Source organism: Parambassis ranga, chromosome 18 (genome assembly GCF_900634625.1).
Source record: "Parambassis ranga chromosome 18, fParRan2.1, whole genome shotgun sequence".
Classification (NCBI taxonomy): domain Eukaryota; kingdom Metazoa; phylum Chordata; class Actinopteri; family Ambassidae; genus Parambassis; species Parambassis ranga.
In genome coordinates, this window is record NC_041038.1 from 9471896 (window position 1) to 9543984 (window position 72089).

General features: G+C 44.0%; 1 protein-coding gene across 1 annotated transcript; it reads right to left on the reverse strand.

The window, feature by feature from the left end:
• Positions 1-3314: 3314 nt before the first annotated feature.
• Positions 3315-38772, reverse strand: nwd2 (NACHT and WD repeat domain containing 2). The gene is made up of 8 exons (XM_028429721.1): positions 38625-38772; positions 37519-37690; positions 29922-30010; positions 20794-20910; positions 12387-12590; positions 11995-12145; positions 10382-10971; positions 3315-8067 (listed from the first exon to the last, which is right to left on the reverse strand). The coding sequence occupies exons 1-8, from the start codon at positions 38637-38639 to the stop codon at positions 4171-4173; spliced, it is 5235 nt and encodes a 1744-aa protein (XP_028285522.1). The 5' UTR covers positions 38640-38772; the 3' UTR covers positions 3315-4170.
• Positions 38773-72089: the final 33317 nt, after the last annotated feature.

Consider the following 72089-nt stretch of genomic DNA (forward strand, 5'->3'; position numbering starts at 1 on the left):
TTCTCGTCAATACGACTCATTTCCTCCTCTGTTCTCTGTGTTCAGATCAAACCCCCCCTCCTACCCACACATACACACACATCTCTAAGTGGCCGCAGCACAGAGTGGGCGCTCCAATCTCTTGAACTTATCACAAGCAAACAGCTTCTCTAACAGTTCTCATTTCCTGCTGTTCACCTGAGATCAAAACAGAGCGACGACAAGCCTTCACGTATCAGCCTCTCCGCTCTCAGCGTGCTTCACAGGAATTAGGTCAGGGCTTGTTGCTAGTTATTTGTATGAGGAAGGAATACTATATCAGATAATAGGGATTGTTGTGCTTCATTGACAGGAATTCTCATAAGTCAACCGTATTATTTTCACTGTTTCTTTTATTATTCTGTGCGGGGTTTACTTAAATTTCAGCTGCCAGGAAGGTTAAAGTATTTCGTCGTGGCTGGTTTATCTGGCCTGCCAGAGAGGGACAGAGGAGGAGGGAGATATGGGTGAGTCAGAGGCTTCCCCATGGCTGAAAATACAGGTTAAAACACACACACACACACACACACACAAGGATGACAAAAGGAGGCTTAGAGAGTAAATGCTGCTGACAAAAAAGTGGCTATTTAAAGGCTGGCAAAATAAGAGGTGATGTCATACTGTACCTACTGTAGGACACAAACACAGAAACACCCTGTGTAATTATATGGCTGTGTGGGCGCTGCAGGTGGAATGTGCTAGCCATAGTCAAGCCCTTGTTGTCCTGAGGACTGCGAGCAGCCCTGATAGCCAACAGACATGAGCTCACCATCATTACAATGAGAGGCGTGGCTAAGCCACAGTGACTGCTGCCGTGGACCTGATGTTGCCGTGGAGACAGGACACACACACACACACACATTGGCTTAGAGTGACACTACTGGGAAATTAAAATGGTAGCCCAAAGCAACAGGGTTTTATTGGCCAATCACAGCTTGATCCTGGATGTGTTTACTTAGCAAGTGTGTGTGTGTGTTTGTGTGTGTGTGTGCACAGGTGAACCACTGCACGTGCATCGCCTAATTATAATGACAATGTCAGCCAATGTTGGAGAAATATTCACCACGCTTGTCTAGCATTCAGCATCAGGCACGGAAGAGCAATTACCAGCACATCACGTCGCTTTACAGCTCTGTTCTGTGTGTGTTTGTGTGTCAGCACTGTCAGTGTGCCTGGATTACATGTTTAACAGCCTGCTCTGCAACTTCACTTCACTTTAAGAAGAAGGTTGTGTGTGTTTTGAGGTAATTAGACTAAACCAGATGCTGCAAGATGACACGTACAGTTATTACAATTCATTTTCCTATGGAAAATCTGTGAGATTAAATGGGATTATTAGGTTTAATTTAAAAACATCTGAGAATAGAATAATGACAAAAGTTCCAACGTTTTGTTTTTCTGTAGTTTTATACATTTTAAACATGAATCCTGACTCTTGTGAGTTTAAATTCACAATTTAAAGCTGATTTTAATGAAAAAAAATAAATCCTGACACTGGAGATGATTATTAATATTGTTTATTTTAATGTAATGTAATTTAATTTAATACTTCAATGTAAAGCTTTTTAGTTTAGCTCAACAAATATAGTTCTGCTGTGATTGGCAGTAAAAAGCCAGGGACGCCACAGTGGAGGCAAAAAAGTGAACCATTTTATTACATTAAAATGTTTCATACAAACAATGCATACACACTAAGTTTCATATTGCTTCAGACATAAGTTTCTTTTTTCTGTTTGAATTCCAGTTAAACAACTCTGTAACAAAATGTTAAGTACAACATTTATGAAAATATAAATCTCTAAACAGGTAAAGTCAAAGAATACCATAGAAACATTCATTTACCAGTATGTCAACTATGTGTTGCAAACATGTAAGTTATTAAAAGTCATTCAAGTTACTTAACATACAATAAATACCATTTACTGGCTTTCATATAGACACATTCAAATATACTCTTAAACTGGCATTCCAATTTATTTTATGACTCTTTTTTTTTAAACTATTATTTTTTTTTTAGCAAAGATAGCACATTTTCTCTATCATAAACAGAATCACAGTCCAACACTGAAACAATTTGGTAACGATATCATTACAGTACAAGCCTCTGAGACAGTCAACCAAATAAAACACAAACTATAACTGGGACTTTGGCAATTACATTTCTTTTTTTTATTTCTTATTTTAGAAATTCAGAGGGAAATAAAGTATTTTAAAGCTTGGTGCTGCTACTAATTATCCAAAAAGGGCCGATATCTCAACTGCTCCAAACTAGTAAACATACAATAACACGGAATAGCCCTTAAAAACGTCAAAGTGAAAGTGTGTGTGTGTGTTTTTGTCTTTCGGTTTCGGTCATGCCTGGCAGATGTGTGAACTCATCATAGTGCTAAACACAAGTTAAATTTCTGGTTATTACAGACATGCTTTAAAAAACTTCACCCGCTAGGTACAACCTCAGATATCTCGTCGTAGATTGTCAGCAGATCTTTACAGCTTTATGATGTTCCTGGATGTATCCGTCTGTGTTGTTTCTGTCGGCAGACCCGATACCTGTTTTTAAGACTGGATCACTTTATTTATACAACATGAATAAATCCAATAAACCACTCATAAAGTGCTTCCACCTACTGTCTAAACTTCTACATATATTCATTTGTTTCTGTCCTTTTGCACAATTTGAACAAACTCGACTAGACCTAAAGCAAGAACACTGGTTAAGGCGTGAATGTGTGTGTGGTGCTATGCTACACTGTATGCTCAATAGTGGTGTTTCCCCCTTAAAACCAATAGCACGCTACGCTAACTGACTGTCATTACGAAGAGCGATGCCATCGTACGGAGCCCCTCTGATGACAATAAATAAATTGTGAAATATGTATAACGTGTGCACGAAATACTAATTCCTGGCCACGAAATACTAATTTGATGCACGAAATACTAATTCGTGGAAACAAATTAGTATTGTTATTGACCAGGTGCATGGGAGGGGGCTGCCCGGCCAGGGAGCACCCTTCCCGGGCAGCAAGGAGCAATGATCGAGAGCTATTAGAGGAGTTGAAGTGACACGATGGACAGGGAGAGGGATGATCATTGCTCCCTACTGCCCGGGGAGGGTGCGTCCTGGCTGGGTAGCCTGCTCCCCTAGGCTCTTGGAACTCCAAAGGGCTCCAGCACATTCCCCAGAGAGGAACGCTCATTGTACCTGCAGGGTGCTCCCTGGCCGGGCAGCCCGCTCCCGTGCGCCCCGTCAATAACAATACTTATTTGTGGCCGCGAATTAGTATTTCGTAGGAACCAACTAGTATTTCGTGGCCACAATTTAGTATTTCATGCGAACGAATTAGTATTTCGTGCACACATTATACATAATTCGTGGCCACGATCTATTTATTTTTTTACCATAACATCAGAGGGGCTCTGTACCATCGATCTCTCGTCATGCTGTCGACCAGACCTCTTTGATCGTTCAGATTTAACGTCAATGCAAGTTATTATGTAACGGTGCGTATACTGTGTTTACAAATTCCCTGCATTCTCATAAATCTTGTAATCTGCACATAAAGAACATTTTTGAAATTCCAGGCACTCACTTTGATTGCATTAAGCACAACGTAACATTTTTAAGGAGTTGCACAAATTGCAGCAGCCAAAAAGAGATATGTACATATGTTCATAGTTAATACTTTTTTTGTACAGTACCGCCTGATGTTAATACAAACATAAATATACTCTGTTAAGGACAACATTATGGCTTAATGTGCACAATGTAAATAAAAGATAGTGTACAATGAAAGTGGCTAAGATCACTGGAATGGCTTTGAAAAAAATGTTTAACCGAGACATTTGAATAATAATTTTGTTCTTCAAATGCAAAAAGGACACATAATGGCAAACTAATACCTCACATATAATTTACTCTTTTTTCTTCTTTTCAAAAACAGTATTTTTCTAACAGTCTTCATGTGAATAACAAACATAAAGTGTACTATAAGTTGGAAGAAAGTAATACATAATCTTGAGTGCAGCGTTAAAACGGTCGACCCATTGACTACCCAGAGGGCTGACATCTGCAGCTGAATCACGTGGCTGTAAACAAGAATCAACTGCGACCCCAGAGATTCTAAGCTTTGTCACCTGTCCTTTGTTCTCCACCTATTGCTGCAGCAGCTCAGTCTTTTTTGTAGGCGTTGTGGACTCGCCCTCTCCGGAGTCCGACACGTTGATTGGGCTGTCCCTGGAAAAGACTTCCGTCGACTCCCTCCAGATGCAGTCGGCGACAGTCTTGAAGGAATGGTTGCCGCATTTGGGCCGCACCTTCTGCGAGGCGTTGTTGACAATCTGTCGGCTGTTGGAGGTGGCTATTTTGATCTTGAGGGCGGCATCCACTCGGTCCACGACCGTGTATGTGCCGATGCTGCCATCCTCGAAGCCAATGATGATGTTTAATGCTCGCTGGGAGAGAGAAAGGAAGGTGGGGGTCTTGTAAAGCGAGCATGTGCCGATGCTCTTGCCATCTGCAAGGCGCATCACGATCAGATTGGACACGACACCAGCATCATCATCTTCATCACAGTTCCGAAAACAGATGTACACAAGATAACGTCCATCTCTTGATAATTTCTGACGCCAGATTATACCAGCAGCGTGGACAAGCCTCAGCTTCCCACTGTGAAGATCCAGCACGTTGATGTTCTCATCCCCTTTGGAGACGATTCCTAATTTCCCATTGGGTGAGATCTGGAAGTCTTCTAGATTTTTGAGGAAGTTGGCTGGCAGCTGGACTCGCCTGCAGACTGACTCATCTGCGACGCTCCAGATGAAGACGGTCTCTGTGGATGTGATAAAGACCACACAGTCAGGGCAATCAGGAATGAGCTTGAAGTTGACAATGGTAATACCATCGTCACAGATGAACTTCTTGGATACACTTCCTGACCACAGGCTGACAGCGAGAAGCTTGTTTTTAGATGTTCCCACCAGGAAAGTGTTTGCGGTGGTGATAAGTGCGTTCTGGAGAGTGACTAAGATGTTGCAGACTTTGTGCCCAGTCGCGAGTCTCCAGACTCTGGAGGCATTCTGTTCACAGAGGGACACCACGAACTGGTCATTGTGGGTGATTAGCAGCTGTGATATTCTTTGACCATTGATGCGAAAGATGTTTTCTCCGGTGTTTGTTTGCCAAATGTACTGACTGGACTTGTCGTCTGATGTCACCATGAGATCCCCTGAGGAGGTTAAGACACAGTTCTCCACTATGCCTTCGTGCTTGAAGACAGTCTCGATGAAGCCAGTGCTAAAGTTCCACTTGTGGACGGCTTCTGAACCGTCCATGGTAAACACGTAGTCCTCTCTGCCTGACAGTTGTAAAGTCTGAATCTTCTTGCCTGTTTTGTCAATGTTGGACATGGCGGTGATGATATCAATGTCCCAGACAGACAGAACTCCGCTGCTGGCAACAGAAAGGAGCATGTTGTGATGGACTGATTTGATGAGTTTAACAATAGCCCCTGAGATCTCAATCAGGCTGGCCATGCATTGCCCACTGTCCCTCCTCCAGACAAAGATAGAGGAAGTGTTTTCCATAGAGGCCACAATGCTTTGTCCATTTTTGGAGAGAACAGCAGCTACAAAGCGTTCAGTGCGTTTGGCCTTAAACTTTTCTACCATTTTCCACACTTTTGTGTCTAGAACTTCAATACTCCTGGCCTTGCAGATAAGAATGGAGCGCTGGTCTTCAGATAACTCAATACCAACCACTTCGCTCTCATCCCCTCTACAATCATAATCCTCCATCAGCCTCGGGTTGGTGATCTCTTTGGTATTCCACACTGACAAACTACCCTCATTGTCAATCATCACCATTTGGTTAAGGGTGTCCAGCACCAGGATGGACTTGACAAACCCCCCGGAAAACTCAGATGTCACAGTTGCCAACTTGTCTCCATTTCCTAGATGAAAGACGGATGCAGTGTTGAGGTACTGGCCACAGAAGGCATACATTCCATCTGGTGAGCACTGGACACATGTCACCTCGTACCAGCAATGGAACTGGTAGAGAGGCCAGCCATAAAGGAGGTCAATGACATTGACATCTTTACTAGCCTCAAGCCAAGCCAACGCATGATGGGGAGACAAAGTAAAACCATTAATGAAGGCAACCCCACCAGTGATGCCACTGTGCTTGGACCCCTTGATTTCGACCTCAGACAAAAGGCAGGACTTGTGATTATCATAGATGAGAAGTGTGTTTTTGGTTGTGGCCACAACCAAGTACTTCTCATCAGAGGTTAGCCTGATTCCTAGCACAACAGATCTGGCGGTGTCGATCTGTCGCAAAAGCTGTCTGCTCTCTACATCCCAGGTGCTAACAGAACCATCTTCCAATGCTACAAGAACGATGTTTGGGGCTAAAGTTGGTAAGATATCCACTATCTGCATGTAGCTGGAGCACAGAGGAAGCCTTTCTGGGCTGTAGGTGACGTCCATAGAAGAATGTAGAGGCACAATGGAGCAGTATTTCGGGCCATCTTTGTCACACTCCAGGAGAAGGTGTCTTAGCTTTGGGAGGGAGGTGACAACTGGCAGAAGCCTTTGCTGCAGTTCTGCAGACAGTGACGCTGGGTTCTTTAGCACTTTTACCTTGATGCTACGGAGAGTGGTGGCCAGAAACTTTAGCTCTTTTTCTTGGGCATAGCTGTAAGCTGTGTCAATGTCTGTTAAAGCCTTTTCAAACTGGCCGATTTTGATCATTGTGTAGAGCCAGCTGAAGTTCATGATGACGCCAAACATGAGGTCATCAGTGCGCCCACTCCTGGTGAGGTGGTACACCAGCTCAGTCATCTTTCTGTGATTGACAAAGAAAATGTCAGGCTCTAGGAGGTTGCACTGAAACACCCAGGGCTGTTCGGGAGTCTGTCTGTCATAGGAGTACTTATCAGAAGATGTTTTTTCATGGGACTGCTGATGAGGGTTTTTGTGATGCGAAATGTTCAGGGAAGTGAAATGGTTGTTGTCATATGTAAAGATCTTCTTCCTGCCTCCTGACCATGCCCCTAGGAAGTACTCAGCTAAGAGGCTATGCATCTGATGCACATCCTCCTCATTGCTAAGATACAGCTTCTGGGCAATGAGATGCAAGTGCCTGTTGGCCCAGACCATCAGAGTGACATTTCGTACCTGACGTTCCACCAGGTAGCCCTCCAGCTCCTCTTTGAGCTTAGCAACCAAGTCATAGGAGATCCTTAACGGATTCCTGAGATTAGCTGGCACAATAACATCCCCAAGAACAATGTTATCAAGGGACAGAATATCTTCAAGCTCAACCTCTGTTAGCCCTGCTTTGGCCATGGTGATATACCCTAATGCTCTAAAGACAAATCGCTGTCCTAACTTGTTCTCCACTGAGTAGAAAAGTTGCTCTATGCTTTCATGTACTGTGGAGCAGAGGGACCTATCATCTACGTCTTTGTGAGACCTCCAGTGAACTACTTCTCGGTAGATGAGGTTAACGAACATGGGCAATGTACACTTGGCCAGTGCCTCATTGACATAAATCTGTTGCCCCGAGGTGACCTTTCTCTTCACTCCTAGCAGCTGCTGCTTTAATGTTTGGCTACAGACCTTCCGGTCTCTCTGTATTAACTCCACATAATACCCCTCATCATGGATGAGATTGCGCAGCTTCTGCAGGATGCCGTGTTTATTGGGCAACGTCGATACTACAATGCGGACTGTTCGAGGCAGGTGTATAGGGAGCCACCACAGCTTGCGAGCCTCATCGGCATCTGACAGCTGCTCCAGGGAATCCAGAACGATGACCAAGGGCCTGTGGAACGAGGATTCCCCAAGGAGGTTGATCAGGAGCTCCCTCATCTCCTGAATCTTGTTAGGCAAAAAGTGAATCAGGCAGCGGTAGTTCATTGCGATCTGTTCACAGATGCTCTGAAGAAGGGTCCGTAGGTCCGTAGAGAGCTGGCTGGAGCCAATAAAACGAACGATGACCACTGGGTCGGTTTCTGGGCCCATCTCTTTCTGCAGCCAGGTGTAGGCCTAAAAGACAGAAAGTGATGTGGCTGTTAAAACAGAATATTTCTTCAAATTATCACTTCGTATTGGTCGGTTGTGGCAATCTCAACAGTCTCTTGTTTCTGAAGAACTGACACAACTGGTGTTGTGCTGTGGAAGTGGTTGTGATTGCTGCGGTGTAGCACGTACAAAGACTCGTTGTTCAGACTCATTTCTGCAAAGACAATACTCTCTTAGCAGTGCCAAAGCAGCCATCCGCCTGTTAGGAACCCATTACATACTGCTGCATATTATGCTATTACAGTCATTTTAACAACTGGTTTAATTCATCATCTGATACATTTGTTCTTAATTTTGAAATTGCATAGGCCTTGATACAGCTTTCATTTCTAGCCCTAAGGCTCCATCAAAATATCTCTATAATTCCCTTTTACATTATCTCCCGTCTTCATTATTTTCTGCCATTAGACATCTGTTGGATTTAGACATCTTGGTTGAATCTACAGCTCCTATGTGATCAGAAAATAAAGACTGAAAGGCTCCAGGGTTCCGATGAATCAAACCAAACAGGCCAGGTGTGAATCACACCCAGCGGACTGGAGCAGTGGCACAGTGGTCCCAGAACACTTTATTCAGGCCCTCATTTACTCTGGCCTTAATCTAATAACGTCTCTTTCTGTTTCATGGCCACCATGGATTTCAAACTATTGGTTTTTAGCGCTATCTTGCTCCAAGGAAGAGATGAACACAGCCAGCTGAAGCTGTTGCAGAACTATGGAGGCATTTTTCTCTGGCCTTTCACTAAATGATGAGGTGCAATGTTTCTACTCGGAGGCAGAACTCAACTAAAACTGCACAGCAAATCTAAGCATCTGTCAAATCAGATGGCAATCTAGATCCATCTTTTTCCTGCACAGCTGTTAATAATACATTTGTCGGGATGCTGCTATTCCTTCAAGAAACTCACGCTGCACTAATCGCACTCATCTGTCCTTGGGCTTAAGAATATCTCTGCACATTTGACAGGTCTCACTCGCGTAGCTGCTGTCCACACACATATTACACACAATATGTTTACAGTGTCACTTAAAGTTTAGTTAGGAAATAGTCCAGTGATTTTAGTGTTCACTGAGAACAGGATATTGGATACAATATTTGTGTGCTTGTAAGAACTCTTGGATGTGTGTTGATTATATACTTCAGATGCATTGTGTTTTATCATTTGCATCAGGGCTCAGCTACACCATAAATATATGAAGTGACACTGCTGATATAAAGGCTGACCCAGAAATGGCTAATTCTTTACTTCAAATAATTTCAAAGTCAAAATGAGCTGCCATATTGGTTTGGTTTGAAAACTAGGAGCTAAACACCCACCGATCCCTTGTTTGGTTGGGTTTGTGTTCAGTGTAATCTTTGGTTTCTAGTTGTTTTGTGTTTTCCTTGGTTTTTGTTTTGGTTTAAAAGTCGTGTTCTCCTTGTGTATTCTTGTCAGCTTTACTTTCTTGTGTTTTCCCTCCATGGTGATCACTTGCCCCGCCCTAATGTGTTTCACCTGTGTCTCGTTATCCCTTATGTATTTAAGTCTGGTGCTGTCCTGCAACCCGGATATGTTTCTTTGGCCTCCCTGTGTCCTTTGTCTGCTTTGGACTCCGTGTTTGTACTAGGTTTATTTTTGGACTTTTTTTTTCCATGGCTTGATTAAAGCTTGCCTTTAATTGGACTTGGCATTTGTGTCTGCTTTTGGATCCCACCTGAACTCTCTCCAACATGGCAGTAAAAGCATTCGTCCAATCTGATGTAGGCAGAAAGTGTTGCTGGTTTGTTTGTTGGCCTGTCAACAAATGTGCAATGATGGAAAGTAGCGTGATCCCAACCCCTGTTTGTGCCCATTAATATAATTATAAATGTGTATATTAAAGTGACACTTATAACACAGGTTGGACAGGCAGAGTAGATGTGTGGGTGTCTGCAGTGTGATCCTAATGTAGCCGGGCAGCCAGATGGCGCACACAAAAGCCAGAGAGTGCACACATTTAAACCAACACACACACACACACACACCTGTGCATCCATGTAAGCCAAAATGGAACTCAAAATACACACCTACAGAGTCAGATGTGAACTGACATGTACACACACACACACACACACACACACACACACACACACACACACTTGCATGGCTTCACAGGGAATTAGTGAGCATAGTTGGCAGACCCACAGATGGTCAAGCAAGCGTTTGATGAGAGGAGATGAACAGTTACACACCCACTCATACTCATACAAAGATGGACACATGTTCCAATCAGACCACCGGACAGACGGACATCCTCACCTGTTTAGCCACCTCAGACAGCAGCAGTGTCTTCCCTGTGCAGGGTCCTCCATACACCACCATCGGGCTCATCCTGCTCCCCTTAGACGGCATGACATACTCCTGCACATAATCCAGCGTCTCAGCCTTGTACTCGTAGAGTGCGGCGTAGGTTTTACAGAGGGACAGGTGCTGCAGGATCTCATCGTACAGTGGGTCGGTCTCTGTGTCAAAGTTCTGCTGGACCGTGGCCTGAATGATGTCCACCATGTCCTCGTAGAACTGCTTGCACAGACCCTCCACGTAGTGACTCTCCACTTCTTGGGAGTAGCCCAGCTTCATGTCGCAGTGCGTGACGGACGAATAGACGCGGAGGTTGGACGCGGCCACGATGGTGGGGATGAACTCGTCTCGTACCTTCAGCAGGCGCTCGTAGGCTTCCTGGTTGCGCATTATGCGGTCGCCACCCACCACGATGTCCATGTAGCGGGCCATCTCAGGAAGCTTGGCGAATCGGTCAAAGTTGGAGATCTTACGGATGTAGCAGACACATTTCCTGAGAAAGGCAGGAGTTTGTTTCCCAAGGGCGAAATCTAATTCATCCTCCAAGGCTGAAACAAGAAAAAATACACAACTTTTGAGGTGCATAATATTAAAAATGCCATTTTTAAAAAAAATGTTTTGTTCTAAACTGGGTTAAATTGTTAGAATATAATGATCCAATGTGAGAATCAGGTTTGTTTCATAAAGTTTCAGCAGCTTTTATCCTGTGATTAGATCTATTTCCTCTGAGCCTTTTTAAAAAGAGAGAAAAAACACATAAGCTGGCATTAATGAACAGTATCACACACTGAAATTCTGCCAACATCTCGCTCAGCTCACATGGCAGCCAGCTAATTAGGCAGGGAAGAGACAAAGTGTGAAAGGAAAAGCAGCACAACCTTCTCCATACGATACATAGAAACACAGTTTAACACACAAGTACAGACACAAGCAAAGAAGTTTTGGATGGATTTGAACATAGTTTTTCTTTAGTTCCTGTCTAATAAAACATCAAAACAAGTTTTGTCAAATAATAAACAAAAATAAATGAATAAAAGAAGTTAACAGCAAAAACTTTACTGACATTAGTAGGTTGACTAATAACTGTGAGGCAACGCTACTGTGTGATCAATCAATCACTGTCATCCACGCTGGAGGCACTGACAGATCCTGATTGCGTCTCATCTCTTGTTATCAATTTAGTTACAAGGTTGATGGTCTCCACAACAGCCCCCCTCATTAAAAATGTGGCCTCTAACACTGTGAGGCATTCATTTTTTGTGAAGGTTTAATCATTAGGATCACCCTCCGGTGTCTGTTTTCCTCCACCCACTAAACTTCACGATGTCACGGTGACGTTTTCCCCCCCAAAAAATAAAAAATGTGTGTTCTGTGATGTTGTCTGTGACTTTGACCTTTGACCTCATGGCACCAAGTTTTAATCATCTAATCCTCGAGTCCACATGGACACGTTGAAAACAAGCGAGGACAGAAGTGAGCGTCGGTCCACCCGACAGCGGGACACGTTCCCACTTGAAAGGAAGCCATCAAAGGTATGACACAAAAAGATGAAAAAGAAACCTGAAACCAACCAGAGCAAAGGAATTTCTTGGCCTGAGCGCTCTTCATGGTCCCCTTCTCTTGAAGCTGCAGCACTGCCGTTCGAAAGATCCTCTTGATCTCCTCCGACACATTCCTCCAGGCCTTGTCATTCTTGGTCTTGGCTGCGCTGCTTGACTCCATCTGAGCATGACGGGCAGAGAGGAGAAGTCTGGGATTACAATTGAAGATGGAGGACTCATCGTGTAGAGACGGAATGTTGTCATTCAAGTTTGTGTTTCAGTGTAGGTTAAAATAGGCTATGGAACATTGTAGCCATTGGTTACAGTGAGACTGTTAGTCACAGATTCATTTCACAGATGAAATATTTGATGCCAATCTATATGTACAATAACATGTGATACAATGAATTTGTTCTACTTACAGAGTTCTGGTAATTCTTAAGCATTTGGGCTTTGGGTTTGAGGTAGTATGCGGGTGGCACAGAGTTTTCATCCCTGCAGTACCACTCCTCCAATATGTGTGTGTCCAGCCCCGCCTCCACAGCTGCATCCAAGATCATCTCAAACTCTGCTGATTCTACCTCCCCCGGCACTCGGATGCTGCCGTACTTTTCTCCCACCAGACCCTGAGAATGGAAGGAAGGATGGAAAGAAGGTAGGAAAGACAGAGGGCGTGGAAGGTGAGGGGAGAGAGAGAGAGAGTGAGGGAGGAAATGTGCATCATCACAATCTTTCAGGCTGATTTTAGGGCTCCATTTTTTTTTTTTTGGATCAGTGGCTCAGGGTGAATAGCAGAGTCAACGATGCACACAGCGCCACTTATTTAAAGCAATTTCAGAGCCACGGGCGCAGCTGTGCTGCAGTTGGGACGTCTACCAGCCAGTTTGCAGCATCAGTGATGTGGCTGCCACCACAATCTCTTCTCTGTGTGTGCACACTGACAGCCCTGTCTTGGACAGCTTTACACCACAAACACATGCTGTTCACAGTTTAAATAAGAATATGCAACACCTCTCTGCCCACACTGAAATATTTATGTTAGCAGCGATCTAAAATAATAATAATAATTATAATAATGTGAGTAAGCAGGGAAAACCTGTTCATTTCACACCATACGTCATCACTTGAAGTACAAGAGAATAGCAACTACAGAGAAATGTGATTTTAGGTAAGTGACTTTTGACAACAAATGAAACCCTAATCTTGCATTTCAGTTTGAGGTGAGAATAGAAACAGTGTGCTGTTTGTCCATCCCCCCATCCTCTGTCCTTCTATTCTTTATTTTGCAGAGAAAACAAACAGAAAAACAGATTTGTTCTGCATTGTTGTGTAAAAACACACACTTGGCCACAATTCCTAATTCTCAGTAATCGGTGGTATTAAGAAAACGAGCAGATTTGCTTTTTTTACGCAGAGCAGCTGGGACTCCTTTAAAAGAATAGAACGCATTAATTAAATAGAGGTATGTGGGTTTATAGGGAGGACTGTGAAATTTGAATTATGTGCGCTTCGTCTTGTTTTATACGCCAAGGCAATAACCATAATCTCGCTCGTCAATCTTTCAACATCGAAGGTGCATAATTAGCATCATCTAATCACATCTTAGCCTTGTCTTCCCAGTTATAATGTCCCAGTCCACATTGGCATATCTGCTCCAAGCTCCCGCTGCTCTCTGCGCACATGAGTGACAGCGAATTCAATACCATCACTCAGCCCTCGATGTTCTCTATCAGTCTCAATCGAGGGCAGAGAAAAATCAGTGGAAGCCCGCCCATTACATGACCAGCTGATCTTTACTCCGTGTGTCATAATTCACATGCACCTACAGCCTCGGGGTGAAGACTTGAGAGAGAGCGAGCAAGGGACGAGGCCAAATAACTGTGAGCTCCGATGAGCAGGAAAAACGACGTTGCTCTCTGGCGCTCTCGGCAATGACGCTTCAAAGCCGTTCCATGCTGGACTCCTCGTTCCCTTGGCATTCGCAGTGGGAACAGATGCAGAGAACAAGCAGAATCGGATGACGACATGTGGCACAGGCTGCAGGACGGCCTACTCTAAAAACCCACAAAATGCCCGTGGCACATTCATTTACATGCACACGGCTCTGTGTCCGTAGCTTTATGTAGATCTAGAAGATGTGTTCAGCATCGGTTGTTTTAGAGGAGGATGTGACCCTTCTGAATATTTGCATTATTTAAGCATTTAGCCATTAAATGTCAAGCACAAAAACACAAAAAAGAACCCAGTCACATTTTAAAAAGACAGAAACGACACAAGTGAGGAGAGAAGGTCGGGCTTCCCCCTGTGTGTATCTCCCTGTGCTGCCAAAATAAAGGGTTTAATAGGTAAGTAGGGCAGCCTGCGCTCACTATCTGCAGCTGAGATTGACAGAAAAGGTCACAAGTTGGATTCAAGCCCAAACTCTTTCAAGTGACAAGTTAGCCCAGGGTGCTTCAAAGGTAATAATTAACTGCACTCCTGCTCCAGTTTCTCTACTCATGTCAACAAACAAGTTGAAATCTCACTGGAATTGGTGTTTTATATCCCTCTCTTATAAAGCATGGCTTCCTCATTCCAACACACAAAGCCCTTGTTTTTGATGATATTGGCTGTTGCTAGCAGGTTAAAGCTTCTCTAAAGCTAAAGCAGTGATGATGACCGATGCATATCCAAAGTGTTTCAATGGAGAACGAATAAGGAAACACCCCTGAAGCATGAGTCATCAACATTGTTTTCCCTAATTTTCCAGGAAATGGGAACATTTTAGAGTTAGCATATCTCCGATAAACTCATTGTTATAGTAGTTTTTCCACAGAACCTATTTTAGCACGAAAACAGGCACCAAACATGCGACCGTTTAGGTGCAACTCTATGCAAATCATCTAAGAACCCCATGCCTGCCTTAGGTGGCCCTCTGTGAGTCAGAGTGCTGCAGTGATGTGTCAGTGGAGGATGGCTGCACCGGGCTGAGTTACTGTAATACTGAGAGAGAGAGAGACATATAGTGTGTGTGTGTGTGTGAAGGAGAGAGAGAGACAAGAGAGCAGCGACTCTCTCTGAGTTGCTGACAAAGTCTCCGTCAGCTTGCCTCGCAGTGATATAACAGGATGAATGGAGTGGGTGACTGGCTGTGTGTGTGTGTGTGTGTGCAGATAGAGATTAGGATAACTGGTGTTTCCTTTAAAAATGACAAAATCTGGTGTTTAAATGCTAACACTCACACACTCACACACTCACACCCATCCACCCGTCCGTGTAATCTACTGTCACCCACTTGATTTACCAAAGACCAAAATGTCCAAATATTAGCCTGGTGGTTTTAACACCAGCCGTCATAGCCTGGAATGAGGCCATGTTAAGTGGATTACTGCATGGCAGCAGGGCCTTCACTTTCCTCTGTGTGTGTGTCTGTACAGTCAGTGTTTGTGTGTCTTTCTTTTGAGGTGGCTCTTATTAATCTTGAAGAGCCGCAGGTGCGAGAAACACTAAAGTGACAATAGCATTGCAGATAGTGGCCAAATGTAATTCCAGTTTTAGCTGCACTCCTCCACCTCCCTCCTTCTTCCTCCTTCCTCCTCCTCCTCCTCCGGTGCTTCATCCTTGGAAGGGGTTTTATACTCTGGCTAAGTGCACTTTATCTGATGAGCCCGCTGGGAGAGGCAGCTGAGATATTGTACACAGCTACAGTATAAATTAACAAATCAATCACTCACGGTCAATTAATCAATGAAACACACAGTTCTGATATTTGCTGCATAAGCTCTGCAGCAGCCGTCTCTAAACTGAACCGGATGATCTGATCAAAGAAATATGTTTCCCTCTTTAATATTGTAAGCTAGTCGTAGTTGGGTGTAATCTATCTATATATAGACACATCCCTGTATCTGAAGCATAGGCTGTAAATAAAAACGGATGAACTCTCCATGATGGAGTTCTGAAGTTCAGTGTGGAGAGTCTGAATGTAGCCATCTTGGCAGCGCAGGAGTCTATTGAACTTCCAGCTGATCCAAATATGGGCAAAGCGGTGGAGCTGAAGCAGTCGCCATCTTGTGATCTATTTAGTGATCAATATCAGGGATTATATCGGATAATAATAACACATCAGTGCATCACCTAGTTGCTTGCTCTGTCATACAGATTCCTGCTAGCTATACTAAAAAGTTTCCCGCTGAATCTGATCTGTAGTTCCTCCAACAGCCACTGGAGGCAGGCTACCTGCGCACCTTAGACAGGAGATAGACGGAGTCACACTCTCAAAACAGATGTGTTAAAAATTAACACATCAGCGTGTCTAGTTAAGGACAACACATTTTGTGTTGCTCTTAACATAATCAGTGTGTAAGCACATCTAACACACATTATTAATTGATTAAAAAAGGACGCCCCCTTCCCGCCTAAACCTGCTACTGCACGGGTTTACCTGGGCTGAAGGACAGGGGTCTTCTAGATTAACTGTATAACTAAAGGTCAAATCAAAATTAGCCTAAAATTATTATTATATTATATATTATAACATTTTTTGTGTTATTTTTTAACACATCCCTTCTGAGATGGCAGGCGGAGTCAGGGACAACACAATAGATTAAAGTAGTCCCAAAAAATGACTTTCAATATTTTGATGCCATTCATAAGATTATTTTTATTGTGGCGTGCTGACCCTCAGCTTTAACACCAAGTACTGATCTGCATAAAGGCTCCAGTCTCTCCATGATGCAACGTTCAAATTAAGAGCATGAAGACACATTTTCAAACATCATTAAGATGAAAGGTGAAGCAGTCGGTGTGGGCTCTCACATTAACACTTACATCATCCTAACTGAATGGAGGAGAGAAACAAAATAAGAGCGACAGTCTCCTCAACTATCCTCTTACAGCCTGTGAAGTTGTGAAACTGGAAGAGCCGCATACTGTTTGCTGCTCCTTGAGGCGTTTAGCAAGTTTTTTTTGTGTGTTTTTTTTTTTTACACAAGGGGGAATTTGAGAGCAGAGGAGAGGAGAGGAGAAGGGGGGGAGAAAAAGTCATGGCTCATTGTCATGCTTAATCTCCGGGTCAATGACACCATCACCATGCCAACCCCCTGCTATCGCCATGGAAACCAGGCATCGACAGGTTAGAGGAAAAGCCCCTCTTTCTAAAGTGTGCAGCTCTGCACTGCCACCTGTCACACACACACACTGGGTGACACCTGCGGCAACACCGCACATCAATCCGTCTCCTCTGTGCTGTTTGTATGCGGGAAACATCAGCGATCAATGCAGATGTAAATTCACAGATTTTCCTCTGTCTCATGTTCGTCCTCTTTCTTCCCCCTTCCTGTTCCATGCACCGGGCTCTGTGACAGTTTTTGTGGAGCCCGCAGACCCCAAGAGCAGCCTCGCTTTGAAGTCTATGTGTTTGTGCTGTGTGTGTTTGGCAGAGAGGGGGAGACACTCGGACGCCACCTGATAGGTTAAAGTCATAAATACACGAGTCATTTGACACTGGAAGAAATGCAGATTGTACTGTTTCCTGGAGCCCTTTGTACACTGATCTCTTACTTTATGACAGCGCTGCTAGCCATTTTTGCTAAACCCGGGATATATTGAGGTGCTAGCCACATGTCAGAAGATGGAATCGAACAACGAGACCCCACTCTGCCATGTAAGGACTGTGTGTGTCCCAAATGTTATGCCAAAAATTCCGTGTTTACTTTTTTATTTCACTTCTGCCGATTTTAGAGTTTTCAGATTTGTTGGAATCACCTACAGCCGAAACTTATTGTATGTTGTTGCAAGAAACATCAAGACCCTAAATTCTGCTGACATTTTCCCCGTCCTCGTATATCTAGGTCTACCACCCCTTAAAAATAAACAACAGTACTCCAGAGATGGCCCAGACAACCCAGAACTGTCATAAACGAGGATCCAAGTCTCTGATCAAAGGACCCACTGCTGCCGCCGCCGCTGCTCGGAGCTCCCCGAGTCCTGAAAGCAGGGCCGGGGCGGCTTGTGTAGGGTTGACAATAGGGGGGGGCGCTGGGTGGCAGGGACTGTAGCAGCAGCAGCAGCTGGATTAATTCTCTGTAGCTGAAGAAAACAGACCATTAGTCTGAGCCATTAAAGATTGAAGCAGCCAGATGGGGAGCGTGCAGGGGTGTAATGTGCCTGTATCACCCAGGATTCTCAGCTTCAGTGATGGAGAAAATGCCTCGGGTCAAGATGTTCGCGTGTTGCTGCATGGGTTTAAAAGGTGCAAAAGAGAGAAAGAAATAGCTGTGTGTGTGTGTGTGTGTACCTGTGTTTGTGTGCCTACTTTCCCTGAGTGTGTTGTGCTTTGTGGGGGTCACCAGGGGTTAAGATGGTGAAATTGCAGCGGGGGACAGAGGGCGGCGAGGCTGAAGGGAATGAATGAAATCGGTGCGGCGTGTACAACACTACACCAAACACCCAAACCACGCAGCAGGAAAGCGGGGAAGGCTGTGTCACTTCCTTTCAAATCACAAATGATCGTCTCAGCAGCGGTTAGCCTGATCGGGTTCACACACAATGTCTCAGTGGCTCCACGGGCCACCACATCAGATTGTATTATGCGGCTTGAAAACTTACCAGTGAGCAAAAATTGGTCAATAAACAATCATTGTTGCAATATTTTGAAAGATTGAGCCAAGAAATAAACGTCGTCCTGTAGCTGCTGTAACGTAAATCAAACGCACCCTGTGAAAGAGGGCGGAGATTTGGAGCTGTTAAAGCCCCGCCCACTGATTTGACTTCCTGCCAGGTGTTGCTGCTTCTACTGCTAATATAGCATCACTGGCTAACTCAAGCCCTACACTGGATTATAATCTGTGCTGTCAATCCCTGAAATTAACTGCTTCACATCAACCCAGGTAAGAATCTGCTTGTTTTTTTTTCCTGCTTGTGAGCTGCTGTGTGGAGTTTTGGTGCATTTAAGTGAAGTCAGAATAATCAGAAAATGCTGTTTCCCTCATTTAAAGCTAAGAACAGAGCAGCAGCAGCATGCTGAAGTTGCACAGTGCTCTCCATTCGCTGTTAGTTATAGCTGGGATGTCTGCTGCGTTTTGTGTGTGTGTGTGTGAAATTACAATAAATCAAGATCTTGTGCTCATTTCCTGATTGTGGTGCTCATTATTTTTGGTTTGTGAAGGGTGTTGATGCTCACTGTATTTTCCCCCTTGTGTCTTATAACTTCGGCTTTATCGGTCACATCTGAGGCGGTAGAGAACGTTCAGCCCATCAAATCGGCGAGAAGAATTTGCCAGTACAAGCTGATTATTCCTGTCTTTGAAGCAGATTTTATTTGTTAGAAGAAGCGGTACAGGCGCTACGACACTGGAAGTAATGACTCATTAAGATGCAGATTTTGTGTGTTTTTGTGCGACAATGAGAACAGCAGTAGGCAGTAGAGCATGCAGGGTGTGCCGACGGAGAAGCAGCAGGAAATGCAAAACTACTCCAGTCTCCAGGATTATGCTCTCTGGAGACTGGAGCTCCTGTTGTACCCATAATGCATTACCTCTGCCTGTGATCTCTCACCTCAATTTCAACCTCTGGAATCGGATCTGTTCCATTTGAATAATTCACCATCAATTTCTCTTCCTGTCCTGTCTACACTCCTGACTTAGCCCTTTCCCCCTTTCCTTGTGCCTTCACTTTTTATGGGGCCTAAAATTATCCAAGACAGATCACTGAAATGTCATCAGTAATCACGTCATGTGTTCACAGAAGTGGAACTTCACTCAGTACTTTGTATTTTTTCTCCCTTATACCTGTAATTAGTGAAATATATGAAAAGTAGCTAAATGCACTGAATCATCCTTTATTATTTAAAGTTTTATTTTATTTAAATTCTTAATGAAGGCAGTAGTGTAAGTTCATTAAATCCAAGGTAACGGTTCATATGATGGTAAATTGTAAAAGAAGCATGGAGGCCAGTGGCTACGTGATGGCGGTTACTTTATGGGCGTCACCTACAGAGTTCCAAAGAGGCGCTTTGAGTCCCTGTGGATGGCTCCAACCGGTTGCCATGTCAGCAACGTCATAACCCCTTTGACATGGGGGAAATGCATTGCTTCGGCCCCCAGTGGCCACAGGGTGAACTGCAGACACTGTATTGACTTAATTTCTCAGCCCTGCAGGTGTTTGGTTGATACGATAAGGCGACTTAAATAGTGAGAGGTAGAATTTGGTAATTAGTGATATTAGTGACCAAATCCAGGCACTGAATGCTAGATGTTAGTGGGTCTTAATGGAGGTTAAAAAGGTGTTTACTTTAACACTGTCCTCTCTCTCTAACAGCTCAACAAGGTTTCAAAAAAATCTGATCAAAGAGTTGTCTACTTGTCCACTGTCAAACAGAATGCACACACACATAGCGGCTACAACAAAAAGACTTCAAAGGCTGCTGAAGTTATTTTTCAAACAGAACTCTGGCACAAGTTGTAAAAAGAAAACCCTGTTTTTTCACTCTTAGGTCACACAAACAATTACATTTTCAAAAGCCAAAACTGTGTGTGTGTGTTCTGCTCACCTGTTCCCACGTCTGCATGAAACGCATTGACAGCGACTCTAAGCGCTTACCCCACACCGACCTAAAAACAGCTCACCCGGGCCCCCAAAACGCCGATCATCCCGCTACACCATGAGCCAGAGAGTCATCCTCCGGCATGCGATGATGTCACCAACGAGTCGTCGAATACTAAATTAGTTGTCGATGCGTTTTGCCCTGGAATATTACTCGAGTACTCAAATAGTCGTTGCAGCCCTAATCGGAGCACAAGCAAACACCGATTAAACTTAAATATGTATTAAGTCAAGCTGTGTAATACTCACGACGAAACACGGCCCCGCCGACGTCTTCAGGCATTCCTCCAGCAGTTTCATTCTGAGCCGCTGAAGTTCTGGGCTGTCCCATTCCTCTGGATCGACGCCCCAGTACAGGTCCACCACCTGAACACACACACACAAAGATTACGTTAAACTGAATGCACTTTGACACACATATGTCTAAAGAGAGAGTTTACAATGACAAATCGCACAAACAAGGCAAATAATGCTCCTTTTTTCTTATACTAGAGCAGAAAAATACTTCAAATATTTCAATTACAACCACAACATTCAGCAGCTATTTTTTCATGCATACACTGAAAAGTAATAAGCCTATCTGTGAGGGGGGAGGGGGGGGCTGAAAACCATTTAAGCAGAGACGTATTGTATTCACAGAAATTCAAGGAAAACCTCCGCTACCTAACAGTTTTACAAAAGAAACACAGTTTAATTAAACAAAACGGCTCAAATGGGGATCAGTGGGCTTAAACTCCAAAATCTCAGTTGAATCGAAGCCAGAGCTGACTTAGACACACACACACACGCCTGCTCACAAACACCACTCTCAGAGCAGCAGGGAGACGTTATTGAACACACACACACTCCCTCAACACATTTGTCACAAGTTTTGGCAGTTGAGACAATTCCAAGTGTAAACACGCCACAGGGAGAATCTCCCGCCGGAGGGAGAGAGGGGTGAGGAAACGCCTGGAAATCTGTGTGTGTGTGTGTGTGTGTGGTCCACACTGCAGTGCTGCTGGCTCAGGCTTGTCTGAGAGGACAACAAGCCCTCCTGCTGGCAGCTTCCTGGGTCTCGGATAGCTTTTAGCCTGCAGGCTAGCACCTGAGACGTGGCTTACTGCAAGGTGCATTAGTCCTGATAGTTCTGGAGCAATATAAGTAACAGATGCATGTAGGCCTATATCTCAAAAATGTATAACATCCCATATGATTTCCTCTTGCTCTGCCTCTGCTTGTTTGTCTGAGGAGTAAAAAGGGTTTTTAAGAGAAGCCAAAGTCGGCTCCTCTCTCCCTTCATGCTCTGCTGCTCAGACGGGTTTAGCCTGGCACACAGACTGACACATCTGCAGTTTGGCAGCCAACAGCAGTGACCGGCAGCCCTGCATAAAACCGGACAGCGGCGAAATTGAGAGTGTTGGGCTTTCCTTTGACAGCCTGGGAGACATTCGTCTCTCCCGTTATTGGTGAGAGCAGCAGGAGGGCTGAAGCTACAGCGTAGCTCGTCTGCTTGATTGCTGCTGTGCACCTGTGAGCAGCTGTGGAAGCAGACAGCTGTCAGGAGGATGCGTATTTCTTCCACAGCGTCGGGCAGCATCTAACAAATATTTTCATGAGCAATCAATCTAGTGGCCTGAACCTAGTCTCAGAAAAATGGGCAATAGCTCTATGCTGAATGTTTACCAGCATGTGGTTCTTCACCTTGTCACTCTCAAGTTCACCTTGGATTTAAAAAGTCTTCATTTTATGTTGTTTTAAAATCCCATTTAACATTCCAGTTGTGATGGACTGGTGACCTGTCCAGGGTGTAGCCCGCCTCCACCCGTGGATAGCTGGTATAAGCTCCATCCCCTCAGGACTCTGCACTTCAGGACAAAGCAGGTTCAGATGATGGATGGATGTGACTGCTGGTCACATGTATGTCAATCCTGGCTTTCTGTTTGTGCTGAGGACTGCAGATTTTTTTGTTTTTTGCAGAACACACACATATTTTTTTAATACAAAAGGTTGCAACTTAGACAGAACTGTACATCACACATGATGCATTTAAGAAACCTTAGAAAGTCTGGCGTTTTCTCCGTTTTAGGCTGCCATGAACTGTCATTTTTCAGGTTTTGGGGCCTTCTGTGACCTTTCACACACACACACACACACACATTCCTGAGATTTTGTCACATCAGATCTGAGCTTACCAAAATCCAATCTGTGACCAAAGCTGGGGAAACCCCGAGCTGCTCCTTCGGTATCACTTTCAACGAAATGAACAGACAACCTTGATTCTTTTGAACAATTCCTATAGATGCGTAGTGCGATTCCTTATCCTTATCCTCACCCACCAGAAGACTATTACTTTAGGAAAACTCTCCCACTCAGTAGTGTACACGCTCACGATAAGCATCCCTCTTGTGGTGAAAGCCTTGTTGCTCCGCACATCAGTCACTCTGTATCACTGTCACTAATCTACTTTCAGCGCATGTGTGTGTGGGGAGCATGACTGTAGTCGGCCTTGTGCTGACAAGCACCGGAAGGAGGAGGAGGAGGAGGAGTGAAGTGAGATGCACGCCCCAGATTAGCATGGGTTCCTACTGCGTTTCAGCAGGTGACTGGGAGGATGCGCGGTAATTAAAAGCTAAATGAAGACATTAGTCATATCCATCCACTGTGTGTGTGTTGGGGGAGGGATATCCTGATTGAATTGCACCTACTGGAGTGTGGAGGGATGAAGGACAGTTGAGGAATGTGTATCCAAAGCAGGCAAGGACACATAAATGAAGTGAAGAGGGAAAGTATTTGGACAGGGATTAGTTAACGAAGGAGGCACAGTAAGATGAAGAGAAGGACTCCTGTGGGACTGGATTTGGCTGGAACTCTTTTTTTTGCCCTCCTCTCTTTTTCCTTCATGCCAACGTCCTCTCTCTGATTACTCCCCCCCCTAAAACTACAGTACTAGGGGTGCTGCTGCTGCTGCTGCTGCTTACGTAAGAGACGAAGCAGCTTCGACTAAGCGGCTTTCTAATGCCCTTGGAAGGCGTTCGCCCGTGGCGGGTCAAGTGTAGGCGAAGCCTTTTTTTTATTTATTGAATGTTAGAATATTAGTCTTTGGGATTATGCCCAAGATGCCCAGGAAGAAAGGGCATGAAATCAGTCGGGAAAAAACCCCACCGACAGAAAGACTCGGGCAAAGAAACAACAGTAAAAATAGACACAGCGCCAACATAAATACAGTATATCTTAAGCTCCGTGCTGCAGGCGCTTTTTATTAAGACCGTGTAGTAAATCTCTAAGAATGTTTGATGAACAGTGGCATGCTGCAGCTCGAGGATACAGCAGATTTAATCACTTCCAAATATGAAATGTTAGCGTTGATATAAACACAACACAGGCAGGAACTCTGACTTACATATTTAACACAGCTAATATGAGGGATAAATTGTGTTTATACTGTTTTAGATGGTGCAGCTGAATCACAATGAGTTAAAGTTCAGTGCTGGGGAAGAATTTACAGGATTATACTGCGGCCGACTTTCCTCTTGGAGGACACGTACAGACATTTTCTGAGTGACTTATTGATCTTTTATTTAGCTCCATGTTCCTGCTGACCATTCCAAACACCCACTGCAGTTCATGTCCTTGTAGCTAGTGTCCACAGGTATCTTCGTTCTGATAACATTTATATCACATAGACTCTTCCACTCTTAGAGATGCAAAAAATATACCACTACCCTAAGGCTGCTAGTGCCCTGAAAAGATATATACTACATGCTGCTTTTTTAGAGGTTGTCCAGTACAACTCTGGGACCTATATTCTGCTACTTGATCTGGATCCACATCCTGCAACTGAACCATCAGTTAGGCCACGTTCACACTGGAGAAAGTCAATCCAGCTAGAATAGGATTGAATCCAGATAGCCAGCCAGATATCACACACGTGTGTCCGCACTCAATCCAGCTTGACCCGGCTTGTTTGTTGTCCTCCAAACCGCTAGGTGGCGTCTCGTAATATTCAGTCCGTTTAGGCCACAGTAGGACCACGTGCATGTGCTTGCGTTTTTCTTTTTGTCCCTTGTCGCTCGTTCTTTCATTTTTTCGGTTCAAAAAGCAGTTTATTCCTTTGTAGCCCTGTGGAAAATAAATTCGGGGCAAATCTGTCGTAGTTCGACGGTTGTTTACATACGGCTTTTGTACGCGACCCAGACACTGTCCCCGTGAACCGGAAGTATGACGTCGCTAGCGGGATTCACTAGCCATATTTGTGTTCAGACCTGAGCCAATCCGGCTAGATCCAACTCCGAGAGGTGGATTGAAATCAAGCTGGATATAGCCGGATTCATAGTGTTTACACTCAGAAAAAAACTATCCGGATATATCCAGATTCGGCCCGAATCCCACTCTAGCCAGATTCATTTGACCAGTGTGAACGGGGGGATTAGACTATGTTTACACAGCATATTTGGATGAATGTTATCATAGGGTTAAGTGTTTAGATGCACTGCGGCTGCAGGTATGACAATAATCATCCATGTATTCTGAACAAATTAGCAGCATATGCTAGTAGCTGTAGCGGATGTCATGATGTATTTGCTGGAAAATGCTATTTTTAAATACATCACATGCTTGAAAATGGCAGACCATAAGAAAATCATAGGTAGAGTCCTGAGTGTTAGAGGCTTAGCTTGCCATTGATGCTACAAACCCCCAGGATGAAGGATGCAGGCTCATTCAACAAACACAAACCGTTGGCAAGTGCTGTAAAATGCTGTAAAAACACTATAGAGCGCGCCATTAGTGTACTTAGGGCTTACTCAGGCTAAGATCATCAGAAAATGTCTTATTCACGTGAGCTCTACATGGAGTACATCCATCCACGTTAACACAATCAGTGCTGGAACCAATCCTCTCTCTTAAGATGACTTTTGTGGTCCTGTACGAGCTTATGACTGAGACATAAGCTCCTTTCAAGCAGCATGTTTGATGTGCTTTGAAGGCACAAATTATACCGGATTCATTTGATGTTTATGCGAAGGTGGGATTAAAGTATAATCTCTGTGTGAAAATGGACTGCAGTTTACAGTCTTCCTAACATGTTGACGTTGCAAGAATTAACCATTTAAAAACCATTACATCAGCTTTGTGGCAAGTAGCACCAGTAGCCTAGTTTATTACAGCTTTAAAGTAAATGTAAAGAAGCAAAGAGGAATGCTTCCTCCTCAGGTTGTTGGTCTAAAATGAATGAGTGTGTTTTAGAAACTCTGTGTCCTGAGGTAGTCGGGCTGTTTTTACATTTTAACCAAGCATAAACACGACGGCTCTAATGGCATAAATACACACTGCTTACACTTGGAGAGCCACTTTCTCTGACTCCATTTTTTTTATCAGAGTAGTAGGGCCTTTGGGTTACACTGCTTATTTTTCTATCAGTCTGTAGACAGAAGAAGGCCAAAGTGAGCTGCTCCGTTTTTACTAAAAATTTAAAACGGCATCTTGCCTTTTTTGACATTTTTCTGCCCACCCTCTGTCCAATCTGTCTGTCAGAGAAATGCGTGTTAGTGAAGCTGACAACAAATACACCGACAGGAGAGAAAATGCAACCACTGCGGTGGAAGTAATGAAACATCGTCCTCACAGGATGAAGAGCTCACCCATGGGTTGCAGAAACAGACGGCGCAACTAGCGAAGCCTTCACTGTCTCTCTGGAGATCGGTATAAAGAAAAAAAAATAGAAAAGTGACACATACTTTAAAAAGTATTAATAGGTGTCATCTGTAAAAATATCCGAGTACAGGGAAGCAGCTAAAAAACATCAGATGCAGCGCTGTTTAAATTTTAAGTGGGTGACATACTATTGTAAGAGCCCTGCATCTTTGATGACAAAGCCATCCTGACAGGCGTTTTCCCCCTCCATTTAAAGTGCAAGCATAATAGAATACATGAATAGGATTCTTTTTTTTTTAATCATCGCCAAATGTCATCTCACCCCTCATCTCGTCCCCCATCGCGCCGCCTGTGTTGTGAGACGTAAAAGCAGTGAGTGACAGCCGTTGAACAGATTCTCACAGCTGTGGCTGGAAAACTTTTATTAGAATTGCACCGTGTGTGTGTGTGTGTGACGGTCAGTAAGTTTGGCAACCACATTATTAACAGAGCTGCTTCTAGTGGCCCCGAGATTCAGTTTGACTCCTGCTTGTGATGATTTATGAGTCGAAGGAGGGAGCTGAGATTTTTACAGCAGCGCAGTGCGAGAAGCTGACGTTCTCACAATGAAAGCGGGACTGGGAGTAGATCTACGGGCTCATCCGTGTCGTAGGAGGAACCAATATCAACAACATGACCCTCTGCAATAACAGTGTAGCTGCTTTTTAACTCTTTTTTTGTGCAGCTTTTAGCAACAAATATGTCGGTCGCAGCCTGCAGAATATTAACCTGTTGAAAATTTCCGTTCTCACTTTATCTACCACTACACAGTGATGTAAAGGAATCTAATTCATCAGCTCTACAAACTCTATAACCTTCACAGAGGAGGGTTTATTGTACTGATGCTGCACTACACTTGTGAGTTTAATACACTAAAATCCAGCCCACCACCATCATCATCGTCAGGAAAATGTAATATGAGAACAAATATTTCTAGTCCTTTTTCTAGTACTTGTTGTCAGGGCCAGAGCTTGTCACCATTGTAACCAAAAATGACAGCATCAAGTTTTTGTTTTTACAACACGACGTGTTTGTTGTCCTCCAAACCGCTAGGTGGCGCCTCATCAAAGTCTGTTCAGGTCGCGTTAGGACTGCGCGTGTGTGTGTTTTGTTTTTTTTTTTTGTCCTGTGTCGCTCGTTCTTTCATTTTTTTCAGTTTAAAAAGCAGTTTATTCCTTTGTAGCACCGTGGAAAATAAACTCAGGGCAAAGCTGTCGTACTTTGACGGTTGTTTACATACGGCTTTTGTACGCGTTAGCCGGATAGATCCACTGAGAGATCTATCTGGTTATATCCAGATTCACGTTGTTCAGATTCAGGAAAAAAACTATCCAGAAATATCCAGATACGGCCTGAAACCCACTTTAACCGGATCTTTGACTGCAGTTTGTCTCATTTGCAGCTGGACAGCAGCTGCTTTCTATCAGATTCATATTTGACCTATTATAGAAGATAAGTTATTTTACTAAGTCACTAATAATTACAAAAACTCGAGATAAGAGAAATGGAGAAAGAGGACGGCAAACTAAAACTGGAAGTCAACAAAATAAATTCATGAACTGAGCATGAAGCTGTAAAATCTCACCATATGGTTTGAGGCTGGATATTTATTTTCCAGTGAGAAACCCCATGTTTGACCAGCAGTCAATCAGACCCCACCTGACCCCACTCCTCCACATTTCTCTGCTTCTACTCTCTATTTTATTTCGAAATACACGAACAAATAGATGAGTGATGAAAGAAGAGGGATAAAAATGATGAAAAAAAGGGCTCACAGAGCCTGATCCCCCTGCTGCTGCTATGCGCTGACTGAATGAGGACGCAGCCCTCGGCCCCTGGGCTGGATTTCAGTGCCCTCTTCCTCCCTCTCCATCCTCTTAAGGGAGCGCTCTGGATAGGAAACTGAGTCAAGTGATGAGGGACCGGGGAGAAATGGGTTTCATCAGCTTGGCATATGTGTGTCAGTGTGTACCAGCGGATGTGTGTGTGAGAGACAGAGCAGCGTGTGTGTGAAAGGGGAGGCGGGATGCTACATAAATTACAAATCAAAGCAAAAAAAAAAAAAAAAATGAATGCAACTACAACTCACACTATGACACACATGAAATCAAAGAGAATCCACACACACATGCACATCGTGCACATGGGTACGAAGCTCCTGTAAAGTGTGATGATTCTCACATGGTGTGGATAAGGATGAGGAGGAGCAGGGGGGGGGGGGGGGGGGGGGGTGGAGGAGGAGGAGAGAGAGGAGTGTAAGTGAGTCATAGTATTGACTCCCAGGCCCTTCAGCTCATGCTTCAGCACAGCAGGCTGAATCACCAGACGCACACGTGGCCACGGATACGACGGCCAAAACCACAACGTCTCTGTCTCTCTCTGTCATCTCTCACATCTCCATCACACTTTTCCAGTATTTCTGTCTGACTGATAGTTTGTAGTATTGGAACACTACACTGTATTCATTCATATATTCAGCTTCATTCCCGGTGTGTTGACATGTATCTGGTCGTCTGTAAAATGACAGAATCTCTGCGCTAGACTACCATCAAAGGAACATTAGCAAGGATGCAGATCTGGCGGTGTCTTATGTCTCCTTGCTAATAGAAAGCTAAAATCACATCATTTATTGTTGGCTTAAATCCACACCTGACATCATAACAGTGTGCCATGTTTGCATGTAAGCTAAGCTTAGCATGTTACCGATGTACACTGCTTGGATCTGGTGCTCGGTGGCTAACCATCACTCCCGGAAGTAAATGTTACATCATTTATTGCTGGCTATATTTTCCAACATAGGGAGCAGCCATCAGTAATTTCAACTCAGGCAGTCAGAAAAGGTTTCAAGTTGGATAAATCGAGCACTCTTTAAGCAGTCAAAGACCAATCACGCTGCTTTTATAAGAACCTTTTGTGAGGACAGAAAGTCATTTATTCCGACTTCCATGTTCTCACTTATGGGCTCCCTACAATATAAGGATTGTTCTGTCTTACTGAAATTGTAATTATTGCAAAGAATATAAAGGCAGTAGTGCGTAACCAACACAATGACAAAAACTAGAACAATACCCAACCGTGTAACTGGGTGAACAATCCTATAAACACTACTGTATTAAGTCTTCCTAGAAAACCTTCAGATGAGCTCAGGGCTGTTTGTGATCCAAACATTGTTAGCATGAAATGAGAATTAGCTGCAGACACCCCGCTGACTACAGTTTTATGAAACAATTCAGGGGGTCATAAGTCCCCTCGATGGAAGCAAATCTCCTTCCAGGAACAATCTATGACAGAACGCACCCCCCCCGACTTCAGGTCTCTCCTGGATTTGTTAAACAAACAAACCTCTGATAGCAATCTCTCCACGTACACTGATGCTAATTTGAAATGCAAATGGTGGTGATCAGTGGACACCACCGGAGGGAGAGCGCGGCCGTTCACCGAACAACAACAAAGGGAACGCCGTTGCATCGCACTGTGTTATCCACAGATTGCCTTCAATGATGGAGGCCTTATCTGTGCTGGCCTTCTGTCTGCTGGAAGGCACAGGGACCTCTGCATGCGGCTCCAGGGGGCCCCCCCTCCAGGCACCGTACAGCTGTGTAAGCCACAATGTAGATATGGCGGCAGTACTGAAAAACTAGTGCTCTGGAGGGTTCGGGTCAAAGATGGGAAAAAGAGATGGGAAAAAAAATGTAGCCAGTTACCTGGAATTCAATCCCATAGTTCTCCCTGCAGAAGTCTCGTAGTTTGGGGTAGACGTGCTCTTTTAGCGCATTCCTCTCCGCTTCTGTGTCTGAAATAAGATAAAGCAAATGTTAAAGGTGGATCATTAGAGCAGAGAGACTATAATTAGCTTAGCTTAGCATTAGGCATAGGTGGAAAGGGGGTGAAATATGGTCTCATTCGCTCTTGAGTTTTGGGATGGACCGTCTCCTTTGCAGGGCCCAACAGTTAGCTTAGCTTAGCATTAGGCATAGGTGGAAAAGGGGAAATATGGTCTCATTTTCTCTCCCAACAGTCAGCTTAGCTTAGCTTACTTGGAGCTTTCTGTTCCACAAAGCCAGGTCCTTTATTGGGTTTGAGATGAAAGTGATTAAACATCGGCTGGGTGATGAGGGTTATTCTTCTGGCTCCTTTGGTCAATTTTCAAAATAAAATTCATGATCACTTAAGAAAAAAAAAAGACCAAATCATCTGTAACCATGTCACAACCATGCGCCTCTGGGGTAATATATTTCAATATTAAAGTCAGCAGCACATCAATTTAAATATGCACCCCCCCCCTCCCATTTTTTCCCATCATAAAAATATGATTAGAGCCACACACTGTTGAAGAATGTGGGATTATCCAGCATTACAAAGGCAGTGATCATATTGGACAGTCAGAGTGTCACAGAGTGAGTGAGTGCCCACGGCTTCTTGTTGTGTCCCACTTTTCTCCCCTGCTCTTCTTTCTTTCTCACCATCTTCCAAATGGTTACTGTAATTTATTTAGACAGGCTCAGTCTCTGTCTCTCTCTCTTTTTTTTTTTTTGTATTTTGAAGGGTGTGGACGGATAGTTTAAAAACAGAATATGCCCAACAGAGAGGCCCTGTGTGACCGAATCGCCACACACACACACACATGGTGGACGGCGTGTATATAAACAGCCCCTCAGCTGCTAACCGTGTCATACGCAGCGTGAGTAGAGGAGCCCACAAATGTAGTCTGACGTATCTATCTCTCATCTATCTTTAGTAAGGCTTTGACCGCACACGTATCCGCCCACAGCCACCCGAGCAAAATGTCAAATCAGAACCAAACGGCTGTAATAATACTATGCAAATTAAATAAATGGCGTTCGCTGCATCTGTGAGGCTCTCATCTCATTCCATCAGTGATACATTACATACAAATAATGTATAATATCTTACAGTGACACAAGGGACGACCAAAGTGCAGATATATCAGGGATTTATTATTAAGTCCGATCCAAATCTGCATCTGCTCCCCTCCTGACCTGACAGAATAAACTGTGTTGTTGTTTGTGTTGTGTGCTGATAACAGTGCGACGCCTCTCTTCTTCTTCTTTTTCTCCTTCTTCTTCTTTTTTTTGTGGGATGCTGATGAGTTATGGCAGCCTGACGTATGTGTGTGTCTGTTGTCTGCACACCCACATGCAAAAGGAACAAAGGCTGGATCCTACGTTCGCCTGCTCCCTCGCTGTGTGTGTCCCTCCCTCTCAATTTTCCAATGTGTTTATTTCAATAGTGCAGACCAATCTATCTTCTCTTTCAGATGTGTACTGTCAGCTCTCTTTATTTTCACTCCCTCGTCCTTTTTATTGGGGGGGGGGAATTAAAGGGCAGTGGAGGAAAATCTGCAAAGTGTGATAAAAGTCTTCAACATTGCACTGATGTTGTGCAAGCTAGCTAACCTCACAGCTGGCTAAACTGTGCAAATGCACATGCATAATGCAACAGGTGGCTGTTTCGGCAAAATAGTCAGCTATAAGGAGAACTCTGAACTGGATCCTGACCCTGCAGCTGGAGCTGCAAGATTTGTGACATCACAAGGTCACATGACAATCCATATTGCCAGGCTTCAATCTATGCATTTGGGGCACTTGGACTAATCTGCAGCAAACTTCTCTACCATTTTCTTGCTGACAACCAGAAGAGGGTTTATTTATGTTTATGTTAGGGCTGCCACAAACAACCGATTCACTGATTATTTTTACGATTATTCAAGTAATCGGATCACACGTAAATGTCGTAATTTTCGCATAAGTATGGCTGCAGCTAATGACTATTTGAATAGTGGACACCTACTTTGGACCGCTGATTTGTCATTGCTTTATCCGCTACAAACTCCATGCCTAGAGCCGAAACCCTCGTGCTTTCTAAATTAGTTGTCAGCGCATTTTGCCCTTGACTATTACTCGAGTACTCGACTAATCGTTGCAGCCCTAGTTTATGTTCATATAACATGATAACTAAATACGACATAAGCAGATAAATACATCCAGATCTGTTATTTTTTTTTTTCTTCAGAGAGCTGATGACACGTATCAACCATAAACATGCATAAACAGCTTCTCAGAGGAGCTGTGACAAGTGGATGTTTCAGCTTTTTTTGCTTTTAAATCCAAACTTGTCATGTTTTCTGACCTAACACCAGCCGCAGGACACACTGTAAAGTTTTACTGACGCTGCCTCCACTGGACACTCGGAGTCCACTCCACCGCTGCCCTGTCTGAGCCTCATCAACGAAGGCTCTGACACGGCAATCACTCCACTCTCATCAGCGTGCACGGGCGACACTCTGCAGGCCCGACTGCTTTTGAGATCTTTGATTAACACAGAGAAAGTGTCTCAGCAAACATAACAAGTGCTGTGACACAGTGGTCAGCCATGTTGACATGGATGGGACAGTGTGTTGTGGAAGTGCTATAAATTTCATTTGTTGTCCTCACAGCAATAAAATACACTAGTCTACATAACATCAGGCCATTCACTGTCAAATGCAAACTCCTGAAGCTGAGATGCGGTGATGTAAAGGCACAGTCAGTGAGCAAATCGATACCGAACGAGCTGGAAGATGCTGAAGGCAAATTATGGCTGTGTAAATCAGCCATCCATAAAGGCCAGATGTTCCTACATTTTCCCGAGCACAGGTTATGTGAATACCACTGACTCAGGATGGAGGAAATCCACCAGAGGTTTCCGCGCCACCAAACGCACTCGGTGATAAGCACCGGAGGGCTGAAAGACGTGGGACTGCATGTAACAGCAATATGGGGAACTCCCCCGTCTCTCTGCCAGTAACTCAATTTGTGTTTGCTTAAATAACCAGAAGAGCGGCTGCACGCAACACCAGTGTTAAGTCTGTCAAACATAAAAATACACTATAATAAGTTCATTGGGTAGCAGCTGCGCTAGCATCTGGTCCCTTAAGAGCCACTTGTGGGGCATTTAGGGTTTTTATATTTATGCCAGAGATGCACCACAGCTTGGTTTTTATGTGATCTATGGTGAATGAGGATCTCATCATTGTGTGACCCTGCACTTGTGATTTAAAGGAGTTTTACAGTTTCCTGAGATGCTACCAGTGTCTTCACATTTTTAAAGTACATGGGAAGCACTTCTGGAGGAAGTTGAAGCTCCTTTGATATAAATGTGTAATCAGAAGCAACACAGGCTTATTCTCTTTTCAGTGCAGCATTTGTTCTGTTTTTACTTTGCATCTTTTTTATACCTCCACAAAGGCAGCCTCAGAGCCATACGGACATATTGATATGTCTTTGAATTAAATTTTGTCTTAAGAAAAAACGGTCACCAGGATCCTTACAGCGACAATATCGTTAAATACACACACACTTGCATACATTTCAATATGGCCGCACACAAAAAAGGCTGTAATCACATAGATTGTCCAGCAGTGCGTGCTCTGACTGAAGCTAAAGATCTTTGCCCTGACAGGACCCGACAGGTTATTTTATTTCTTTGTTCCAACTTCCAAGTGGCCTATAGCGTGTGTGTTAGTCATGTATAAATTATGTTAAAACATGTAGAAATGACTCATTCTTGATAAAAGGCAAAATGGCTGTGTGCACATTTGAATAATGCCGGGCTGGAAATGGCTTCAGGCTTTTAAAAAGCTGTCAATCATAAATGTACTTGTCGGGCTCTGGTCCTGTCCGGCCTAACCTGATTACAGCTCTGGCTCTAACTCCATTGTTTACTATACAGTCAGGACTGTCTGCAGCACATGTAGCACAATATAAACTACACTGAATCAAGTGGTGAATAAAGGTTTGTATAGGTTTTTTTTTTCCCGGCTTGTCCTCCAAACCGCTAGGTGGCGCCTCGTAATATACAGAGTCCATTCAGGCCGCGGTACGAACGTGTGTCGACCGTTGTTTAATTTTTTCTTTAAGGTTCAAAAAGCAGTTTATTCCTTTGTAGCCCTGTCGAAAATAAACTCGGGCAAAGCTGTTGTAGTTCGACAGTTGTTTACATACGGCTTTTGTACGTGACCCGGACACTGTCCCCGTGAACCGGAAGTATCACGTCGCTAGCAGGATTCGCTAGCCGGATTTGCATTCAAACCTGAGACACATTTGAGCCAATCTGGCTAGATCCACCTCCGAGAGGTGGATTGAAATCAATCCAGATACATCCAGATTCACGCTGTTCAGACCCCAAGGTGAACGGGGTCAAGAGGCAAGAAATCAGCAGTAGGCTGTGAAAACTGTGACTGTAGCATTTAGTCGCATTTTAGGCTGCTGTATGCTAAGCTAAAACATTGTACTTCAGGTTTATAGTGGTAAGCAGTTCCAAAACTCATCTGTCTTTGTATTAAATTTATAAATTAGGCCAAATTAGGTCAAGCTAACAAGTGTCTCTGTCCATATATTTTGTCATGAGACCCAAAATGTTGTCTTTGTCTGCAAAGTATAACTCTGTGTTTGGACTTGTGTCTGTGTAGCAGGCTGCTGGCTATCATCACCATCATTCCCTGATGAAACAGGGGAGAAATCAGCTCAGTAGCCACGAGTCATAAACTTTGCACACCGCAGAACGGGGTGCCGGCGTCGTCCAAAAAATCCAGCACTCAGCGGCCCAGGAGAAGCAATTTATTAAACAAAAGACATGCTCTGCACCTGTCATCTCTGCCTCGGCCCTCCCACTCTCGGCTTTGTTCTCTTTCACCAGACTCCATTCAAAAAAAATTGGGTAATTAGGGAGAGAGGAATGTTTTTAAAGGAAATCTGAACTTAGAACCTGCAACTGCAAACAAAGTCAATCTGTACCCTGGCAATAATTGTGGGGTAAAACGTAATGTAATTAGTGGTCTCTGTGTTGACATGCTACAGCCTTGATTACAGCGCTTTGGAGATGATTTTATGCATCATATCCCTCAGGTCTGGTGCTTTATCAACTTTAAACAGCTTAAGTGATAGCTTGCATACGAATGACTGCCGGAGCCCCTGCGGTGACTACAGCAAGGTAATGAAGTTGTCTTGATATGCTTATAGGGATCTTCACAAACACACTGACAACACGCGTATAGACCAACAAGACGGGCAGCACAATGATGCACAAAGCAACGCACAGCAGGCACACAAACACGGCAGGATAAATCACATTAGGGGTTTTTTTTTTGGTGTAGTTTGTTGTTGCTGTCTGGCAACTGGCACCAACAGATAGTGGAGGGGTTTAATTGATCGACTGCGACCACACACACACACACACACACAGATCCACCTGAGCCAAGAGAACTTGAGGGAGGATGTAAATTCTCTCAAATTAGTTGTCTGGCTCCACATTTTAATACCACTATAGAGTCTACTGTATATCACTGCACTGAATGCAGCAGTGGGAGTGCATCACACCTGCCTGTGGCTTTTCATTCAGGGCATATGGGTCAGTGAATGCAGCACAGTCAACACAATGACAAAGAACATAAAAGATGCGACTACAGACAGACAGACGGACAGATATAGCCGTTATCGGCAACCACTTTTTTGTTACTCCCACAGCTTGACCTATTAATAAAATTATGTTAGCACATTAGCGAGCCGGCTAGTCTGTGATGCATCTCCTAATTGGGAATGCACTGTGTTGAATTGTTGTTGCTGATTTGCAGACACTGATGTCATTTTTAACGCTAACATCATCATGCTAACATCTCCATCTTATTGGCTGTTATCTGATACCTCAGTTTAAGGCTAATATCTGCTGATACTGATGCCCTATTAATAATGTTGTGCATCACTGTTTGTACTACATCTCTGCCTAAATTGGACCGCCATCATAATCATTGTATTATGTGCAAATAAATGATATTTATCTCCCCTCTATGCAGCCTGTACCCACAGCTCCTAGTTCATTGCTATCAGGGCTATCCGGTGATGCATCTAGAGAGCTTGGGCTGGTGCTGGGCGGGGACAGCTGGTATAGTTGCTGTGTGCAGTCAGTGGCTACAGAGCTTGGATTGATGGATATAAACCTGTGTAGTCAATGATCTGTAGCTTGTAGTAGCAACAAACCCAGTGCATTCTGGGTGCTGCAGCTCATTTTTCTCTGTTTTCTCTGGTCCTACAGCACCAGCTGAAGCAGATTTCACCTTTATACTCTATAGACTTACATGTAGTCCATCCCAAATTTAGTAATGATCCCCTAAATCCAGTCTCGGACAAACTCTAAATTAGTGTTTCTGTGGGTCAAACTGGAGCATTCTCTGTGATCAGACGTGTAGTTATCCTGTGATGATGTGATGGTTATCCCAGCAGGGAGCTCCCTCCACCTTGTGCTCAAACACTGGTGAGAAACAGGATCTCTAGCTACAATTCAGCTTCAGTGCCAAAGCAATGGTGTGACTTAATTTTATTATATTACCTGTGTGTGATTAGACTGCATTCTGCCAGGTGAACGGACTTAAATAAGTGCATGGACAGCCCCCTCTAGTGAACATGGTGGAACGGTTTCTAAAGCAGGGCTGATGAAGGTTGACCTGGGTCACATGTATAAATAGCTGGGTGTTGTTCCTGTTTTAGTGGCAGGTGTGTTTGCCACAATGTAAAGAAAAGCTCATATGAGAGAGCAGCGAGACACTGTTGTGTGGAGCTGAAAGTGTAGCGAACAGGTTTGAAAAATAAAGTGCCTATTACTACTACTAGGAAGCATCATCTCATCATCAGGCTCAGATGTGTGTGTCTTTCCGCCCTCATCCCATCCAGGTGTAGATTGGAGCGTTAAATTCATGCTGAGACAGGACGGCCTGAATGACTGAGTCAGCTACAGGTGGTGAAACAATGACACGCTCTCCTACCGCGGGCCATTACGGAGCAGTAATCCCATGCCAATGCATTCATTTTCACCTTCTCTCTCTTCTAAAACCCTCATGGTGCCCTCCTCCTCCTCCATCCTTAGCCTACTCTACTTCCCTTGCCTTGTTTACTCCAGTTTTACTGAGCCTATTTTTACCCCCCTTCGCCCAGAGGGCATATTCAAATACAGAGCTGCAACTGGGTGTCTCCCTCATGAGCCACACTCTGCTCACACCAGGCACTCTGTGTTCTCTCACTGCATTATTGGAATGAACTGTTTGTTTCTTGTCATAATTTAAGATGTGCAGCCATTAGGATAAGTGGGTCTTTACAGTAAATGTCATGTGAGTCCACTAAAAAAACAGAGAAACTTAAATCAATAGTGGACCAGGCTGGTATTTATTTTTTTTATGTCTGATATTTGTGAGAGGGACAGTGGAGAGAGAGAGTGGGGTGTGTGTGTGTGTGGGTTTCACACTCCTCTTACCGTCGGGGTTGGCACAGATGAAGACCCGGACGCTGCGGCCGGTGGGGACATGGTGCGGAGGAAGGGCGTTGATGTTGCCGCTGATGGCCGCCCTGCGCAGCGCCGACTCCCGCGGGCAAGGCTGCCTGCTCCCCACTCCCGACGGCCACATGGGAGGCGACTTCCAGCGTGGCTGCACACACGCAGACGGGAGAGGGAAAGAGGAGGGAAAGAAAGGAAGGAAGGGGGAGGCATGTTAGCGCGGCCAGAGGCGCACATCACATCCAGGCACATGGACAAACGTGCACATGTTTGCGCGCAGATTCCCCTGAACCATCCATCCACACACACACACACACACACATGGGGCGTTAATTACACAGCATATATGTGTCTTTATATTTAACTTTAAGTAATTACACGCAAAAACATTGCCCAAAACGTGCACTAAACTCACTCAAAATACTACAAATGATCCACCTTGCCGTGGTCATAACGCCCATACACACACACACACACACACACACACACACACAGCAATCAAGTTAGGATGGATCTGCCAAATCGTCCCCCAAACACAGGAATGAGTCTGAATGTGGTTTGTTACAGCATTCAATGTGACAGGGATAGTAATAATAGAATATTACGCACAGCCTACTACCGTCATGGTGCATGCGTAATTTGTATACATGTCCTTGGACGCATTCATGAATTTTCATGCCACTGTGGGACACAAACAGACAAACAGAAACGAGACGATATACAAAACTCGAACAGACGAGCAAGGCAAGCATCAGTCGTGTTCCCACCCCAGAGAAGATGCTTGGAAAAGGCGAATAACCGCTAAGAATGGTTATTCCGCCTGGAGCAGATGTCAAGTCGCTGGTTTTCCCGGAGTTGGTTTATCCTGAAATCTTTGTTTTCAAAGACGGAAAACCTCAAAAAAAGAGACAACACACACACACAAACACAAAAAGGCAAAGGAAGGGGGAAGTTGTGGTAGTCCACTACTGAGCACTACATCAAATCCTCTCAACTAAAAACCACAGAGGATCCACAGGGAGTACTTGACTAATAGTGATGCTGGAGACAGCAGGCACAACAACAGGATACTTCTTGTTGCTCACATTCATTCGCTTCATTTCGAGGCTTCCGAAAATATCCAAGCGTGGTGGACGGTAAGAGGAAGAAGGTAAAAACGCCCATCAGAGTCGCTGTGACCGAGAGACGGCGTCGGGAGACGGTAAAACGGACGCAGTGTGTCGGAGTGCTCCCTTTGGCATCCTGCTGTCTCAGCGAGCCGACCGAGCTCTGAGAGACTGAGGGAAGGTGAAGGCGGCGGAAACAACTGCAGCACCACCGGTGGAACTTTTCAAAATAAAAACGCACAACTACGCTAACACTCTTTCATGGAACGTTGAAAACCAAGAAATGCCTTGAGAATTATGTTTTACTGAAAACACCACGCAGGATGAGTGTTCCAACATCTTTTAGCGCCGTACTCACCAAACGTCTTCTGAAGTTAGGCTTTTACGTTGAAAGAGAAGGGCTTGCTTCCGGTTGTGCTCTGTCTGTTAGTGTCCGTCTTGACGGAGGTGACAGGGAAGCTGTGGATGCTCCGTCTCCCTCCTCTCCTCTCCTCTCCTCTCCTCTCCGGTGCTCACACTCTCTCCCTATTAAAATTGTAATAGAGCGCGAAGTCAGCACTGTGGTGGTGTCGTAAATGACGTTACTACTCAAGTAAAGTAACGTCCAGCAACGTTACAGTTACACAAATACTCCCTAAAACCATCTTACCGGCTCTATAAACACACAATAAAGTTGAAATATCAACATAATTACATCTGTTTGATTTATGAAACAAAAAAAATAGCATTAAAAATAAGCTAGCAGAGAATTTTCTAATTCTCTAAATGAGTTAGCTTAGCATGCAATCAAAAATACTTTAAAATAGATGACACATGACTAAAATTGCAACAAATTAAAGAAGATGCTGATAGAATTTAATGTAAATTGGTAAAGGGTATTTTAAACTGGTAATAAATGCCAATTGTACCCTTTCAGACCGCAAAGAAATGCTAACAGTGAGCATCATACCCCACTAAAATGAATGCCCATACATTTACCTTTTTTCATATAAGACGGTAAACCATAAAAAGCAGAGTGCAGGTCAGTGTTATAGAGGTTAAAGTGTGTCTGTCCAGTCTGAAAGGGACTGGAGTGTTCCTTTTTTGCCAATGGAAGAACAGCAGCAGCCAGATGAGGAAGAGGAGGAAGAGGATGGTTTAGAATTAATTGCTTTATCGATAAACGTACCTCTGCTCTGCAGGCTCTGGTTATTCGCGCTGGAAGTTTAAGTGCATTGGATTTGTACTAAACAGAATTGATTACTGTGCTGTTCTTGTGTGTGTGTGTGTGGGGGGGGGGGGGTGGAAACGCTGAACCATATATATTTTTCACCCCCCCTCTCAGTCTCACTGAGGAAGAGTGAGTCTGACTGACTGTCAGAGTTCACGCCGGTGCACGGATGCTTTTACTCCGTCATCATTTACATTAAAAAAAACAGGCCTGTAGATGTAAAACATCCATCAATAATATGTCATAACACTCTGAGATCTGCAGTTTCTTTACATTTCCAGGATAAAAACAATGAAAACAACCATTTTAAATAGATGACTAAACACAGATCTCTGCACAGTGATCAATAATAATCAAATATCCAAATCCTAGAGGACAAATTACTACAAACACCATATAAAATAATCACAGACTCTGACTTACTGTTGACTGACTGCTGCGGGTTTTGAGGCTGGTCCTGATTTGTGCTCTGCAGGCTCACGCCGACCCATTTAAGGCAGCCTGCGGGGCCGCTGGCTCACACCAGAACAAAATTGAGATTCCGGAAAAGCTCAAGTGGAGCACCGGAGACCGGATCCTCATTCCCAGCAGTGCTGTGACCTTTCTTCACTCCCTCTCTCTCTCTCTCTCTCTCATAATACCCAGTCAGTTAATCAGGAGTGCACCTGCACTGGATTAATGGAGAAGCAGAAGTTTAGTATCGCCCCTTCTTCAAACCCTGGACCACTTTTAAGCCAATGTGAGTCACCGTGGTGATGAGATGCGATGTGTCACCTGGGAGACACACGGACGCATAGGACAGACACTAGCTGTTCACTTTGGCACACACACACACACACACCGACTCCACACATGGCTGCTGATGGATGGTTGTTTCTGCAGAACAGCTGGAAAGAGACAGAGACAGTGGGAGTCTGTCAGGAATGTCTATTTCTGTGTGTGGACACCACAACATTAACTCTTTAACTGAAACACCCCTCTGAGGTGACTCAGAGATCGTGGTGCTTGGTGAAGTCTTCATTCATGTAATTACAAAGTGGGGAAAGTCTCATTTCTGTCAATCAAATCTTGGTTGATTGGACAGGGGGGGGGGCAGATTTATTTCTGTAGCTGCTATTTATAATGTGATGATGTCACGCAAACCTGGGCCCCTTGATCCAAAGTCCACTGACCACCTGTGGTTCTCCTACATGCTTATACTATGGCTGATTCATGTGCACCGAATGCTAATATGCTAACAGGGTGTTGGCTAACATTGTTTTCTAAGACCCCGTTCACACAGGGAAAATTCATCCAGCTAGAGCAGGATTCGGGCCGTATCTGGATATATCGGGATTTTTTTCTGAGTCTGAACAACGTGAATCTGGATATATCTGGATTGATTATAATCCACCTCTCGGAGGTGGATCTAGCCAGATTGGCTTACATCTGGCTCAGGTCTGAACGCAAATGCGGCTACAATTCCCCTAGCCACGTGATACTTTCAGTTCATGGGGAGCGTGTCCAGGTGGCATCACCTAGTGGTTTGGAGGACAACAAACAAGCCGGATTAAGCCGGATTGAGCGCTGACACGCATGTGTGATAGCCTTGAAAATAGGTCTGAATGTATCCAGTTTAAAGGCTATCTGGATTCAATCCTATCCAGTGTGAATGGGGCATAATTAATCCTATAAGCACAAAGTACAATTTTTTTGATTAAAAATGACATATTATGACCTCATGGCGGCGCTAGAATCCATCCTCTTAGGATCATGAATGTCAAGTGGAGCCAGTTCTGCTCTTTTGATTTAACTCCAACTATTTATTAAATCTCTCGATCTTTATTTATTTAAATAATTTTCAATTATTTTTATAATTGGATGTGTGTATTACTTTCAATTAAATTCCCACTCCTAATCAGGACTAAATGAAACCTGTGATAATGGATATTATGGATTATATAAATGTTCCCGTCCTTGAATCCCACGTGCTCCTGGGGGGCAGTGCTCTGCTGTGTCCGTGCCCTCCCCCCCCCTTCATTTCCATACAACGTCGTATGAATCCATCTAAGCTGTAACAACCCTGATCGCCTGCATGATGATGAACAGGTCCCTTCAAACCGGCGCTGCCATGACACCGGCACATCCACACCTCGCGGTGCGTGCTCACCGAGTTTTATACCTTCATTTAAGTGTCAGCAAATGTATGAATAATTAGGCCTGTTTTTTTTGGGGGGGGGGGGGGGGGGGGATTTTTGAAATTGCGAAAGGAACAGATGCTGCTTACAATTTATTTATGCAAAGCAGATTAACTTTGGCACCTTGCAAATCAGCAGGGTTTATTCATGAGTGAAAAATCTCAATCGATTAACGAGAGCCGCTCTCACAGCTTTGATTGTGATGTATTTAAACCAATCGGCCACTTTGATCATCGGGTATCACTTTCTCTGTCCTCCTCCACAACACTGCTCTAACATGAAATCCACAAGGTACCGTGAATTAAAAACACTAAACTAAAATCCAGCAGGTCTAGCTCAAGCAGACTTAAACATAATCCTGCTATTAGCCAAGACACGATTTCAATCAGAGCTCGACAGCAACGCTTTCCCCTCGCTACTCCAGTCTTTACCGGGATTAAGAGGTGACAGGCGACCTCCTACCCCTCCGCACGTGTTCACAGTGAAACACAATCCTGATTTTAAAAAGTTACAGACCCCCATCTCTATCTATCTGTGTACTTAATACTCTTTCAAATTTGACAACAAATTTGAAACAGTCACCTGACAGTGCAGATTGTATATTATTGTGACATATATTATCACATTATTATTATTTACATTATATGGAAATGCTAAAATGCTAATCATGCCTAAATAAAAAAAGCAAACATGCTACGATTGAGCACGAAGAAGAGCAGGTAACCATAATGCATGCTAATAAAGATTTTCTTTCCCTAAAACTTTAAAAATGATAAGCTAGCATGTTGCTATATGCTAAAATCAATATGCTAACAAGACCAAAGCTGTGTCCCATTTCCTTGAACTCCTAGCTTTAAGCAAAAAGCTATTACTTACATGTAAATGTGTATTTTGGCGCTGCTGCTGCTCGCCATTACTTTCGTTTGTTGAAAAAATAAGCCTGCAAAGCATCTTGGGATATATGTAGCAATGCATCATCCGAATTCAGGCAAAAGGAGGACGTATTTGAAGGCCGCATTTTAAGGACCCTTTGAATTTTGGCGAATTGGGACAGCCTCCGCGCAGCGTTGTGACGTAAGCTGCCTTAAAATGCGCACTCCGAAAGATGCAGACCCTGAATTGGGACACAGCTCAAGATTACAATGCTAACATGATATATTTTAAACCAAACTTAAGCTAAAAGGCTAAAAGGTCCATAAGTGCCAAGCTAGATACATAAAAGTCACAGATTTGCTGCACACTAGCTAGCATGTACGTTTTTCTCCTCCTTCCAGCAGGGGGCAGTAGTTTGTTCTTAAAGAAAAAGCACAGGAGCTAGCACTGCAGATGTGTGCAATGATGATGATGATGATGATGATGATGATACCGGTGTTCAGTGTGAAACATGTTAAAGCTGTATATCATCAGCACATTTCTCCTCAAAGTTATTTATTCTCGTCATCCTAAAATAATCAGCAGCCAAATTTTTTGAATCCAAACTGTTGATTATTATTAAAGCCAGATTCAAACAGACTTTTACACAACATGCACAAAATCCCCTCCTACAGTACTCCTCCTGCTAACTTCCCTCGGAGTGTGAATCCACCACAACAACAACAAGCAGCAGCCAAGACGAGCCGCGGTTATATTTGGTCACTGAGAGGCTGAGAGGCAGCTCAGCTGTACTCAGCTACACCACTTTAATGCTAAATGAAAACACAAAGTGTTTTGCGTCTATTTACGGCCACATCACTGCTGTAGCAGGTTTGTTTGTGCTCTCACGCTGTCACCTCCGGCCAGTAATTGATTTGAATGATCTGGCTTCTTCAGGTGGGTGAGACTGAAAGGTGTAGTGATACAGGCTCACACACACACACACACACACACACACACATATATATATGCCCCGTTCACACTGAATAGGATTGAATCCAGATAGCCTTTAAACTGGATACGACCCGAATCCCGCTCTAGCCGGATTGATTTCCGCAGTGTGAATGGGCTCAGGAGCATAAAGATGCTCACTGATGTTGTGTAACATGCACACAAAGAGACAGCTCCTGCTGGCAAGTGACGTAAACATGACCTCAAGACATGACGAGTAGAAGGAAAACAATTAAATGAGTCATAAAAAATATATATAAAATAATAATAAAGCCGCACTAGAGCGAGAACCTTTTGAAAACTTTGCAGCTGTGTCGCTTACAGACGACACTTTTTGTGTCACTGTGGATAAATAATGAAACTAAATGATGGCTGCATTCCATTTAGCATGCCCTAGATTACATGCCAACTCACTGTCACGCTGTCACGGCTTACTGGACATTTAATTACAGCAGAACACAGCCATTGTTGATGTGATTAGCAGTGACTATGACGAGTCAAAACATCTGCGGCGAGCGCGCTCATTAATTCAGACCTCCGATGTTATCGTGGACTTCTCCAGATATTAGTCTGCACCATTTTCATCTTCGGCGTTTTACATAAGATTTCCACCTCAATAAGTATGTACCTCCTTTCATGACATCACACTTCCTGTGTGTGTGTGTGTGTGTTCTCACACTCATTTCTAGAAAACAGATGATTATTTTCCAGCAAGATTATAGTGTCAAATAGCAAAGCTCGTATGTGACTGTGTGTGTTTTTTGGGATGTGTGTGGTGGTGTACATAGAAGCTCCATGACAGCAGCACTAATTGGCCTTCTGCTATGTTGTGTTTCCTCCGATTTGTGTGAGAAAGGCGGAGGTCTTTCTCAGCAAGAGAAGAAGAAGTGGCAAACTGACTTAAACACAACAAAACAGTGTGTGAGGCAACCGCCAGGAAATGTAGCATGAATAATGTAAAAAGTAGTCGCTGTTTTCTCTCTCTATTTAAACTGTCGGGCTGCCGAGTGAAAGGGAAGGGAAGGGGGGGACAGCAGTAATGACCACATATAATCCAGAGGGAACACAACCCGCTGCTTCGCCCGTCATCAACCTGCAGCAGAAAATAAACTGCACTTGATTGGTTCTAATCCGGCCTATTAATCGTCTGGTAATGTCTGTAATAATGCTTCCAGCATTGCATTATTTATGTGCCGCTTTAACGCGTCATATCCAATAAGAGGTCAGGTTTGCATACGTTTGTGCAGTCACGCAATGTTTGGGGTGTAAAAATGGCGGCAGCGTGGAAGAAAGTGAAAGATCTACACAACCATAGGCGTCACTACCATTATATCAGAGAGGGACCCCCCCCAACACACACACATTTTAAAATGACCCGTTTGGACCCCCACACATTTACTGAGTAGGAAACTCCACCTAACGTTGTTTCGATTGCTCATGAAAAAATCCATTCCACTTGATTTATATGAGAATAACCTCTGAAATCCACTCCACGTTTTCCTGGTTACCACAGTGCTACAATACCGTTACTATAGTAACGCACCTAACAAAGCCACTGGCTTCATACCGTCAGTGCTGGTCAAAGCTGGAGGAGGCAACGTCAGTGCCGTTGTCACAACGTCCAACTTACTGTTTTGTTACATGGCCCTAGGTGACGTTAAATTGATGGTAAATCAATTTAGCACCCCCCCCCCCACACACACACATTTTAAAAGCTTCTGATACCCCTGTACACAACCTTTGTTCAGTTTTAAACAGCCTTAGTTGAGAGCACATATGGAGCCATTAGAGCCGTGACGGCAGTGCAGCCATTGTCACATTAATCTACACATGATGGGTAGCCTGCTAATGCCACTGTCTAGCCTTGTGGGATTAATGTGATGTCAGGATCAGGAAATATGATCCCACGTTCAAGTATAATTAGTCATGTCAGCTGAGGAGGAAGAGTCGTGTGACCCTTAAATCTCCGGATTAACTTGAAATTATAGGATCCTTTACACTAATTTCTTTGTAAAAGTTAATCTACACAGACAAATTCTAGATATGGAATATCTAGAATAGATATTCTAGATAGAAGGGGAAGGGTTAACCCCCATAAATTGGATCGCTTGCTGTGAATTCTTTAAGTAAACACCACGACATTCGAAGCGCCAAAACAAATCGCTTCAAGGCGCTAAAATTCTCTTCAAAAGCTAAGGAGAACTGTCATTTAATGCTTTGATTTTTTCTTTTATTCAAACATGTATTATCACTGTGCACTGCATATACCTCCCAGTCAGTCCGACAGTGCAGTTTGTGGTGTAAAGCTTCCATCTATGCCTGAACTGAGGAGAAATAAAGCGTCGCTGAGTAAATGTAGCTTTAACACATCTGCCAGCCCATCCCACCATATGTTTGTTCTTGACGGCGTGACAGAGCGCTCACCATTGATGCGTTTGAAAGGTACCCCCCCCACTCCCTCTCCCCTCGCTTGGAAATGATTGTGTGTATGTGGTGTGAAACTGTGTGTGTGCAGGTAGCATTCTACCAACAAATGCAAGAAAGAACAGTAGGGATGGAAAGGGGGAGGATGGAACAATTTTTTTCCCATTTTTATTTTCAAGTCAGTTTTTGAAATCTTACAAATATTTAAATATTAATTATAAAAGCAGCTTCATTGGAATGATAATTGAGGTCTGAATGTGTTAATATTTAAAGCCTCCATAATTGCTTGCAGATTGATGGATGGATAGAGAGCTCTGCGGCGGCGGAGGTGGTGGTGGCGTGTGAAAGAGATCATCTTGCTCTATTAGGAGACAGCGGAATGAGGCAATCAAATAATCTGAATTCAGCTCACGGTCCACCCCCCCCCCCCCCCTCGCTGGTGTGTGATAGACGTGGTCACATGTGTGATGTGTGCGTATGTTTCTCTCCCCTGTCTCTGTCTCATAATTTTCCTCCACCCGCCCGGTAAATATTCCTGTTGTTCACATCTCCGGGTGCGTGGAGGAGAGAGAGTGAAGCTTTCAGCAGGAATTCAAGTGAGGGGCAAAGGTCACATTAAGATGAATTCCATGTGATATGCTGCCGTAGGAGGCAAAGTCATTAAATACAATTACTTCAAGCTTTTATTTAGTTATTTTCTGTGTGTGTGTGTTATTTTAATAGTGGTCCCTCAAAATAGGTCTCTTTTGGGAGATAATGTTAAAACATTTGTCGCTTAATTTAAGATTAAGATTAACTTTATTAATCCCTGTAGGGAAAATGAAGTCGTTACAGCAGCATATATACAAGAAACGTGATAGTAAATACAGTGAATACACACTTACATACACAAAGCAACACACACCTGTGCATGAGCACACATATTATAAACAGACCTACAAGGACTTAAAGCATCAATAGAAACTGTTTAGAGACATACTTAACGCCTCAAAGTCTAGTCCAGTATGTGTCTCTCACAAAAGTTATGACAATGCCCCATCCCCTTTTGGAGGGCGGTCTTCAATGTCCCACCCCCTTTTTGAAGGGCGGTCTCCAATGCCCCGCCCCTTTTTGGGGACTGACATGTTTTATAGCGCTCACTGAGATTTTCTCAGAAGAATGAACGTGAAGACAGATTCTGGCAGATTTGTTTTCACTTTTTTCACAAGTTCTATCTTTTATACAGTAAATTGCAGAAAAATTCAAAATGTAAAATTTATATAAAGTGGAGATATTTGCAGAAAATCAACAGAACCTCCGGCTAGCAGACATGTCTTCCCCCTTTTAGTACCATTCCAGCAGACTCCATATGTTCTTGTATGTCTTTTGCCCCGGAATGTAGTAAAGTGAACACCTGGCTGCCACCCCCCTACCCCCACCCCTCCTGGAAGACAAATCCTTCAGAGTGCACGTTAGTCATTCACTTCATTCAGTGAGGGCAGAGTAAACACAGAGAACGATGACTGGAGGGGGATAGACGGAGATTAAAACGAGGGAGAATACGCTTTGATGTGGCTGCACTTCAAAGATACTCTCGCCTCCTCTGGGGTGCACGTCCCTCCACTGTACGTCAGAAATGACAGGAAGTCTTCCCCCTTCACAACCGCCTGTTCTTCTCTGCTTTTGCAAAGCTTTGACAAATTTCTTTTCCTTCTCAACATGTGTGTGTGTGTGTTATAGAGCAACTTCAGCTGGAATGAAATGCGTGTGAAGTATGTCAGAGAGGATTGGGGCTCTGATCCCCCCCCACCCCCGGGGGCCTCCGCTGCTGATCTCGACTGGTTCTTCTTCATGGGATTTATACTCCTCTGTCATTCATACAATGCTGTACTGTACCCCAAACCTTAGTGATGGAGGGCTTTAAAACGTGTCTGAGCATGTTGTTATGTAAGGTACAGTATGTGAAGTAAAACGCACAAATCGCCAGCGTGTAAAAGTGACTCACAAATGTCGAATCTCTTGATTAATAATCCAGCCATCTGCCTGATGTGTGTGTGTGTGTGTGTGAAGCAGAATTATGCATGCCATTCTGTGATTGTAAATGATCAAACACTTTTTTCTCGAAGCAAGAGACACAGTGACAAGTTTCCTTCCTGAAAAATTCCCCATAGTGGAGGCGTGTGTGTGGGTGTGAGTGTGTGTGGGGTGTTCTTTGATCGCTTATGCTGCACTCCAAGAACTGCTAAATAATAGAGAGTTCACAGGGCTACCCAAAGACATGTTCCTGTGCACTTTTCACGTGTCTGATTTCCACAGAGGTAACATCACTTGTCATCAATCAATCAATCAATCAATCAATCAATCAATCAATCAATCAATCAATCAATCAAAACATACAGAATACTGTAACACAAAGTGCTTTCCAGACACACACACTTCGACTTGTATAAGAAAATTAAAACAGGATAAAAGGATAAAAAGATACAGACCTAGCAAATTTGCGAGTTTTTTTCTAGCAAATCTGCAAGTTTTTTCACGCTTAGTTGTGAGTTCTTTCTAGCAAATTTCCGATTTTTTTCACGCAAATTTGTGAGTTTTATTTTTGCTACTTTAATCTCAGAATATTAGCACCCCCCCCTTCATGGTCAGTATTTTGTTTTTTTTCTTACAATGGCCCTAAGTCTAGAAGGTTCAAATAAATAAATAAGTTGTCTTGTCAAATGATAAATAAGATGGGCTATGACCATGAAGAGATTTATACACTAGTAAAAGGATCTTAAAATCAATTCTGAAGCCTCAGAATTCACATTATTCACATGCACAGTTCACATCGCAGTTAAAAAAAAAAAAAAGAAATTTAAGTCCATATTTCTGGAGCTACAGGTGAATCGTTGCTGTCAGCGAGCTGCGGAGCTTCTTCTCCTGGCTCACCTGTCTGTCGCAGCTCTGTAAACATCTCACTGGCTGTCAGACAGACTGGGCTAATTGTACGGGAGAAGCAGATGGTGCCTCCTCAAAAAAAAAAAAAAAGAAGCCTGAATAAAAGGATTATTTTTGTGTTTGCAAAGAGAAAGTTGAGTGAAACTGCATTTTTCTCTTTATTGAATAGCCAAGGTGTGAGGTTTTAAAAAAAAAAATAACTTGAGAGATGACTTCTGGGAAATAATGTGGAAGGTAAACATGGAGGGGAAAAAATGGAGAGAAAGGAGAGGAAATGAGCAGAGGAGGACTGTGTGGGAGGCGGCTTGTTTCTTCTCTTTGTGCTCTCCTTCATTCAGTGCAGGACCACCGAGGCTGAATGCTAAGCTAATGAGCTCCCGCAGGATAGCGCCGGTTTGGCACGCCGACAGATTACTCTCTATCAAGTCTCCTATTACCAGCTGGCTTAGTCTAGCATTAGCTTAGCTTAGCTTCCCAAATTCCCCAGCAGATCACAGCCCCTTTAAACTGTTAGGCCCCCCCAGTTTTAAACATGAATATACATCACTGCTCCCATTCCTCTTTATTTAAGTCTGAAATGTTGCAAGATTTAATGTGTTCATGTTACTGTGTTTATTTCTGCCACTGGGACCAGTTGAGGTAAAGAAGAAGAAAAAACATACATTGTAGAGAAATTGTCTTTCTAATCTAATTTTTTCCCCCTCTCTGCTGTGCTGGCTGCCAAAGTGTTAATCACACTCAGCACACCTGCCTCTACACACTCACAGACACACATCACCATTTATAATGAAGTGTGCTCACCTTCCAGAAACTGGGAGGATATTTATCAGAGAGGCTTTTACGGGGTTAAAAGGAGCAAAACAGAGCTCAGTTTGGGAGGCGTTAACCCAGAAGGGTTAAAAGGGGTCATGTGTAATATCTGTAACACACGGATGGACGGATGAATGGATGGATGGATGGTGTAGTACCTTTTCTGCTCAGTGGCTGTCTGGTGGAGACTTTATTAAGAAAGCAGGCTAGTGCAAGCTTGTGGCTAGCATGGGCAGTTCAGGATCTAACTGTTATTTAACGGGAATATTTGCATAAAACCGTTTTTTAAAAAGCTATAAAAAATTGTTAAATCCCTATTGGATGCATGTTGCATGCTAACTTGTAACTCGTTGTTAACTGTTGTAACATGAATGTGAACGAGCAAGAATAGAGTAGAAGACGCACACCTTAAAGGACCAACGTGTAGATTTTAGAGCCATCTAGTGGTGAGGTTTCAGCCTGCAACCAATTGATATACCTCACTCCTCCCTCTGTTGCTTCAGCATTGAAGTAGTTTTTGGGGAACTGAAGAAACATAGAGCCTGCAGAACACCGCATTGTACAGTGAGCTAACAATTGATAATTAATATGATTGATTTATTAATTGACACTCTGGTCCTTTAAGCATAATTGCGACACATGGAAGTGTGTCACTTAAGGAGAGGCAATGCTTTTTACTTTACATTTTTGTCAGGTAGCAGAATGTCTTATTTAATCTGCAGGGAGGTAATTGAGGAAGAGGTGCGTGTCCTTGCTGTTAGTGAAGAGGAAGCGTTGCTGCTTCGCTTAGACAGCAGAGAAGACCAGCGAGGAGCATGTGGAGGCACGAAGATGAGTTATGGCAGAGAGCAGAGTTGAATCTGAGGGCTGCTCTCAAACACAACAAATGAAGATGGATTCCAGAGGGACGCGGCTGCATCTCTCTCCCCTGTGTGTGTGTGTGTGTGTGTCCACTACAGACGAAGTGAAATGTACTTATGAACCTGTCAACGTGATGGAGTGTTTGTATGTGCATATAAACATGGAGGCCATGCATACAGTTTGAGAGATTTATAGTGAATTCGTAGGATTCATTAAGGATATGTGTGTGTGTGTGTGTGCAGTATGTGTGTGAGTGTAGCTTTAAAACACATCTGTGGAAATCTCAAGAGCCGCCGCCGCCGCTGCCACCTCACAACAGGTCGAGGAGTCAGTCCTTGTTTTTTTTTTTTTGCCTGAGAGTCATTTGGATTGAATTGATAAGAAGGCCATTAGCTGGAGCTTCAGCCCGTTACCATGGCGACGTGTCTTCTGTAGAGAAAGGCATGGCGCCTCAGGTATCTCCCCACAGAAAAGGCATGTGTGCATGTCTGTATTGTAATTGCACACAGAAGCTCCAGTCATGACGACCTCAGGTCCGTCACATGTGATCAGCAGAACCCCCCCACTCCCCCCCACACACACACACACACACATGCGGGTTTACACTTCATTGTCTGCAGCAGCGTGCATTTGTGTCTCCAGCTGATTAGCTTTTCAAGTGTTTTCCAACAGCTGGACCTGCCGTTCAACGTGTCTCCTGGGCGTAGGGTAACATCTGTACGTGCCACCAGCCGTCCCAGTGGCTGAACGAACATCTGCCCATCGTAATGCACCGTATGATTGGCAGGCGGCATGATGGGGGAGGCCGCGGCTTGCATTTTCTTATAAATGGCTGCACATTAAAGCCTTAAAGGTCAGAGAGGAGCCTGTGACTCGAATGTTGCTCATTCCGCTAACAGAGAATATGTATGAAACCCAGCGTGGGAGGACCTGAGTAACCAACATGCCGTAAATGTGTCCTTGAGCAATGCACAGGCTTTTACATGGGGTCTGTGGGCAGCTACAGAGGTATGCAGAGAAACCTGGGAGAACAATGGTGTGTGTGGGGGGGCGATACATACTAGCAAACAAAAGGTCAAACTGCTCGGTACCCTTGCTGGTACATATTCAGGTGTCAGGCATCTGTGGTGATCTCATATGTAGTTATGTGTTTTTCTTTTTTTCCTTTTTAACTCATTGTGTAACGTTTACGTGATGTTCTGAGCTCATGCTGTATGTGTCACATGGTGCGTCACGCGGTGCTGTAGGGCTTGGAAGTTGGTTACGGCAACAGAGAGGCAGAGGAACACATGAACACGTTAGGCTTGTGTGAGCAAACTTTCAGTTATGAACTGTGATATTTTATGGGTGTGTAGCAATGAGCAGTCTGTCTTTGTTTGTTTACGTTCCTTATTAACCGTACACAGTGTATGAGACGCTGCACTTCTATCCAAACTGCCGTATCTCAGTCTGCATCTGTTGTGTGTTTAATATGATGTCATCGGGGACTGTTGACCTTTTGGCACCAGATGTGATTAGCAGATTCGTTTGGATGCCCCTGCTTTGTTCCATTTTTGTAGCTAATGTCTCACCCAAGCATCAAAACTTGTAGTTCATGCCGCAACCACTGGAGGCTGGCTCCAGAAGCGAGTCATTTCCCATTGACTCCCATGTTAAAATGGCCGACTTCACAGCAAAAATGAACATGTTTACAGCCTGGTACAAAAAAAAAACATTCTGGTTTCATGATTTCATGATTCTCTTCTAGTGTTAATTGTACGGGGGTGAATTTTTTTTATAACTTATGTGTTTTAATTATATTCTGACTTAAAATTACGCATAAAATTCGGCGTTGCTGCTTTGAGTGACAGGTGGTTGCTGTATCACAGAGGGAGTTTTCTGCTTCTGCGATCGCCCGCCCCCCTAAACTCCACTCGTGCTCCCCCTCTTTGTCCATATTTGGAGTTTTGGCGGACTGTGAGCCTCCCACCGAGCCTCAAAACGGCTCTTCAGAAACAAACTGGTGACGTCACAGAAGCTCTGTCCATAGTTTTTACTGTCAATGGTCTCACACTTAGCAAAAATCTAAAACCCATTGACTTCAATACACAGAAACCAGAAATGCTAAACTGCTAACGGTTTTGAAGCTTTCAGGACTCATTATGATGAATAGGCTGCTTTATACAATAAATACCCACTAGTAATGTTATTGTTATTATGATGTTAGCTTTCTCATTAGCACTTTACTCCAGTTAGCGCTACATTTAGCAGCCTGCTATGTGGATGGTGAAAATGTGAACAGGCTGACCTCACTCGTGCAGCTACTAGGAGTAGCTTAGCTGCTAAATGTTTGAAGACAACTATGCTAATGCTAATTAGCACCATGCGACTTTTTTCTTTCTTTAAAATTACTGCATGTCTTGTGAAGGATACTGAATTTTGGCCTTGGCGCTAATTTTAGCCTTAGCATTTATTAGCATGACAATAATAAACATTTTCATGTTTACTGTATTTAAATCAGACGATATTTCTGCTGTACTGCAGGCTTGTTTCTGTCCACATTTGAATACTTTCAGTAACACATGTGCATATATTCTCTTACCCCACACACACACACTCTTTACTCCCTCCCTCTTAATTTTGTCTTTCATGCTCCGGCAACTTCTGGAGCGCCTTCAAATTAATCAGCGTTTTAAAAGAAGCCAGTTAAATATTCAAATTCGACGGTGAGTTGCAGAATGCTGTCTTCAGCTGCCCTCTCTCTCCTTTGGGCTGGAGGCACATCCAACATCCAGCTGCATATTTCAGCATGCGTTTAAATGTGTCGGAGGAAACACACTGCCTTTCAGTTTCACATAATATCATCTGACTAGCACATGTGTAAGTAAAATGCTTCTTTATAGGGGTTAAATAGAAGGCGTTTTGTTTGTGACCCCTAGTGGTGCCATGGAGCCATGTTTTTGACACCATTCCACTAATTGACAGGTTGGCGGTGCAGAGAATGGCGTGAGCAGCGACTGTCAGACTTCCTGTGTGTGTGTCAGAGGCATGAAGCTTTGACAGTCACTAGAAGTGCTGTTTACAGAGAGTGTAGGAACCTGTGATGCAGCTCAATACCTCCACCATATGCTGCTTATTGTGCATCAGCTCTGAATATGTTATTGACAGGCTCAGGTGTTTGCTGCCTGTCATCTATGAATGCTAATGGTAACGGGCTACCAAAGCGCAGGCTCTTGACATCTTCCGACGACATTTGTTGACAAGTTAGCCAACGTGGATTAGCAACGTTAGTCACCTGAGTCACCTGAAGAGTGAATCCAGAGTGACACCAAGTGGAAGGAAAATATATAATGTCACCCACCCCTAGTCGTGTCTTTCTCAACACCTGCCGTGTTTGAGGGCAGCACGGTGGTGCAGTGGTTAGCACTGTCGCCTCACAGCAAGAAAAGTTTCTGGTTTGATTCTGACTGGGGCCTCTCTGTGTGGAGTTTGCACGTTCTCCCTGTGTCTGCGTTAGTTTTCTTTGGAAACTCCAGCTTCCTCCCACATAATCAGAATCAGAATCAGAATCAGAATCATGTTTATTGCCATGTAAGTGAAGGGGGTTCACATTACTAGGAATTAGCCTTAGTGATTGGTGCATACAAAGAACATATAACAATTAACATGCAATAAGATAAAAACTAAGATAAAATTAAGTAAATAAACTAAAGTAAGGCTAAATTTGACATGGCGTAACAGACATACAATGAACAGAACATAAAATACTGTGCAGATGAAATGGTAAACATAGACCCTTATATGATCGAATGGAACAGTGTAATAATGTAATAATGTAACAGGTACCACATGGATCGGTGAGGTGGTACTCGTGTGCAAGTAGTGCAAGATGGAGTAAACAGTGCAAATAGTCGTCATTGTGCAGTGACTATACTAAAGTGACCTTCTGAAGACAGTGCAGAGCAGTGCATTAATTACAGTTTAACAGTCCAACAGCAGAGGGGAAGAAGCTGTTCCTGTGGCGTGAGGTTCTGGTCCGAATGGACCGTAACCTCCTGCCTGAGGGGAGTGGCTCAAAGAGTCCGTGTCCAGGGTGAGAAGGGTCAGCTGTGATCCGACCTGCACGCCTCAGAGTCCTGGAGACGTACAGGTCCTCGATAGATGGCAGGCTGCAGCCGATCACCTTCTCAGCAGAGCGCGCAACACGCTGCAGTCTGTGCTTGTCCCTGGCAGTGATATGATTACAGCACACACATAAATACAACCCGACAGAAGTCCGCGGGCGGTCAGGTTGGGATAGGCTTCAGGATCGGGTCGGGAGCGGTCAGAGGGGCTTTGGGAGTGGGATTGAAAATTCAGTCCTGTGCAGGTCTCTACTGGTGACCTGTCCAGGGTGCACCCGTAGTTAGCTGGGATAGGCTTCAGCCCCCCCGTGACCCTGTACTGCAGGATGAAGTTGAGTTTGAGAACCCTGTCATAGCCCCTAATGCTAAAAAAACATTCACAACCTGGTACAAAAAATGGCTTTTGGACTTGCTTAACTTCTTTTCCTGGATTAACTGAGAATTTAGGCGGACCCGGATGCTGCCAATATGGTGACAGTCAGACCTTCCTATAGAACATGTGTGGCATCTCCTGTTAGCTGTTAGCTTCAGGCTGTGTTGCCTGTCAGCTAATAATCAGTAGCCTAGAGGTAAACCAGCAGTGACACACAGACACGCAGCTACAAATGATGACAACTATACTATTTCAACCAGAACCTGAGGTTACAGGGTGTCAGACATCTTCTTCTAAGCTGCGTTTACAGGTGCACGATCTCTCCAAATCAAAGTCAACTGATAAAAAGATCAAGATGATGTTATTTTCCACCATCCCTCCCATTGACACATGCTACATTTTCCACCACCTGCTGTGGGGAGACGAACGCAGAGCGAACACATCTGGGATAAAAATAGCTTTTCCTGCACAGATGAGTAGGTGCAGCTCTTCAGCAACATGTGAGCCAGCGACCGCCAGCTCAGCTGACCCTGCTGCTGCTGAAATGGCAGGGCTGGTGTCAGTTGTTTGGTTTCTGCAGCCGTCATTTCCAGCACTCAGTCACTTGATGGGGGGGTTGCGAGTGGGGCGCGCCTGTCAAATAAAACCATGACTGCTGCAACCTGTCAGGAGCGCTCCCCACTTTCCCCCGTTAAACGTTGTGCTGTGTTGAGAACCCTGTCACTCACACACACACACACACACACACACACACACACACACACACACACACTGGAGTGAAAGGACGGCCTTGTCTGCCCCCCCTCCTCCCTGATTGATGGGACAAACAGAAAACTCAGGTGATTACAGTGTGTACTCAGCCTGTTAGCCTGTTAGCATCGTGATTTATGAGCAGCTCTAATATCTATGTTCAGACCCAGCCTGACACACCTCTTCTATTTAAAGGTGCATTTCCAGTCACGTCACAAACACAGCGTAGTAAATAAACTAAAATTAGAACGCCGTCTCAGTCTCCTGTTACCAGGATGATGCTTTGTAATTATTCATACGGGCTCAGCTTAGAAATCATCTCTGTGAAAACGGCTCCTCCTCGAGACGCACGCGAGCTTATGGCTGAGGCTAAATGAAGATCTGTGGGCGTCTAAAAATAGATCGTGATAAATCAAGTGTGTGTGTGTCTGGTATCTGATAAAAGACCCCAGGCTCAAGACCTGCACATTAGTTTCAACTTGATACTATTAATTTTAGTTGTATGTTTGCGGAATTAAAGACACAAAAGTTTATAAAAAAAATAATAAAACAAAGAGGATTTCTTATTTTTGGATGTGTCCATCCATCCATCTTCAACCTCTTATCCGGGGCTGGGTTGTGGGGGCAGCAGTCTAAGCAGGGACACCCAGACTTCCCTCTCACCGGACACTTCCTCCAGCCAGAGGCGTTCCCAGGCCAGCCGAGAGACATAGTCTCTCCACCGCGTCCTGTGTCTTCCCCGGGGGTCTCCTCCCAGTGGGACATGTCTGGAACACCTCCCTAGGAAGGCGTCCAGGAGGCATCTGAAACAGATGCCCGAGCCACCTCAGCTGACTCCTCTTGATGTGGAGGAGCAGCAGCTCTACTCTGGTCCGCCAGACATTGGAGAGCATTGGTCCAGTCCACGTTGGAACGTCTCCTCTCATGTGGTCACCAGGAGTCTGTGGGAGCTCCTGGATATATATTTTAGTCTACATCAGAGCCGCACGCCCTTGACTTTTGCTAAAAACACATCACATCATCACGTGATGAGGTGCATCACCCTCTCAGTCACTGGGGTCCAGCAGTAATCCAGGTTCTAGATGTTAGAAGTCCAACAGCAGAAACACAGCTGTTTCTGCTTGAAATGTCAACCCTGTAATCAGCCATGTCCAAAACAGCATCCAGGTCCTTCTGGGACCAAAAATGGAGTGCTCTGAGTGGAGACTGATGGAAGGGGAGGGAGGGGAGGGAATCATCACGATTCTGCCGGAGTCAAACACAAAGTCACATTCATGTGATTCCTCCATGTTCGGAGGTGTGTTGTCTTTTTCCCCAGAGGTTTTTTTTGTCTTCATGAGTAGCCACGAGAGGCAATTAACCCAGCACCCCACCACCCCACCACCCCATCGCCATGAGAGGAGAGCCTGTTCAGGGTGTCCTTGTCTTCTCTTCTCCGGGATAAAAATCCAGTGTTCAGAATGACCGTGTGGTGTTGTGGGATTGTATGTTAGCTTACAGTCAAGCTGCCTGTGTGTGTGTGTGTGTGTGTGTGTGTGTGTGTGTGTGTAGCTCTTTCTTGTTTTCTTGTGGGATGACAGGAGAAGCTCTGCAGTTACATGATGTTTGTCACCACATGAGGAATGAGGAGGCGTGGAATAGCCATTGTGGTGAATGTGTTGTCATCTATAAATGCTCAGAATATATTGACCTTCTGGGGCTTTAGAGACAGACCCCCACCCCCTCTCTCTCTTTGTCCAATGCTGTTGAGCCCTTGTTTTCTAATGATAGCCAGGTCTATTGCAAACAGCGCCGGGCTGTCCTGACATTATCATCACACCTATCAGCTGTCGGAGCTATTGATGTTTCCATGGAATGGATAGCACTCAGCCATTGTCCTGTGTGTGTGTGGAAAGTATAGGTTGGTGTGTACTTCAGGTGTCTTTTCTAAAAACGTATTTTTTCCACCATTCTTTTTTTTAATCTCTGATTATAATATCGATGTCTTTAATCTGGCAGATTGGTTCAAATGAATGTTAGGTAATCATGTTTGTCATTGTGTGTGACAGTAAAAAGCCCGATGGTCCATGGTCTCTCAGTGATGGTGACATGATTACAGGACATTGCATGCTGCCACATGGAATTTCATGTCGATTTCATTCTCAATTTGTGCGGCTGAATGATGGCTGCAGGACACACGGAGCTCCGGCCCCAGGACGCCGTTTCCTCGCTCCTCATATAAAATTCAGACAGAGCTGCATCAGGACTTTTCCTCTCACGTCAAGTAATGTCAGCGCATTTTTTAGCCGAGGCATTTTTGAACGTCCTGATGCTGACAGCTGCGGCCATCAGGGGCAAAAATTAAAAAAAAAAAAAAAAAAAAAAAAAAAAAAACAGCAGCAGCTAACAAAGAAAAACAACAAAGTGCTGTGTTTATTTTCTGTATGACGTTTAAATAACTTCTACAGAGCAAAATCAGTCAATTCCACAGAAAGTAATGTGCTCATACATGACACTACAAGCACAGGATGAGGACAGAGACGTGCAGGTGACTGAGCTCTAAATGTATCAGTGTGAATGTGGGCGCTCCCGACTCCATTTAAGTCAAGGGACCCCCGCAGGTAATCAAAGATCTATAAAAGTCTCTCCTGGTCCCTCCTCACACCCCCCAGCCAATGCATCAAATCCAACAGCTCTCCCAAAATAGACCTTCTTATTACACACACACACACATATCTTCACACACCAGCACGCTCGCACTCTGTCAGCAGTGGGCAAGAGTCCAGCTGCGAGGCGCTTTGCAAATGGCTAGTGATTACAGCGGTTTTACAAAATTCAGTGGAGGAGAGTGAAGGGGGAGAAAGAAGGGGAGGAGGGGGAGGCGGAAAAGGAAGGCAATCAATAGATTCAGAGCGGAGCGTCAAAGAGACTGACTTTCTAATCCATTTCTCTTCATCCGTCTGTGGGTTGTGTTGTGATCGCTGGGGCAGAATCAAAGGTATTTTGATGATGGATGAAATTTCTGAGTTGCTTTTTTTTTATTTTCATGCGTTTGAGCCGGAGAATATATAAGGCAGGAACAAGATCAATAATCATTTAAGTGTCCGTCTGTTTCCTCACATGAATGAAAGCCAAACACAGACGGTTTGATTCTTTAGCATTTATTTTTATGTTTGATATTTCAAAACATTCAAGAATGTGTTGGGTTTAGCTTAGCTTAGCATCATACAAGCAGCTTTTGCTTGCTAGCTTGTCTCATATTGCAGAAATGTGTCGAGGGAGTAAAGCTTGTGAATCAACATTTGCTTATTTTTGTTTTGACTGCTATGAGCCACCGTAATCTAGCTAGATTAGCCAGTAAGCTAATCTGTTAGCATACTGCCTGCTGACAGGCCATAGGACCGACCAAAAGTCAGTGTTCTCTTTGTAATTTTCTTAAAAAAATGCTTCAATGGACAGATTCTGTTAGGAATTATCTCTGTGATGTGCCATTTGGTGAAATCTGTGATATTTAAAGTAGTTTTGCTAGTTAAGTAGCTAAGTAGCTAAAAGATGAGCTAACATTACCTGAATTAGCCACAAGCAAAGACTCTATTTCAAATAGAATATTAACGTCATTAGCTTCAATTCTCTTGATTGTAGGCCAAACCAGGCACCTCTCTGTTTCCTGGCGTTATGCTAAGCTAGGCTAATCAGCTGCCACATTAAGTTTGGTTTTGTGCAGATAAACAACCAGAATGAAGCAAGGCACCCTGTCCCCCCCCGTTTTCTAATTTCCAGTTTTCATGCTAAGCTAGGCTAATAGGCTGCATAGAGTAATGACAATAGTGTCAATCTTCAATTTTAGAAACAATTCTACTGTTTATCTAAAAAGTCTTAACATTGTTTTTCTTGCAGTTCAAGACAAAAAGAGAAGTAGTACTTTGGTGCTAGCTGGACGTTAGCTCGAATAGCTAGCAAGCAAAAACTCTGATCAAATATAACCATATGTGTTATAATAAGTTCTTGACCTCTGAACAGAGTCAGGCATGCTGTCTCTCTTTGGTCCCAATCTTTATGCTAAGCTAACTGCTAGCTTTGGCTTTATGTGGTGCAGACATACACATAGGGCCAGGGGTCAAAGGTGTCAAAATTTCAATTTCATGAATATTTAAATAACATATCATGCAGCCTTAAAGGAAAAAGAATGAGAACGAAGAGTTTGGGCATGATGAGGCCGTGGAGAGACACAAGTTTTTAATCAAAGTCAAATCACATTTCCATTTCAATTCACACCTTGGCATGATGAGCGGGGCGCGGAGGACGCCTGAAGGAATCTCCCTCGCTGTCTCTGTCTTTGTCGTGCAGTAACTTTCAGACAGTCGCTGATAAAAAAGGGGGGGGAGCTGAGGTGTGCAGGAACCTCCTCACCTCTGCATGCTGGAAATCACAGCCGGCCTTTTATGACTCATCGTCATTTATGCTGAAAATACGGAAAAAAAATCCAAATCAAAGGCCTTCAGTTCAGTTTTCTGCTGCCTTATTTCCTTCAGTCTGCAGTTTCCTCTGCTCTCAGTGTCCTTGTCACATTCCTTATTTGTCATTTTTAATCTCTGGCTCACTACTTTTTTTCTGCCTCCTGTTGTGTATGTGGTCACATGATTTAACTATTTTCTCTGCTGCCGCTGCCGCCACAGCAACCCCAGCTTCCTCCATCTCAGCTTCCTCCATCTCTCTTTGTGCCAAAGGCAAAGATGGACTCATACCTGGTGGTTAAAAGCTCCGACTCTGTCAGATCTGTGTGTGTGTGTGTGTGTCCCTGGAGCTCAGACCCTGAGGCAGGGTGTGGCTCAGCTGTCTGTAACTGAGTATTGATCCTACACACACACACACACTTTGCTGAGAGGAGGCCGGCTGACCTGAGATCAGATCAGACACTCATTCAGCCTCCTTCAGAGACAAACACACTTTGATTCTCTCTCTCTGTCTCTCTCTGTGTGTGTGTGTGAGAGAGATGGATAATGATGGCTGCCGGCTTAGTGTGAAAGACCTTTTTGCACGTGCTAGCCTGTAGCAACATGTCACGGACTACAGGGTCCATAATCTGTCCTAATTTGATGTATATTAATACAGTCAGAGTTAATCTGAGATGACTCAATAACAGTTTACATTCACTCATTATATTAACAGCTGCCTCTGATGATCAGTTCATACATTTATAGTTATGATCAACCACAGCTGTAGGCAGACACATGGGGAGTTTACAGTGTAAAAAGAGGTGGAATTGAAAATAAATGGGAATTATATTGGTGTAATATGTAATAATAATAAATTGTATATTTATACAGAACTTTTTATTCCCTTCCTACTCAAAGGTCAGAGAGAAAAACATTACTTGGCTTTTATTGTAAAAGCTGCAGTGCCCGCAGTTCTTCTGTCATGATCCTGTGTGATCCCTGTCTCTGTCTTTGTATTAGTCATGTGCTGAGTAATATAGTATAGTAGTATAGTAGTATACTGTGCTGTCTGACCTCCAGTGATTTTCTGTAGTTGTCTAGTGTCCTTCCTGTTTTATTTTGAAGGTCATGTCCTCCTTGTGTATTCCCTTGTGTTTTACTTCCTGTGGTTTCCCGCCTTTTGTGATTACCTGCTCCATGTTCCTCCTTGTTCCTCCTGGTTCCTCCATGTTCATCCTTGTTCCTCCTGGTTCCTCCATGTTCCTCCATGTTCCTCCTTGTTCCTCCTGGTTCCTCCATGTTCCTCCTGGTTTCTCCATCTTCCTCCATGTTCCTTCTGGTTCCTCCATCTTCCTCCTGGTTTCTCTATGTTTCCCCATGTTCCTCCTGGTTCCTCCATGTTCCTCCTTGTTCCTCCTGGTTCCTCCATGTTCCTCCTGGTTCCTCCATCTTCCTCCATGTTCCTCCATGTCCCTTCTGGTTCCTTCGTGTTTCTCCATATTTCTCCTGGTTCGTCCATGTTTATCCTGGTTCCTCCATGTTCCTCCTGATTATTCCATGTTCCTTCTGTTGAACCCTTGGTCACCCTCGTGTTGGCGTTTGGGTCCTGTAAAATCACAGCACCCTGACATATTCATGGTTAATCTGTGGTGTTTTTGTACCTTAAATTTCTGACAGATCAATTGTACAACACATGTCTCATCCTGGGACATGTAGTCCTAAATCTTTGCTTCATGGGACATTATTTAACATGTCACATTGATACATTTGGAGCCTCTTCTCAGGTGGAGAACATATTGATAAAACATGATTAGAAATCTGATGTTTTTGAATCTGAAACAAGTTGTTGAAGACCATTATGACAATAACTGCTGCTAGTTTTGTATCACTGTGTGCACAGTATAATGATCTTAATTACCACGTGAGCATTCACATTAAAATAACAAGAAACCAAATATTTATGCTGTGACTTGTTATTTGCCTTTTTTCAAATTAAATCATCTCAGTGGGATTTCAAGAAAAACAAGTCAGTTGAAGATATTTTTCACCTCCGTCCAACATGTGAAGACGTTGTTTTATTTTAATTATGTGGACTTGAATCTTAAATGTGTCTGCGCTGCCTGCTCCGGGTCTTCACTCCTCTCTCTCTCCCTGGGCCTCTCTCTTAACCTCGGGCTTTCTGCTCCACTGTGGAAGCCACCGTAAACAATCCTCACAACTGCTAATTATGCGCCGACAACGCCGCACCATAAATCAGCAGCCGGCTTAATGAATTCTCACAAATCCTGCGTGCGAAAGTGAGAGCGGAGTGGCGGCACAAAATGGACGAAAAAAAAGCACTTTTGGTTTTTTGCTTAAGAGACTCATTTATTGTGCAGAGTGTGGCGTCAGGCTGTGTGTCTGGAAATAAGAGAGTGAGCGAGCAGCGGGGAAACATTATCCATAAAATACAGACAATTACACAATCAGTGAATTTTCTTTGGATTGTTGCTCTGTGAGGTTCAAAAATAACAAAAAAACAAACATAACAAAAATAAAACAAACAAATTATTAGTTTTGAATAGTTGCTTAGATAACGATATTTTTCATTAAAAATAATAATAATTCAGTCTTCCTAAATTCCTAAATACTATCGACAGAAGCTAAATGCTAATTTGATGCTATATATTAATGGCCTATACAGACATTTTTAATTAGCCGCAAGTTAGCAACCACAATGTATAAGTTTAGACGTAAATGCTAATGCTAAACTAGCCAGCTGACATGCTAACATGCAGATTCTTATCTTCATAGTTACGATTGCCATTTAGTGCAGGTTGTTAGCATGCTAACATTTATTTTGTAAGGGAATATAATGGAAACTCTTCCTTCCAATGGAAAGCATTGACAGACTGATAGCTCCTTCTCCATTCTGTGGGTGGTGGTGCATGGCCGTTCTTAGTTGGTGGAGCGTGTAATGTGCAATTCTATGTATGTGTTAAAAAAATCTCCTTCGAGCCAGAGTCGAACCCGTGGTCACTTGGCAAAGTGCTTGTTGTAGATGGTTAGAGATATATCCGGGTAGATCTCGATCCCCCTCTCGGAGGATCCACCTGCGGCTAGCGAATCCCGATAGCGATGTGATACTTCCATGTTCATGGTGACAGTGTCCGAGTTGTGTACAAAAGCTGTATGTAAACAACCGTCGAACTACGACAGCTTTGCCCCGAATTTATTTTTGACAGGGCTACAAAGGACTAAACTGCTTTTTGAACCAAAAAAAAAAATAAAGAACGAGCGACACGGGACAAAAAAAAAACGCACGACGCATGCTCACACTTGAACAGACTCTGTATATTACTAGGCGCCACCTAGCGGTTTGGAGGACAACAAACACAATTGTGATAGCCAGATTTGAAAATAGGTCTGAACGTATCCAGCTTAAAGGCTAACCGGATGCAATCCTACTCTAGCTGGATTGACTTTCTCCAGTGTGAAAGGGGCCTTAATAATCCATCATAAAGACACATCCTCCTCAGCCAGTCTGATCTGCAGCGGGCCAACACTTCAGTCTGATGCATATTGAATGTGGGAAGTGGTTGGGTGGGCATTGTGCGTCCGCACTGATGTTGGGGAGACCATAAAAATAGAGCTGTTAAAGTCTCATGTGATGATTTATTCAGATTAGACTCACATGCTTGCAGGGCGCTACTAGCCTCTGGCTTCATGCTGTGGGCTTCTGTATTGATTTGGAGCCAGAGGACAGTGTTCATCAGATACTGTGCATTGTTACCTCACAAAGGTCAGATGATGTGTCAGTTGTCAACAGTGGAGCTGCTTCCAGGCTGAATGTACTGAATGAGCTACAGTCGGCTGGCATTTTAGATGCAGTGATGTATTTACATCTAAAAGGCTGAGGACTGCTGTTAATATCTGCACCTCTTCCCTCCTCCTGCCCTCCTTTATTTCTTCATTTTCCATTCTCTCTCACCGACAACCTTGCCCCCCCCCCTTCCTCCGTCCTTTCCTTCCCTATCGCTGCGACTCTTGACACGAGTGAAGAGGCCCGCTGAGATAAAACTCCATGTCAGAGCTCTCTCTCCGCTGAGTGGGAACATTGACTGGGATTGTTTGTGGCAGTCCCCACTCGCAGCAGTCTGTGGCCCGTGATGCTTAAAGTGCTGCGCTAATTAGTTTTCTCTGTCCCCTTCCTTCATCCTAACACACACACACACACACATTACAATAGGCTCCCTCTTCCTTTTGTGCTGCGTTGCTTCTTAGCCAAAGCCTATCTATTATGTAAAAGCATGTGGAAAGCGTTGATGCACCTTCTCAGGGGGGTTCTGTGTGTGTGTGGCTTTGCATGTCACACGAGTTATGTCTCTTTCTATATTTGCCCAAGCAGCACATGGAGGCAGCAGCAGATAGCATAGAACACAACCCATCAGGATGTTACAGATTGGTGAAATAAACTCAATTCAAATATATTGGACATAATGTGACCAACGCAGTACCATGCAGGTCCTATAGGGGCCCCCAAAAGCACCTTTTTACATCTCTATGTTAAACTGTATCTAACATAAACATATACAGCCTGCTACTAGTTTCTAGGGCCCCGTTCACACTGGAGAAAGTCAATCCAGCTAGAGTAGGATTGAATCCAGATAGCCTTTAAGCTGGATATCTATTCAGATTTTGCATGTGTCCACGCTCAATCCAGCTTAATCTGGCTTGTTTGTTGTCCTCCAAACCGCTAGGTGGCACCTCGTAATATACAGAGTCCATTCAGGCCACGGTAGGACTGTGTGCACAGGTGTTGTGTGTCTAAGCAGCATCCCATTCCCTGAGTTTTGTCTAAAAGAATCATATTTAACCCTGTACATGCTGTTCAGTCTGACATCATGCGGTGTCTGTTGGCGTTTCACCCATAGAAATCATTTAATTCATTTAATAATAAGGAAACACAGCCAACGATGAGTTAACTGAATGGGCAACACAACAATTACTCACTGTTAACCCCTGGACGCCTGCTACTGGGTCCTCTGAAAGCATTTCCCCCCTCTGTAATCACACCCAAACCTCCAAAGAGCAAAGCTGACACATATTCCTAACACCCCCCCCACACACACACACACACCCTCCCACCACCAGCACCAACAGCACCCCCCTTTTCTCTCTGTTTAGCTGCACACACACACACTCACTCTGCGTGAGTGGGCAGATTGCTGTGAGAGCTAATGAATTGTGCTGTCAGGGAAGTAACAGATTTATTTACATCTAGGAATGGATATCTCCTCCTCAGCCAATCCTGGAGAGCTCAGTGGAACTTTACGCTACAGGGCTGCTAATGGATCAGGCTAAACTAATGAGAGGAACAATCCAGGAAGCAGCATGGAGCTGGATGGAAGCTGCTACACTGCAACACTGAAAATAAAACAGTGGGTGGGGGAGAAGTAAGTTGAAGGGTATAAGTCGAAAATTCACTTTAAGAGGTGTTCGCACACAGGCCCCGTTCACACTGGGAAAGTCAATCCAGCTAGAGTAGGATTGAATCTGGATAGCCTTTAAGCTGGATACGTTCAGACTTATTTTCAAATCTGGCTATCACACAGGCGTGTCCTCACTCAATCTGCTTTTTTGTTGTCCTCCAAACCACTAGGTGGCGCCTCGTGATATAGGGAAATCAATCCAGATATAATCAGATACGGTCTGAAACCTACTCTAGCCAGATGGATTTCTTCAGTGTGAAGAGGGTCTTAGTCGGGCTATTTAGTGGTATTGAAGGAGGGAAAACACACACATGTATTTGTATTATTTGATTTCTCAAAAAAAGGAAGTGTGTGTCTGTTTTTGTGTGCAGGAAATGACACTCTGTGTTTGTGTGTGTGTGGAGCCTGGTCCCTTTACTTTCCTCTCTAGCTCGCTGCTAATCAGTGTAGCATAAAACCCTCACAAGACAGTGGGAACGGTGTTGGAGAGGGCAGAGAAGGACAAGGCTCCTGGCAATGTGTGTTTGTGTGTGTGTGTTTTTGTTTTTGGATGTTATCAGTTATGTCGGCTGCTGGCCACAGATGAGGTCATTAGGCCCTTTAGCAAGGCAGATTTCTGCCCTCCTGTCCGCTTCTGTTAATAAATCTGCTTGCATGCTGTGGCCAGTTGTGCGTTTGTGACTCTGAACTGTTTGTGTTGTGTGTGTGTGTGTGTCTGCAAATATCTGCTCATTCAGGGGATGAATGTGTGTTAGCGTAGGCGTGTGCGTGTTCATGATTGTGTGTCTGGGGAATCCCTCTCTTCGTGTGTGTGTGTGTGTGTGTGTGTGTGTGTGTGTGAGAGAGAGAGAGAGAGAGAGGAGAGGACTTTGTCTAGTTGCATTTTGGTGAAGCAGCCCGGGGATTCAGTGCAGCCAATCCTGTCTCGTCATGGTGCTCTCTCTCTCTCTCTGTGTGTGTGTGTGGTGTATTTGTGTAAAGCAGCATGAAGCCTTGTATTGTTTGCAAATGGCATAAAACACTTGGCAAGAAGCAATTAGCATAGATTAGTCGTCGCTAGCTGCGGTGTTTGCGCTGATCATTTGTAATATTTATTCTGGATTTAGCTTGAGAAGCTGTCTGACAGTCTGAATGGATGTAGTCCTCTGGATGGTGTATGTGCTCATATGTTCGTAATATTACCACTGATCCAACTGGCAACTTCTGCTAACTAGTTAACCCTTTCACTGCTATAATTATAACAGTTCACCTCATTTTTTAAATGATTCTGTCAGAAAATGTTCTTTGTATTCATTATTTTACCAGTTTTTTTGACAGATGAAATATAACTTTCAAAAGCTGGTACATATTTGTTATTATTTTATAAATGCTCAGAATAGTGTGTAATAACAAGAAAAGTAATGTGGTAATTACTGTAATGAATGTAATAGAGATCGAAAGAGCCGTTTGATACATTGGCTGCTTAGCACTAGCATGCTTCTGGTTTGGCTCATTGACTCAATATGAAGCCATAGGGTGCTATTGTTGGCTAAAAAAAAAGGAGGAAGTATCATCATGGTCAGCAGCTAATGGAGCAGCCAAGCTATGCAAAAAGTCAAAGGGACGGGGTGAACTCGACATGATGGACCTCTGCTCCAAGATGGCGCCTGTTACCGACATGCTGCTGCCATTTATACCGCGTTCACACTGGGGAAAAAAATCTGGCAAAAGCGGCCTATCCAGATGTTTTTTTCTGTGTGAACACCTCGAATCCGGCAGTATCCAGTTTGATTTCAATCCGGCTAGATCCACCCACGAGAGGTGGATGTCATGCGCAAACGCGGTCCTACCGCGACCTGAACGGACTCTGTATATTACAAGGCGCCACCTAGTGGTTTGGAGGACAGCAAACACGCTGGATGAAGCCGATTGAGTGCGGACACAAGTGTGTGCTAGCCAGATTTGAAAATAGGTCTGAACGCATCCAGCTTAAAGGCTGTCTGGGCTCAATCCTACTCTAGCTGGAATGACTTTCTCCAGTGTGAACGGGGCCTAAGTGATATATTCCGACCTCACTTTTGCACAACTGTTGCGTCGTCCATCTTTTTACACAGTCTACGGTGCCGGTACTGTTAGCTTATCAAGCTGGTTCTTCATCAATGAATTTCACTGGCACGGGGTAAAGAAAGACTAAAAATGTGAAAGAGAGAGATGTTTACACCCACAGAGTCCTGACAAGAGGGCTAATCAGGAACAAGTGAAAACTAGAATGTAGGTGTACCAGTGCTATAAATGGAAGGCTTTCTGAAGCATTAATGGTCGCCATCATTAGCTCATATATAACAGTACAACACACAGGACGGCACCAAGCGCTTCACTCGCTTTAACAGAATTCTACGCTCTTCCTTATGTGTGACAGTATTAGGAGTTTGAAGAATTAAAGATGAATTACCTCCTCAATAAGGCCTAAGTGCTGTATCTACCAAAGCTGTCAGGCTTTAAATGAATGGGAGAGGGGGGAGGGGAGTGGAGGGAAAAGAATGGGAGTGCTGATAAGAGGGAGGAAGAAGAAGAAGAAGAAGAAGAAAGTGACAGCCAACAGGGTAAAAACTTCATCCTAAAAATAAAGCCAGCGCTCTCTGCTCGCTTGTTAATATGTCGCCTCGTCTCTTCTCTCCGCATCTCTTTCATCTTTCGCACCTTCCTCCCCCTCCCTCCTCATCTTCATTTGCTCTTTTTTTAAGGAGAGTAGAGGTGTGTGTGTGTGTGTGTGTGCGCTAAAATAACATATAATGGTGTGTTACCAAGACATGTTACTGTGTTCCGTTCCACTCTTTATTTTTCCTGCACTTTGAGACCAAACGCTCCATTTATTTGAAAGCAAAAGAATAGACAGACATCAAAGAGTCATATAATAATAACTGAGGGAGTAAGAGAGGGGAGGGTGGGGGGGTAGATAGTAGGGGAAGAGATTAGTGCATCCAAGTTGACACAAAGGAGGGAAGGAAGAAGAAGAAAAAGGTTGTTCTGTGATGTATAACTTCATAAATAGACATATTATGAATTTAAATGTATTTTTTTGTGTAAATGTGTTCACTTTTTCTTACAGGCGCCGCCATGTTGGAAAAAAAGACACCATCTTGTAAGAGGGATCTGTGCAGTAGAGGTTGAAAGGTGAGTATAGGCCTATTCCGACCTTATTACTGCAGCCAGCCACCAGGGGGCAGTGCAGATGCCCGTGATGCTACAGCATCCAATTCACCCAATAACCAGCTAGCGTGATTAATTAGCTAGCTAGCTTGTTTGCAGGATCCAGGCATCATCGGATGTTTGTGGTTGTGGGAGGAGAAGCTAAAAAACAACCCCCAATCTGGTTGCATCTCCTCTTTAATCCGGCTCTCCAATGAGATTGGGACAGATTGGGTTTATTTCTTGGATCAGGGGAAAACCTGGCCTTCAAATGCAGCCTTTGAAGGAAATGTAGCCTTTGAAGGACGTACAGCTACCACATCTTATGGCACAAAGTTAGGTGCTAGATGGCTAGCATGCTAACTTCACCGTATACCTGAAGAGATTTTAATCCAGAAAATCTCCAAATTATAATGCTATAATCCAGGAGAGCGAGAAAAATATCAATGCTCAGAGAAGAGAGAGAGTGAGTGTGTGTGTGGTGCATCTGTCTAATGAGGTGTCGGCCATTATGTGCGCTCGCAGGCAGGAGATGAGGAGAACAGGGCCGGTCATCATGGAAATCCATTTCTTCTGCGTTAGACTTGCTTTACATGCAGAGTGCTGCTCGGGCTGTTTGCCGTTAATCTGCCGTGAGTCCGTCAGCTGTTTACCGGCAGACGCTGACGCTGCGGCGGGTTCAGCAGAAAGGACACAGAGAGGGGGAGGAGGGGGAGGAGAGGCGCTTTTATTTAGTTTAATTTCTGACCACAAGACAACCAACGTGTGACCTCATCACTGCTAGTCAGACTTTACAAGTGCTTAATGGCCTTGACAGGGCACCAGAAGAAAAAGCAGGCTGGGTGTCCAAATACTTTTGTCCATGCAGACTTTATACACTGAGTAATATAGTAAGTGTGAAGCTCTGTGATTGGATCCTCAGCTCTGTGTCTTTCAGGCACAGCTGCTGCAGAAAGAGTGGAAGGACGTGCAAAGGTGAGCATCTGTGAAGCCGGGGTCCTGCTCCGCCTCGTGCACTTTATTATCTCTCGGCAAAAAAATAGTCCCCTAGAGGACGAACAAAGGCCGCCACAAAGGTGGCTGCACATCTCCCCCTGAATAACACAGGGGGGGCTTTGGCTCCTTTCCTGGCTCTGAAACTCAGTCTTACTGTAGACCTCTGCACACCAAGCATGGTTTGGATGGTTTGGACTCTGGGTGTCCGTACGCTTCTACCGACTGCAAGATTTTTGCCTTGAGATAAAAAAGTATTGATCGCTATCCTTAGTGTTCAAATGGAACAAAAACACAGATTAATGACCCCCCCCCCCCCACCTGCAATTCACACTAAACTGATAAACCACCACCAACACTTCTCCCTCTCAGTAAGCGTTATTGATCAAAGCCTCAATGATTTCACAGACATTGTTCACTAAATGATAGAAAATATAATATGATATGATCTGATCCTCTCTCATAATGCAGCCATGCAGCCTGGTCTGATCCTCATGCTTCTGTGTAGCTTCTGGTCTTTGAGCCAGCCCACAGAACTTAGAGTGCAGACTCCCGGGTTTTCGGACAGTGAAGGATTTTCTATTGATCCTGCTTTGTCCTCCAGAACAATTGAACTGAACATCGACTCAAGCTTAAAGTGCTGAATTTTAGCTTTTTACATGAGATCCTTTAGATAAATATTAACCTGCTAAACGTCTTCCCTAAATGCAGCAGGCAGGAAATGTGGATCGGTATCACCCTTTAATACACTTTTCGATAGTCCCGAGAGATAATCTAAAAATCAGCACTTTAACTCCGAAGTGGCTGTTAACCCTTCTAAAACAGCTGTAGACATGCACTGTTCAAACTACCTTAGCTCTGGTTATGTTCGCACTATTGAAAAAATCTCAACGGATTCTGAAAGCTGAGAAACGGCTCTTTCTATCGCTGTCATTCATTATGGTAATGACCACATTGCATGTGTGCCAGGGGAGTTTAATTTTTGTAATCTCTTGTTGTCTTGTCTAGTCTTGTTGCTGCACATTTATAATTTTCTTGTTATGTACACACTGTTCTGAGCATTTATAACATAATAACAAATATGTGGCAGCTTTTGAAAGTTATATTTCATCTGTCAAGAAAAACAGGTAAAATAATGAATACAAAGAACATTTTCTGACAGAATTATTAAAAAAAAAGAAGGTGAACTTTTATAATTATAGTAGTGAAAGGGTTAAACCTGGTGTTTCCTGTCACCCTCCCTCCTCGTTTCACTTACAGACTTTTTTTCTGGACTGTTAGAGAGGCTCTTGTCAAGATGATTTCCAATCATATCGGAGCGTTTATTACCGGCGACCTCTTATCCCCCCACCACCTCCACCCACCTCTGTCAGATAATGACAGTCCTAGAGAAACAACGGGTGACCTTCATCTACACCCTCCACTGTCAGGTGGTGGTGGGTCTTGTATCACTCCTGGTGGATGTTGGTTGTAATATCACAGTGTTTATCTCAAACACAGCGCGCCCCCCCCCCCCCTTTCAGAGTCGAGCTGTAAATTAACCCCTTCCATTCATTAACTGTTATTTAATCCCATATTTTAAGCTGCACACAGATTCCCATTATTTACTAAACCCTGCCGTGCCTTCCTTTTAATTCCCCCATGTATGAAATCACATCCTGGCCTATAGCACAGCAGAGCCATGAAGGCTGTGGCTTTGCTGTGGCACGATAAGTGGATGTATGAGGAATGATGATTAAACGGTCTCCACACGCGGTCTCTTATATCTCAGCTTGTCTTTGGTTGCAAGATGCCAGAACCTGCCTCACAGCGCGACGTAAGACCACCGATTTAGAGCCACAATGGTCGCTACGACGGTCACCCAAAATCGCAGTGTAAACCGGGCTTTAGACTGGTCAGAGCCCTTC

Excerpts from the sequence above, each read along its gene's own strand:
- nwd2 (XM_028429721.1), bottom strand. Across the intron at positions 20,911-29,921 it reads ACTATGGGATTGAATTCCAG|GTGGTGGACCTGTACTGGGG; the intron begins GTAACTGGCTAC and ends GTGTGTGTTCAG. Across the intron at positions 10,972-11,994 it reads CAAGAAATTCCTTTGCTCTG|CCTTGGAGGATGAATTAGAT; the intron begins GTTGGTTTCAGG and ends TTCTTGTTTCAG.